The sequence below is a fragment of the Pipistrellus kuhlii genome, unplaced genomic scaffold (genome assembly GCF_014108245.1).
Source record: "Pipistrellus kuhlii isolate mPipKuh1 unplaced genomic scaffold, mPipKuh1.p scaffold_m20_p_4, whole genome shotgun sequence".
NCBI classification, from domain to species: domain Eukaryota; kingdom Metazoa; phylum Chordata; class Mammalia; order Chiroptera; family Vespertilionidae; genus Pipistrellus; species Pipistrellus kuhlii.
Window position 1 is genome coordinate 4,483,184 of NW_023425540.1, and position 72,089 is coordinate 4,555,272.

General features: G+C 41.4%; 1 protein-coding gene across 1 annotated transcript; it reads right to left on the reverse strand.

Moving 5' to 3' along the window:
- Nucleotides 1-507: 507 nt before the first annotated feature.
- On the reverse strand, nt 508-37,967 carry RANBP3L (RAN binding protein 3 like). The gene is made up of 14 exons (XM_045571570.1): nt 37,418-37,967; nt 23,195-23,253; nt 22,311-22,350; nt 21,653-21,730; nt 18,512-18,583; nt 18,045-18,172; nt 16,637-16,740; nt 15,666-15,750; nt 11,044-11,146; nt 10,559-10,689; nt 8,636-8,756; nt 6,401-6,543; nt 2,400-2,589; nt 508-1,529 (listed from the first exon to the last, which is right to left on the reverse strand). The coding sequence occupies exons 1-14, from the start codon at nt 37,485-37,487 to the stop codon at nt 1,486-1,488; spliced, it is 1,368 nt and encodes a 455-aa protein (XP_045427526.1). The 5' UTR covers nt 37,488-37,967; the 3' UTR covers nt 508-1,485.
- Nucleotides 37,968-72,089: the final 34,122 nt, after the last annotated feature.

Sequence of the window (72,089 nt, forward strand, 5' to 3'; positions counted from 1 at the left end):
ACAGAAGAGGCCACTGGGGCACACTGAGAGGGTGGCCCCCACAAACCCGGAGAAGAGCCTCAGAATGAACCCCCGGGCCAGCCTCCAGAACTGTGAGAAATAACCAAGTTCCGTTGGTTAAGCCGACCCATGCGTGGTGTTTTGTTACGGTAGACAGAGCAGACGAAGATGCCGCCAACAAGGGAATTGTTAGGGGTCACAATCAAAAGTCATTTTTAAGCCAAGGAATGATCAAACTGGATTGGAAAAGGAAATATAGCTCTAAGTATTGAGCCTAATTTTCTTGTGTAACGCGCTAAGTGTCTCTGAAACAAAAATCGAAAGAGGGACATCAAAACTCGCTGGCATGATTGTTGAAATTACAGTTGAGTTTTTGTTGTTGTTGTTGTTGTTGTTGTTTTGTGTGTGTGTGTGTGTTTTTACTGTTGAGTTTTTAAGAAAATTTCAATTGGCTATATGTGATATACAGTATTCGTTTTAAAAAGGTCTCTATTTAGCCACACCTACTCAAGTATTAATGACAATTTATTATATAAATAAAGCAAAGGACAAGTTAAATTATTTGTTTTTGTAAACCTACTGTTTTGATACATAGGTAATGTATTTAATACATTTCTTCAACAACTATTGGAAGCTGACTGTCAGTCAAGAATATACAAGGTACAGTGGATACGCGTCTAAGAACAAATACTCTCTTTAAAGGAATACATGAGTACATAATCTTACAGTATTAGGAAACCCAAAGGCTAAATGAAAATATACGTGTCTCAGAAGAAAAAGATGTTTTAATGAAATCTTATGCAGTTAGAGTGGTTTTCAAAGAAATGACTGGAAATATTATAAAATATTTGTTTTATGGCCACACAATGCATGACTGAAAAAAATAAAGATTTTACTTAGCTATTTATAAAATCCAGCAATTTATCATTTTAACTATTATATCCATCAATGTGATGAATAGTCCAAATTAGTTATCAAATTCTATTCTAAGTTAACTTATTAAAAAATGACAAATTGTGAACTTCTAAAGTCCATGTATTTCTTAAATTCTGTCATTTTTTCCACAATAATCAAAATGTAAAACCTCAGAATTATCAAACTATACAAGAGAAAAACTTGAATTTCAACGAATTATATTTCATGAACTTCTCTATTAAAACTCTTCAAGGGATGAATAGGATCTTCTCATTTAGTTAGGATGGCTTAGTACAGTGGTTGGCAAACTGTGGCTCGAGAGCCACATGCGGCTCTCTGGCCCCTTGAGTGTGGCTCTTCAACAAAATACCACTGCCTAGGTGAGTCTATTTTTAAGAAGTGACATTAGAAGAAGTTTAAGTTTAAAAAATTTGGCTCTCAAAAGAAATTTCAATCATTGTACTGTGAATATTTGGCTCTGTTGACTAATGAGTTTACTGACCACTGGCTTCGATTTTCCATTGATGACCAATCTTTGTGTAGATGTCATCATGTTATGGTAGGTGGCACTCATGAACAGACAACTGACTGTCGGTGGGTCCACCCAGAAGGATCTATGACATAAATTTAAAATATTATATTATACAACTAGAGGCCCAGTGCATGAAATTTGTGCATGGGGGCAGGGGGAGAGTGTCCCTCAGCCCAGCCTGTACCCTCTCCGATCTGGAACCCCTTGAGGGATGTTCGACTGCCCATTTACAGGGATCGGGCCATGGGGGTATGGCTAGCCTGGGTGAGGGGTTGAGGGCTGTTTTCAGACTGGTCACACCCCTTTCAGGGTGGGGGTCCTCTCTGCGGTGCCTGTCCAGCCTGGATGAGGAGCTGTTGGCTATTTGCAGGCTGGCCACATCCCCCGGCGACCCAAGATCCTAGCCCTTGCTTTTTTTTTTTTTCAGTGCCTCCTTGAGTGGAGGCCAGGGCTGGCTTGAAGCAGGTACCGGTATCTGGGATTTATTCATCTTCTATAATTGAAACTTTGTAGCCTTGAGCAGAGACCAGGACTGGCCAGCATGGGTGGGAAGCTTGGCTTCCTCCATCGCTGGGAGCAATCCAACCCTCCTGCTTGCTCTAGCTCCGTGGCTGCTGCCTTATTTGTTTGTTTAATCTGCATACTCGCTCCTGATTGGCTGGTGGACATGGCTTGTGGGTGTAGCAGAGGTAGTGTCAATTTGCATATTTCTCTTATTAGATAGGATGATAGGCAGCATCATGATGAGGCTGGCTTGGGTAAAATCCCAATGAAGGCCCATTTAGAAGACAGATTTTCAAACCCACTCCTGGTCCAAACAGCAAGGGCTCTCACCCTGACCCACTGTAAACGAATCAGTAAGTTCCACTTTTTAAAAATCAGTTCATACATTAGGATGGTGCTTGATGTTCCTTTCTCAAACCACTGACCTACCAGAAGGAAAGTCCTTTACCTGATCTATTTTTAGTGCCTTGAGTAAAACCATCCTCATCCTCATCACAGCTGTCGCAGTTTAGTTGTGGGAGGGCTGCTTCTGCCTGGCTCTCAGCTTGACTGACATCTTTCTGCTTCTCGAAGCTTCGAAGAGCAACAAGCCGGTGATGTATGGCTGCAAACAGAGATTCTGTGTCTTTGGCACTGGCCTGTAGGGAGGAAATTCCGGGGTTAAGAACAGAAATAGTAACAGCCACATTTTAAGGATTTTTAATCTTTCACTGTTAACAAGGAAGGAACTATAATACATGGCATAAATCTAGAATGTATACAACCCTAAACACTAATGGGCAAAAAGTCCATTTATCTTGAACCAAACTGAATTCTAAGGCAGATAGTTTTGTAAGAGGCCCAGTTTGTGCATTTTAAATGGAGTGGATGAAATTTTGTGGCTGGAAATTTCTATTTGAAGTTAACTTTGTGAAGACCATCCTTCGTCCAATATTTTACCCTGTAGGAAATTGTAGAATTGGGGGGGCGGGGGCCGGGGCAGGAGGGGAGACTTCATTTCCTTTACATCACTGTGTGTGGACACCCCCTGCAAGCCGCAGAGCTCTGTGGAGGAGCAGAGCTCACTAGAGCAGTCTATGGTATTGTTCCCAAAACCCATCAGAAGTACTTGTTTTCAGCACTTTTCTGTGCTCTTTTTATGGTTGCAATAAATGTCAAAAGGAAAGTAACAATACCATTTGTATAACAGTTATTGTTATTCTGTTGTTACCCATTTTTTACAATAAAACTGTGGTTATTTAGCCCAGGTGTTCAACATACTCTCACTCCCCTCTCCCTTTGACAGGTGAGGAGAGGACAGCTCAGAAAGGTGCAATGACTTGTCAACACAGCTAGTTGACAAACTGTCTGGCACTTGAATCCCAGGTTTTTGTCATCTAACTCAGTGTTCTTTAAGGTAACATGACAGTAGTTTATATGTTTGTATCTTTTCACAATTTCAAAGAAAATCTGGGACATTTTTTTCTCTTTACTAACCTTTCAGAGAGTTACCAAACATTTTAAAACTCAGAAATGAGGGTTGAACCAACTATATGCCAACTCTTGGGAGAAGGGTTTTAAAGTATTTTTTTTCATATGCATGTATTTAAGTTGCCTTAAATACTTTTGGGTGGAAAAATTTAAATATAAATGCAATAAAATATTGTTGGTTCTCATATTGTATTTGATAGAGTAGTTGTTAAATAAATATTTGTTAACTTGACTACTTTAATTGTTTAGATCATGTGCAAAGGTGTAATTTTCTTTAGTAAGCTAATTAATAACAAATATTGAGAGTATTTGTAATTGAAATATAAATGCTATTCTGCTTCCTTGACATTCTTACATTAAATTCGTAATGACTTTCACTAGCCAATATATCTATTTCCTTGGACAAATTCATTCAGATGTTTTCATTTAAAAAATTCCAAAGTTAAAAATAAAACAACATGATATATTTTTGAATAACAAATTTGCAATGTTTAAAAAAATTATAACTCCGAGGAAGTACCATAAAAAATGCTGGTGAGAATGAAAACTGTTCAGTCTTTCTGGAGAGAAATTTGTCAAGACAAGTCAAAACTTGTTCCCAAGAAAATTAACATGTATATACACAGTTTCCTGCAGCCTCCTTAAAGAATCTATGTAGCCAAAACAGGTTTGGCTCAGTGGATAGAGTGTTGGCCTTCGGACTGAAAGGTTCGATTCCAGTCAAGGGCATGTACTTTGGTTGCGGGCACATCCCCGGTGGGAGGTATGCAGGAGGCAGCTGGTCGATGTTTCTCTCTCATCAATAATCACTTTCTAGCTCTATCCCTCTCCCATGCTCTCTATAAAAAATCAATATATATATATATATATTTTTTTTTTCTTTTTTAAAGAATCTATGTATATAAAAGCTTAAGCAACCGTTAAGATTTGTAGCTATGACATACAATACACTGACCACCAAGGGGCAGATGCTCAATGTAAGAGCTGGTACCCTGGTAATGAGTGTGCTACCACAGCCAACCTCCTGTGGCCAACCAACCTCCCATAGCCCCTCCCCCTGGACTGGGTGAGATGGCCCCAATTAGCCCAATTGCCGAGCAGGCTGAGGGACCCCCACCTGTGCATGAAATGCACCAGGCCTTTAGTTTATAATAATGAAACAATAAATTACCTAAGTATTTAACAAAGTGGAATTAATGGAATAAATTAGGATGCATAATACAATAGAATTCTTTTCGCCTGTTAAAATAATTTTTGAAGAATGAACTATTTAATGTCACAAAAACACTCATTTTCATTGATAAGTGAAAAGAAGGTTATATGTATATATTTTACAATCAAATATTAGCTATCTAATCTTCTCAACCATTTTATGAAGTATATTATTATTATCTTCATTTATCAGGTGAGTAAAATCAGGTTAAGGGAGGCTAGATAACTTGCTTGAAGGTCATACAGTATGTACAGTATGGCACATATCCTATATGATAAAGAGCTAATATGCTGATTAGACCAAACAGCGGAACGACCGTCTGGACGAAGCCAGGGCTGTGAGGGGCTGCGAGGGCCGAGCCTCTTGAACAAATTTTGTGCTTCAGGCCTCTAGTGTATTATATATGTGTGTACATATGTTTATATATTAAAATACAGGATAAAACCAATCAAAGTATTAATAGTGGCCATTTCTGGGAGTGGAATTTGGAGGGATTTTTATTTGCATTTTGTTTGCTTATCTCTAAAAAATATATCTTACAATTTGAAAAGACAGCATGAGCTCAGTGCTGAGCAGCAGAATCCAATCCTAGTTGTCAGTCTCAGGCCGGCTGCTTGGAGCATCCAAAGCCCGTGACCGGGCCTGGCAGAGTGGCATCTCCTTCCATGTGAACAGGGCTGGTCATCGTCTTACATCTTAGTACTCCACATCACTTACACCTGACATTGTACTAACTGTTCACTAATAAAACCTTTGGTTTTTTACCAATGGTCACTTGCCAACGTTTCTTCCATTGGTCTGTGGAAGCCAAGCCACTGGTACTGCTGCTTCTGCCTGAGTCACCTGGTCCTCAGCTTTCCCCTGGGTCCCAGCCCAGAGGGAGACCCAGCCTTTTTTCTGGCCTGATTCCTGCCAGCTCTCTCTCTCTCTTGTGCCTGGAAATCTTCTAGTTAAGGTCAAGCATTCCTTTTGCAGGAAGAGAGCTGAAGCTGTGCTCCATCCTGTTACCTTGGAGACTGACTCATGTCCAGAGCTGGAATTTGCTGTTGGAATGGCTAACTCGCTAGCCCTGTGTTTTTCCATTTCTCCCTATTCCTTTCCTGTGATCTCAAAGCCTTCTGCATTTCAGCATTCACTATGAGCATAGGCTGTGGATTTTGCTAGCTCCTGACAATAGTCCCTTTGTAACTTAGTAAGATTGTTGAGATGATTTCAATGGTAAAGAAAAATATAGAGGTTCAATAGCTTATATCAATAAAAATATCTTGGGACAGCTACCAGTTGATTACTCTAGATTTAGGTGTTAATTTCTAAATTCCATGTAAAATGTAGGTCTTATATTAGACTGTAAACAACCAAAGTGAACGGCTGATTTTTTTGCCAATGGTACAGGTTACACAAAATGGGAAAAAGCCCTAACTGGTTTGGCTTAGTGGATAGAGCATCAGCCTGTGAACTAAAGGATCCCAGATTCATTTCTGGTCAAGCATGTACCTTGGTTGCGGGCACATCCCCCATAGGGAGTGTGCAGGAGGCAACTGATGGATGTTTCTCTTTCATTGATGTTTCTAACTCTCTATCCCTCTATCCTTCTCCCTTCCTCTCCGTTAAAAAATCAATAAAATATGTTTAAAAATAAGTAAGTAAGTAAATAAATAAATAAATAAAATGGAAAAACACATACAACACAAATGAGTAATTGCAGAGATCTATAAAAACAGTAGGGTGGGTAATCCTCTAACACTAAACTTTATTATAATACTTACCTGAATTAAAAACACTTTGATGCTATAGTCTTCTAAATCAGTAGCTGTTATTCGTAAATTTCGGTGGTTTGCTCTTTGAATCTCCATTTGAGTCCAGAGTTTGCTGTTGAGAATCAGCCTCAGGCTCCCTTGATTGCGCATAACTAAAACAGGAAGGTGAATACATCAGAGCACAGAAGAGCTGACTTCTTACCCTTCCAGGGGAATTCCCCAAATTGAAAGCAAAGTAAATCTTATACTAATTTTTCAGATTGTATTTTCATATTAAATTTATTACCTGGTTTTCAAATTGAACTTTATTATGTTAAAGAATTTTTTTTGTTAAAATGCTGGAATTATATATTTTTACTATAATATTAAAAATGATTAAAATTTTAGAACTCCTTTGAGGACCTAGTGTTCTGAAGAATTTACCCAAAAATTGTTTAAAATAGAGAAAACTGAAATGAAATTAAAAAATAGAATGAGTTAAATAAATGATGGCACAATTATTCAAGGTATTATAGAACTTAAGAGGCCCAGCTGGTGTGGCTCGGTGATTGAGCTTGGACCTGTGAAGCAGGAGGTCACAGTTTGATTCACCTGCCCAGGAGTATTAATATGCTTCTCAGTGGAGCATGCAGGAGGTAGCCAATCAAAGATTCTCTCTCAATCATTCTCTTTCATCATCATTCTCTCTCATCAATGTTTCTATCTCCTTTCCTCTCCTTCCTCTCTGAAATATATATATATGTTTTTTAAAAAAGACTGAAGAAAAGAGACTTATTGACATAGAAAAGTGATCATGATATATACTATGTAAACAAGAAGAAATCCAGTTGCAAAATCCAGTTGCAAAGCAATATAAACACCATGAAACACACCTTTTTCAATATATATATACATTTATGTAGATAGGAACAAAGTCTAGAAGAATATGCATTGTAAACAGAAGCTATCACAGAAAGACAGACCTATTAGTGATTTTCTTTCTTTCTGTTGACCCATATTTTCTGTCTTCTATAATGAACTTGTATGTCCTGTGTTCTTTTTTAAAAAAAAGGTTGTTTTGTGGTTCTTTTGGCAGGCGGTGGAAGGAGTGAAATAAAACCAAAGTAGAAAAACAACCAGCACCTGCTTTGGGAATAATACTTAGAAACCTGCTTGCCAATTACAGAACTGAAGACACTGTTTCTCTTCTCTCAGTCTGAATTCTATTCCTTACCCATTTGTTGAGCTTGATATCTGAAACTCAACAAACATGCATACACTTAGATCCGACTTCAATCTGTGGGCTCCTCCACAGCTCTTACTGGCTAGTATCAATCAGACAACCAAACCTGTTCCCCCTACACACATCTCCGTGTGGGCTCACTTTAAGTCTGGGCCTCTGAATGAGGGCTAGTGTGCCTCTCAGATGCCAAAACCCTCCCGAGTCTTTCAGTGTGACTGATTCTAGATTCCAACCACCACTCTGTCTCCAGGATTCAATAACCACACACCTTTATTTCCTGGATACTGACTTTTCATCCCAACCCACACACCATGCTATGAATGGCATTGTAAATTTTAGGGCAAATATTCTTTTTTAGGAAAACTATTTTCACTTTTTAAATAATTTGTATCATATTCCTTTAAATAATAATGGATTGCTATTTAGGTATGTGGTGGGCTCCTTCATGGGTACTTTACATGCATTATCTCACTGAATTCTCACAATCAAGTTATGGACTATTACATTTTCATTTATTGATTTTGAGAGAGAGAAAGAGAGAGAAAGAGGGAGAGAGGGGGAAAGAGAAGGAGAGAGAGGGAGAGAGAGGGAGAGAGAGAGAACAAGAAAACAAGAAACATCAATTGGTTGTTTCACTTATTCATTCATTGGTTGCTTCTTCTGTGTGCCTTGACCAAGGATCAAACCTACAACCTTGATGTATGGGGACACCAGTCTTACCAACTGAGCTACCTGGCCGGGGCAATTATCCCCCTTTTAAAAAGATATCACTGGGCAGAGTGGTTAACTAACTTGTCTAAGGACACCAGTTAGTCAGTGGGGGAGCCAGAACTGGAATCGGTGTCCTCTGGCAGAAGAGCCTACCCTAACCAGGAAGCTCCTATGGCACACTGGAAACAACCTTGTTTTCAACAGCCTGATTTCTTGACGCACTTTATGACACATCTCCAGACAATGATCTGCACCTGGATTGGAGATTTTACCCTGAGACATAGCATCTGCCTTCCCAGAGGATCCCTTACTTAGTCTTGACTGGAAGGCCCCATGGTCGCTGCCAGCTGTATCATTGAGTCTCAGAGCTCCCCGGCCCCTCTCAGTCCAGGACGGGGTGGTTTTGTTGAACACGAAAAGCTTGCAGTTGATCTGAAGGGCAATATTTTAAAATGTCAAACATATAGAAAGTTTCTCCAAATCCCTCCCTATACTTGTATTTGTTTGATCTTTTACCAGAATAACCTTTGTTAATGATTTACACATCAGTTTTAAAATAGTATTTAAACGTAAATATTTAACTTTACAAACATACAAGTTTTGAATAGTTCAAACATCAAAAATCAAGCATATGGGAGAAAAGGGAGGACTTATATAATACTTTCAACAATAAAGATTTTTTTATTATTTTTAAAAATGTTTTATTGATTTTTTACAGAGAAAAAGAGAGAGGGATAGTTAAAAACATCGATGAGAGAGAATCATCAATCAGCTGCCTCCTACACCCCCCCCACTGGGGATGTGCCCACAACCAAGATACATGCCCTTGACCGGAATCGAACCCGGGACCTTTTAGTTCCCAGGCTGGCTCTATCCACTGAGCCAAACAGGTTTCAGCAACAATAAAGATTTTTTTAAAAAGCAAGATGTACAAAGTGAGAAGTCCCTCCCCAAACCTAGTTTACTTTGTACTTTCTACCTCCTGTATCAGTAATCACTATTGCTAATATTTTGTTAATTCTTTCATATATAAATATGAAAAAAAATATATATGACAATACATTATATGTTCCCCTTTTTTATTCTGTTAATGGTAGAATAGCATACTCCTTTCTGTACCTTGCTTTTTCATTAACAATACATGATGTGGTAAAAGTAGGTTTATAGAGTTGTGAGTACATACATAAAATAAACACATAGAGTTTATTCTTATATTATTGTTTATTAATTATTGTATTATTCTCCATATGAACTGTAAACCTACTTTGCCCCACCCTGTATATCTATATAAACACCAACTTTCAAAGTAAACTTAATGCTATTTGAGCTATGTAATTTATTTGAAGGTAAAGCACTTATGGAAATATTTGTACGCTTTAAATATTTTAAAGAATAGAGCATGAGAATTAAGGTGTGATACCAGAGTGCCCTCCTGTGATTAAAATACCAGTGGCTCTCAAAGTCACTGTGCTTGTGAGTCACCTGGGCGACTTGTTGACAATACAGCAGGCCAGGTCTCACCCGGCACCATTACTTCACAGTCTAGGGTTAAGCTGATCTGAGGTTACGCTTTGGGACACACTTGTATAGTAAATGTATTAACAGTCTGAGGGGGAGAAGAGGAAAGGAGGAAGAGCAGATGTAGACAGACCAAGGGAAACCGTGCCTTGTTGAAACACGATCAAGTCATAGTAATTACACTTCACTTGCCGAGGCTGATACATGGACCGCTGGCTCCACATTCAAACCCGATGGTGATACTGAAGCATCTGTGAAAGTTCTGATTTATAGGAAATTCAGAACTTACAAACTTTCAAAAGGAAAACAAAATTCTTTTACTCTCTTGAACTAAAATAAATACATCTTATCAGCACCTTAAAGCCTTCTGTGTAAGTTAAAATGTTAAGTCCTATGATAATGGCACCGATTGGACAAGCAGGCTGAGCAGGGTACAACTTAGGTCGAAGTCATATTAAGAAAGGGTCCTGAGCTGTCTGCTTCCTAATGTGAATAGTTGTAAATAACCCGTTTTTCTGCAACTTATACGCACAAACGTAAGAATCCAACAAAATAGTGGTTTAATTTTTGGAAGTGTCCTACATGTTTATTTAAGCAGCTCAGTGTTTTTGAAAAGTATACTCCTGCCTTCTTAAAAAACATGTCCCTGTTGATGATAACTTTATACCTGTAAGGGCTACTTTATATCTGTAAAGAGCAATATATGATATACAGACCTTTAACACATTATATTCTGCTTCCTCCCCTGTTATTACATCAATTTTCTTCAGCAAGCATTTCGGGGATGATTTGGAAGAGAGCGCAGCAGCTGATTCAATCAGGGATATATTTTTAATAGCATCTGTTCCTAATGAAAATAAAGGGAAAACACATAAAAGGCCCCATATTTTCTAGTGTGAACATTCTTTGTTGTCCCTATTAAATGCATCTCTTCCACTTTTTTATAACAACGAGTGTTTCCAAAAAACTCACGTTCTTCAGGCTAAGTAAATCTCTTTAACAATTTGCCGTGTCATTAAGTTAAAAACTTTAAAAAGCTTCTATATCATGTAACTATATGTATATGCTTTATTCTTTACCAACAAATTTGAAAATGCTGAGCTATTGTTTTTGTACTTTATAGATGTTAAAAAAAAATGACATGGGAAAACACGAAATAAACTAGTCAAACCAAATGTTTTACAAGTGAAAGAATTCTTACTTGAGTTTGGAGAGTTGATAGGAAATCTTAGAGTGTATTTGAATGGCTTTTCCTTGGCTTGGGAATCATTTTCAAGTTGAGGCTGGGTGAGTTTCTGCATACCCTAGGCAGCGGGGGAAAGATGCATGACTTCATTTTACCCTCTTATATTTGCAGGAAGCCAAAGATATCTTTGTTCTCTGTTTTAACAAAACCAACTGCTGTGTTTTCGTTTGGGCTCCCTGTGGGCTGAACAGAAGTTCCTCCCTATCCTCGCAGGACCTTGGTCCTGGTCCCCAGGAAGCGTAGCCCAGGGACCACCAGCCCACTTGGGTGGGATCTGGTTCCAGGGACAATGTGAGAAGTTTTAGAGGCCCCACAGAAGGTAACAGCTGTTCCATGCTACCCCAGACTAACCTGATACCTGCAAGGAGATGCAACTATTATATATCGTATTTCAAGGCATTTCAGTATGCCCAGCAATTCGCTGTCTCTATCCACAGCATTAAAACATGATAATAATAATAATAATAATAATAATAATAATAATAGCCCTGTCTGGGTGGCTCAGTTGTTCAATTCCTGGTCAGAGCACATACTTAGGTTGCAGGTTCAGTCCCCTGTAGGGGCACGTATGGAGGCAAACAATCAATGTTTCTCTCCCACATTGATATGCTTCCCCTCCCTGCTCTCCACATTCCTTCCTAAAATCAATGAACATATCCTGTGGTGAGGATTAAAATAATAATAATAATAATAATAATAATAGTAATAATAGTAATAATAATAATGATAAAATTATCCAGAGGACCTACTGAGCTGTCTCAGAGATCATCTTCATAGAAACAATTTGCCTCCCATCAGCTTTTGCCAACAATGGGTCTTTGCACCAGTGTTGTAATCAAGGCCTGTGTGAAAAGTTCCCTACATTGATGATCCTGTGTAGAGCCCCCTGCAGAACAGGGAAAACTGGAATGATACTCAGGTTTATATCATTTCCCTTCGAAAAGATTTGTTCACATTATTTAACTGAACATCAAGATATTCTGTTAAAACTGTTAGAGACAGGTATAATTATTTCATTTTAAGAAAACGTAAGCCGAAGCCGGTTTGGCTCAGTGGTAGAGCGTCGGTCTGTGGACTGAAAGGTCTGAGTTCGATTCCGGTCAAAGGCATGTACCTTGGTTGCGGGCACATCCCCAGTTGGGGGTGTGCAGGAGGCAGCTGGGCAATGTTTCTCTCTCATCAATGTTTCTAGCTATCTCTCTCCCTTTCTCTCTGTTAAAAATCAATAAAATATATATATATAAAAAAGAAAAAAAAGAAAACTTAAGGCACAGAAAGTTTAATGACTAACTCTAAGAGCACATGGTCAGCTAACCAGTCAGAAGGGTATATTACCCCCAAATCACTAGGCTGCGGGATTACAGGATTAGCCAGAAGACAAATACAGGTTTTTCTCTGTTGCTCCTATTTGTAGGATGTTATCAGTAACATAGGAAGCACAGATTCTTTTGTAAACCAAAGGTAAAGTGCCTTCTCAAAGTAAATCTGCAATCCTGACTAGGTCCTTGGTATAGGTCAGTGGTCGGCAAACTGCGGCTCAAGAGCCACAGGCGGCTCTTTGGCCTCTTGAGTGTGGCTCTTCCACAAAATACTACGACCTGGGAGAGTCTATTTTGAAGAAGTAGTGTTAGAAGAAGTTTAAGTTTAAAAAATTTGGCTCTCAAAAGAAATTTCAATCGTTGTATTGTTGCTATTTGGCTCTGTTGTCTAATGAATTTGCCGACCACTGGTATAGGTATCTGTCTGTATATGCAGGCAAACTGGAGACTAACGCAAATGCTTTATATATCATAGAACACAATACCTTTGTTACATTGAGTCGAATGCTGATAAAATACTTTATTTTTGTTGGTGACATCTTACAGAAGCTAATCTGGTGTCAAATGTAGGACTAAATGTTATGGAGTAAATATCCCAAAATATATTGCCTGGAACTTCACGGTGGAAGTTGGTCCATTCTGGTTCAGATACAAAGGTGGGGGTCACCAGCTCTGGGAACGCGGGTGTTGACCTTCATTCTGGGAGGGACCAAAAAACGCCTCTAAACCAGAAAGCTATGCTAACTGTGCTTGGGGTCGGGATTTAGCCTGAGGTATGGAATAAAGGAGATCATAAAAGTGACTGATTTGTGGAAGCCCTAAAAATCTCGGGATAAACTGGCCTCATGAGTTGGTCCTTCTATTAATATGGCCCTTTCATGGGTTTTTAAATCTCTCCAGCCTTCTTGGGTCTTCCCTGTACCTAGCAGCCCATAAGGCAAGCTAGCCACCGAGGCCCATTTTAGCCAAGATTTTTGTCTGGGTGAAAGCTGGGAAGAGTACGCAGGTGTGACGGACTAGGTTAAAGCACAGGCACACCTGGTCCAGAGCCTTCACTTTGCTATAACATCCCCCTCCCCAGGTGATACTGTCTCAGAGACATCCCCTAAGGAGGGCAGAGCAGCAACTGCCTCATGCAGGACACTCCACAGTGAGTAAAGAGGGCAGTAATGACAGGTCATGGTCGCCACTTGGCGAGTATATTTCCCCAGGCAAGTGATTTTCCTCTTAAAGCTAGACCCAAATAAGTTACAGTAACACTTTCCAAAGTAAGACCTTGAAGAGAAAGGTTAAGGCTAATGAGAAAAAAATTGGCAAACAATTTTAAATACATCTTATTACCAAAAATAATGCTATTGAAAAATGGTATTAAGATGTCTACCAGTTGAGCTATCTACTAGGTGTACCGGTTAATAATGCAGATACTATAATAAAAGAAAACATGATAATTTCAAGAGAAACATCAAAAGTCCTTTATTCAAAGTAATATCCATTGTAAGCTAAACATTTCCCCAATCTCTAGGTAATTTGTGGATACTGTCCCAATGGAACTTTTCTTGTTTTGAGGCAAACCATTCAGAGACCCAATTTTCCACTTCTTTGTATGTGTTGAAGTGCTGCTCAGAAAGTGGTAATCTGAAGGAGGAAGGCCTGGTGAATACAGTGGGTGGATTAATACTTCCCAGGCAAGATTTTTTTTAACATGTCTTTAACTGGTTTTGATGGTGCATTATCATGAAGCAAAATTACTTGTCTTCCGGCACATTCTGGTCATTTCATGATCAAAGCGTGGTTCAAATTAATTATTTGTTGTCAGTAGCGATCAGTGTTAGTATGTTTTCACCTGGTTTTAGAGAAGCTCCAGATTCCACCTTCCTGATCCCACCAAACGCAGAGCATTGTCTTCTTTCCAAAGCGATTTGGCCTTGCAGTCGATGTTGATGGTTCACCTGAATCAATCCATGATTTTGTGCATTTGGGATTCTCAGAATAAATCCACTTTTCATCGCCAGTCACATTTCGATGCAAAGAAGACTTTCTTTTGTGCCCTTGAAGCAACATTTTACTGATGACTTTTCGGTTTTCCCTTTGTCTTTCGTTCAGTTGCTGTGGCACCCATTTTCCTTCCTTTAAAATCTTTCCCATTGCTTGTAAGTAATCGGAAATTGTTTGCTGAGCAACATTTAATCTTTTTGCAAGTTGCTTTTGAGTTTGACATGCATCTTCATCCAATAATGCTTGTAATTGTTGGTTTTCAAAGTTTTTCATTTACCTCGAAATCACCAATTTTAAAGCATTTAAACCAGCATTCACAAGTATCTTGAGATGGAGCATGTTCACCATAAGCTTCCCTGAGTATATGATAACTTTCAGCAGCACTTTTCTTCAAAATAAAGTAATGAATTAAAATGTCCTACAGATGCTCTTTTATTGGCACAAAATTTGACATTTTTAAGTGTAAAAATATCTATGATGTTAACACCTTCAGCAAATTTAACCTATCATATGAAGTTTTGAAGCTTGCTGTCAATACCACAAAATAGCATACACATCAAATCGTGTATATATATCAACATATGTGTAACTCCATCTATTGAAAAAAAATCCGCATTATTAATAATGGTACACCTAATAACTATTATAGTAATTCTGGGATTTCCTTGGGTACATTTGGGTTAACACGAGTCAAAAACTATTTAATATTATTCATCAGTAATAATGTTATAATTATACAATTCTCTTCCTCTGTGGGTTCCTGTCTATTATTCTAATATCGAAAACTAGCTTCCCAGGAGACTCTTCTCAGTTAAAGAAAGAAAACGTGCCTTTGAACCCAGGAGTTAAAGAGTATGCTCCAATGCAGTGTTTTTCAACCTTTTTTGGGCAAAGGCACACTTGTTTCATGAAAAAAATCACGAGGCACACCACCATTAGAAAATGTTAAAAAATTTAACTCTGTGCCTATATTGACTATATATAAAGTAATTCTCTTGAATAGGAATCAAATAAACACAAAGAAAGTATTTTATAATTACTTTATTATGAAATATTAAGTAAACAAAATAGTGAAAAATTATAAAATTCTTGTCTTGTCTGCACCTATGGCACACCAGGCAACATCTCGCGGCACACTAGTGTGCCGAGGAACAGCGGTTGAAAAACGCTGCTCCAATGTAACATTGTTTTAATTAATCTGTCTTCAGAAATTTGAAGTGATAGCTCTCTACATGATAAGAGAAACATTTACCAAAATCTTACCAAAACTCTTTCTACCATGTTTTCTCCAAATACGAAGTCAGAACTGCAGCTTTTAAAAGAATACTTATCTTCATGTGGTTGACACCTAAAAAAAAAGAAATAAGTATTTGCTATTTCATTTATGTGTGGGGGGGAGTTTAACAGCTTCTTTTTGCTATAACTATTGCTTTTTCCTCCTTTCAAGAACATTTGACTTATTTTTTTACATTTTTTAAGTTAAAATTTTTTTCAATTATAGTTTACATTTAATATTATTTTGTATTAGTGTCAGATGTAGAGCATAGTAATTAGACAATAACATACAAAGTACTCCTCCTCCTGATATTTCCAGTACCCACCTGAAACCATACATAGTTATTACAGAATTATTGGCTATATTCCCTATGCTGCACTTTACATCCCCTTGACTAAATTTTAATTACCAATCTGTACTTCTCACCCTTCCCCTTTTCACTCATCCCCCATCTCCCCTCCCCTCTGGCAGCCATCAGTCTGTTCTCTGTAACTATGAATCTGTTTCTGTTTTGTTTATTCATTTATATTGTTCTTTAGATTCCACACATAAGTGAAATCATATGGTACTTGTCTTTTTCTGACTGGCTTATTTCATTTTGTATAATACTCTATAGATTCAACCATGCTTCACAAATGGTAAGGTTTTGTTCTTTTTTTATGGTCTAGTAATATTCCATTTATATATAAATATTCCATCATATATATATATATATAATACACATATATATGTATATACATATATATATGTATATACATATATGTATATGATATAATACAATATTAATGATATTGCAATATCAGAGACATTTTGAAAAGCATTTTAAACTGTGTTCTTTATAAAATCTTCTTTCAAACAGAAATATTGACAATTTATCTCTATGATGTCAGAAAAAAAATTATTTTCCGTAAATGGTAATAACGATAAAAGAAAGCAGCAATGAAGGAACAGCACTCACCCTACTGATGCGGCCCCCAAAAGAGTCTGGTTGGTAGACAGCTGGGTTGAAATTCCAGCACTTGGCAAATTTTCATTTAGCAAACAGGAGTTCTTCTCAGAAATCTGAACAAAAAGAAATCCAAAAAGTTCATTTAAATTGCTTCCTATGGCAGCATCAGACAAGGAAATAAGACTTACAGTTAAATGTATTAAAAATGTACTGTATTCAAGTACTTCCCTGAGCATTGTATGAACTCTATCTCATCCTCTGTTCACAATAACGCTATACACTTTGCACACCTATTACTTATTGTCCACATTTCCCAGATGTGTGAACTAACCTAACGAGTTCAAATTACCCGGCCAGGAAAGGGCTAATGTCTGAGCCTAGATGTGTCTGACATCAGAGACTATGCCCTTGGTCCTAAGAGTTCAGAAATCCCACTCCTTTTGTCCCTTTTTTAGCCACGTGGCGTTAATTCTCATCTCTTGGTTAGTAAATCTAGCTTTCAGGTTTATTTAATCCCTGGAAGCAACTAAGAGCTTCACCATCCAATCAGTGTGGGAGGAAACTCCACCTCTTCACCTGGGAACATTGGACCGGTAACTTAATCAATTGGTAGTATGCACATGTACATATGTGTTGATGCATAAATGAAGGAGTGGGCAATTTTAGAACTGGAAGGAACCCTAGAAAGATCAGATCTAGTGTCCCCAATGTTTTGTGGACACCTTCCTTCCCCTACCAGAGATGTGGTAGGGAGTTCATGTCTTTAAAGGCAGGTGGGCCTGGCCAGCATGGCTCAATAGTTGAGCTTTGACTTATGAACCATGGTTGGAGTCCCAGTTGGGGCACATACTCGGGTTACAGGCTCAGTCCCCAGTGAGGGGCATGCAAGAGGCAGCCGATCAATGATTATCTCTCATCACTGATGTTTCTATCTCTCCCTTCCTCTGGAAATCAATCTATAATAATAAAAGTGTGATATGCTAATTAGACCAGATGTCCTCCCAAATGGCCTTCTGGACGAAGCCGGGGCTGCGAGGGAAGCCCAGGTCCTGGGTGCCAGAGGGAAGCTGGTGCTGACAGCCGAGGGAAGGAAGGCCTGCTCTTGCACGAATTTCATGCATCAGGCCTTTAATAAAATATATTAAAAAATAAATCCCAGTGTGGGTCATGCTTCGGGGAGATGACAAAACATGTTCTTGGGAACAGCTCTCCAACTTAAGAGGGCATGTGGAATATGGTGACTGAGGGCTCTGCTATCTAGCCCAGCTCTTCTCCAGCCGTGCAGCTGATTCTGCAACAACAGAAAGCTCAGACCCCTAACGGCTCCTAATGCTCATGATTGGTGTGGGGCCCACGGCAACCTACTAACGGACAGATGAAGGGCTGAGTCAGTCCTACCATGGCAGAGTTTTCTTACTTTGTTTTTTGTTTTTTCTTTAGTCTTGCAGTGCTCCCATGCATTGTGTCTTACTTTTTCGCGCCTTTGAGCTTGAGGTGGCTGCAAAATAGCAGGTCTTAAAACATGTTCAGAATGTTTCAAAGGACCTTGATGGAACAGAATTACAGAGTCAATATATCTTAAGTGAAATACTTCTTTCTCCATTTTTTTTTTTTTTTACTAATTTAATGATTATGATTAACTATCCAAAGTGAAAATAGCAAATGAATTGCTTACTATGTAATTCCAGCCAAGATTTTACCCAATAAGTATTTATTTTGGCCATGGGACTGGGCTCATTAAATACCTTCTTTCATGTTTTGTCACTCAGCCTTACCTCCATCCCCCCAACACACACACACACACACACACACACACACACACATGCAAAAATATAGATGGCAAAATGTAATTTCTGAGGTTTTCATAATAGAGAAACTACATACTTTGTTCTGCACTGTTCATGCCAACATTCCTTTGCACAAGAATTGGTGTCATAAAAACATTGTTTTTCTTCACTGTAAGAAAAAAAATATTTGGAAAAATTTAAGTCTAGGAGATGGGTCCATTTATGATTTGGGTTCTAACAGTCTCCCATGGAACTCACCAGTAGATGTCAGTGTCCGCACTAATAGAGTAGAAGGCAGTGCACAGGAGAGCACTGGCTGCTCAAAATGCTTGATGGCAGGATGAGTTTCCTCTCATCAATGTAAGTGAAAATTAGGACACTAACAGAATAGGCCATCTTTAGAATCATAAAAGGGAATACTGAGGCAAATTCTACAGATTATAAAATCTAAATTGATAATGAACCCTTATAGAATGTTAAAAATGGTTAGCAAATTCTGTCCCTCTCCCTACTCTAATGATACCCAAACACAGAAGTGAAACCATGGTGATGCATCATCTTCCTAGGAAGTGCACCCATGGGCTAGGACTGTGGTGGTGGCTACAAGCACAGAATTACGATGCATTTCAAAGTGATCACCTCCTGGTTGCAGAAACAGAAGCCTTGGAGCATTTGAGTAATGGAGATGAGAGAAGAATAAGAGTTTCTTTTTCAAAGTATGATTGCCTGCTACAAATTTTGGGGCAGAACTGCCTCTATAATTCAAAATTCAATGAAATGGTATTTATTATCTTCATTCTGAAAAGCAAAAATGAATTGACCATATAAAATTATGCAATTTTTCTCTGTTGTAATTCCACCAATATTCTGTGCTACATACAAAGGAATGGCGCTTACTGATATGAAGGTTTCTTTATTCATTCTTTTTTTGTGTGTGTATCTGACCTTTTTGGCCTGATTAAAATAAGGAAAATTAAGGCCGTTATCTCAATAACTCAAAGCCATCCTTTTGCTTTATGCGCAAACACAGTAAACAAATCCACTGGGATTAGGATGCCATTCCTCTTAATGTCTGTAACGTGTCAGGGAGGCATAGAGGGGCCTATTGAGCTAGAAGCATCTCCTCTGTATCTGAAAGGCATCTGACATACTGTTGCTCAGTCATGCTTGGAATTCTTAATAAAAATATAAATTCACTAATTTGAATATGCAGTGGTTCCCAGGTACATGAAGATCAGTAAAAAGAAAGTGAATATTTTGTGGGGTTTTTTTTTTTTTTTATTTCTAGTGGCAAGCTTAACTTGGAAAAGGCAGTTGGTTGTTCATAAACAAAAACATCCAAGAATATAAATCATAATTTTAATGTATCAAATGTCCCAACCATTTCAAAACTTTAATTAAAATAAAAGTTTGTATTAAAATAAAAGTTTTTATAATGCTTAGCAAAGCATTATAAATTTCAAATAAAAAGGAAGTAATGTTTTAATTAATGAAAAGTACAAAAGGATTAACATTCTAAACTTTAAAATATAAATCTAAAGCATAAACTTTAGAATAAGAATCTAAAGTACAGTTGTATATTTTATATATACAACTATATGTATTATAAACCAGGTACATGGACAATAATAAGTAAAATAAAGCAAGTTCTTTTATAGGGCTGCCTTAGTATATTGCTATCATAAACATGAAATCCTAAAAAAAATCATCAAGTTCAAACTTTCTTCCAAAAATAAACAGATGTATTGTCTGGATCTGTAAAGTTCTTAAGGTATTCTTCTGTTCATTCTTTGTTAAGACCTCTATTATGTTTGCCACTACAATGTCAGGATTTTATAGCAGCTGAGAAAGAAAGATCATCATAATGAGAATGGATTTGGGAAGGTCAGAGTGACAGGCTCCAGGATCTAGAAGCTCTGTGAGTGCTCACCATGTTTAACACACTGCAGACCGTAGTCTTATTACTAGCTTACCCAGTTGCCAGATACGTTTCTATTGAACGAGTATAAAAAATGTTTTACATAAATGTTAAAGATACACTTTAAAATTAAACACACTTGCATTTTGAAGTTATTTATTACATGCTCTTACAAGCTAATACCTTTTTAAAGTATGATACTTTGTAAAACACCATGTAATATGAAGTGGAGAATTCTTGTGATCCGCCCACAATGTGTAAAGATACTCTATCAGGCATGAAGATGCTCTCACGGAACTCACAGTGGAGGAGACAGATATAGCATAAGGAGCTGTATGACAAGGCAGAGAGCAATGCAATAAAAGGAATAACCGGGGTGCTCTGAGTGTGAAAGAGAGGCACTGGTTATTCAGAATTCAGTACTATATGATGGCGTTCTCAGAACAAAATGTCTTCTTAAAAGGTGGACATCTATTTATTTAAGTAGGTGGTCACTTATGAGAAAACCAGAGGCCCAGCACTCATGAAATCATGCACAGTTCGGGTCCCTAGGCCTAGCCTGGCCTCCGCTGCTGGCCTCTGCTGCCCTGTGATGCTACATGAAGTTCCCCGCCCCAGGATGCTCCGTGATGCTCGCAGCCCCTCCACTGCTCCGCAAGGCTCCCCCCACCCCGCCACTGCTTTATAGAACTCCCTTCACCCTACAACTGCTCCGTGAGGCTCCCTGTCCCATGACTGCTCCACAAAGCTTGCTGCCGCCCCACGAAGCTCACCCCTAGACACTTCGTGAAACTTGCTGCCACCCGGTGACTGCTCTGCTAAGCTCGCTGCTGCCCCATGAAGCAGCCTGCATTGCCGCCACCGCTCAGCAGTCCCCAGTCCTGCCCACTGCCACCCCTCCTTCTTCATGGTGAGCTGCTTGGGGAGTGTGGGGGGACTGAAAGATGGTCCATGCACTTCCTGGTGACCGTTCGTTCATTCAGACGTGACAGCACCTGTATCTTTATATCATATTGGGATGGTTTTCCCTACAAGACTAATATATACGTAAGGCAGAAACTTTGTAAACTTAGCAAAAGACACCAAATCACTCATAAACCCATTACCTGAAATAGCCATTCCTAACATTGTGGCTTATGTCCTTTCAGTCTTTTTTCAATGTTGGTTTTATGAAAACAATCTGCTATTTTCATATAACCATATATTATAAGCACTATCCAGTGGGTAGACTTTTAAAAATTATCCACTTGAAAAGTTTCGTAGAAATTTTACACTCAAAGCAAACATAGCAGAAACAATCACAGTCTACACTATACCTACCTCCTTGGGACTGCGAATCTGCAGTTTCCAAAGAAAAGGATGAAGACCGCATGCGCTTTCTTGAAAAGCCATTACATTCTGCAAGAAATTCAATGTGAAGGGTAAAATTGCTTGTAATAACAAATTATCCTCAACCAAATGATATGGGGGACAATTAGAATTTCCTTTTGTCTATACAAATTATCCTTGGATAACACGCTAACTTCTGAAGCACAATTTTAAATATTGGGGTTAATAGCTTGAGGATTTGGAACTGATAGTTGTATCATCAGTTGTGAAATTATCAGACTCAAGTAGTTTTAGCAAAAAATTGTATATGAATTCTGAGATTGTATTGAGAATGTTTTTGGTATATTGAAACAAAGACCATAGAGAATCATGGGATTTTAGAGTTGTTTGAACTACATTTTCCTATTGAATTCTTTTTAAATTAAACTTATTGGGATGCAACCATTAATAATTATATAAATTTCCAGTGTGCAATTTTATACTACGGCATCTGTATACCCTATTCTGTGTGAGCACATAACACTTGCATGTTGAAACACAAGAAAAACCATCAAGTTTTACATAGTCTGTGCCACATGCCAAAATGCTTGTGCCTGCTTACATTTTTTGTCTACAGGTTGATTTTGAAATGCAAGATTTAAATCGTTACCAGGTTCTGTTGCTTCGTGCAGGGTCTCCCCCACGGGTCTCTGGAAGGAAATGAAGCTGCAGTGAGAGTTCTCACACCAGACTTCTACCCTGTCGCTTTCTAAGAGGATCCTCTGCAGCCAGGACTCTTCAGCGAGGCCAGGACTGCTCCACAAAGCTTGCTGCCACCCCACGAAGCTCGCCCCTGGACAGCTGCTCACCTTACCCACCGTCACGCATTCAAGAACAAGCCACATCAGGCAGAGCGGGGCCCCATTCCAGTGACTGCAGAGCCCTGTGGGAGCTTCTGAAACTCCCACCCAGGACTCTGAGTGGCTGACCCGGGCTGGGGCCCATGAATCTGGTTTTTCAACTATGGCTTGGGGTTAAGATTTCTTTAGGTAGTTAACTTTGGGAACAGTGATGTACATTACCTGCATAAGCAAGAATGAATAACAAGGAAATACTAACTAAGATAAAGTGAGAATGCTACTAGAAATCTTATTGTTTGTCTCTTGAAGCAAGTATAATGCTGTTAAAAAAAGATAGGGTCCTTTAGGTCCCCTTTTAAATCAAATATTGAAGTTTACAACTTACTTAATACTTAGTGTTAGGCTGGATTGGAGGAGCCTTAGTCCTAATCTCTTTCAGTCCCTCCCACCCAAGCCACTCCAAAAAAAGTGTAATTTAGGGGAAATTCAAGACAAGGTCACTGGCTTCCCATTTCAGCTCAATTGCTGCCAGTAAATCCCTACTATATAAATATTCCGGAGGCCCTGCTCTGCTAGGTGAAGGATAAGAAAATAAACTTACTCAGCAGGGCTATCACTTAGTGTAGCTAGCTTCTTTCAATACAATTTTCTTTGTTAAATTAAAAATTAAACAAAATAAGTCACTTGATCTTACCTTAAAAGCTTGCTCTCTCTTTTCAAAAACAAATATTGGTTGAGCAATGACAGATTTTTCTGTAAATTAAAAAGAACAGGAAAGAAATAAAACCATATCCTGACGTTTCTAATATTGACTAAAATTATTTGAAGATTTGTTTATTTATTTGTATTTTTTCTGCCTTTGGGTAAAATCTAAACTGTTTTACATGGATGCTATAAATGGAATACTTATAAATAGTTTTAATAGTTAATTACAGAAATAAATACTTGGGGCAAAGTGATAAGTAAATATATTTCCACAAATAGAGTGATCATCCCATTAAAAGAACATGTGTTAAGGGTTTAAGAAAAGCAAAACATAATTCCCTGCTTTCAGAATCCCACCAAGATAGAGTGATTAACACCTATACTTTTAGAATAAAAAGTTTCAAGGAGTGAAAAATCTAATTTTGATAATAGTATTCCTACTTGGATCAGATCTGAAGGTATAAGTACTGCATTCCAGCTTTAAAAATGATCTAGAAATAATCCGTATTTCCTTGACTAGAGTAGTCATATACTAAGAAGTTATACTAAGAAATGCTTTCAATTTTTAGACTAAGAATCAGTGTAAGAGTTATAAAGTAGCTAAAGTTTGTCCTCAGCCATACCAACCTTACTAGTCTTTTATATTTTCCTATCTTAGGTAGGACAATGGAGAGAAACTCATTGACTCTAGGGTAAGAATGGGTGATCACAGCTTTAACTATCAGCACTCCAGAATTCTCAGGGAACATTACATGGTTCTTAAGAGCTTGGGCTCCAGAGTTAGGTGGGCATGTGTTCAAAGACAAGTTTCACCACTAACTGGCTTTAGGAAACGGAATAGGTACCAGTTTCCTCATCTGAAAAAAGAAAGATTAGGACAGTATTTACCTCACAGAGTTTATGTGAAGATTAAATGGATTTTTAGATCTAATTATAAGATTTTAATAAAAAACAAAAAAGAAGAGTCAATATGTGGCATGCCACCAGCCCCCATTTCAAAGCTCATACCCGACATGGCTAACTGATGACACGCTTTCTTGAGGAGCTCACATATGAGCTCAGCCCTGTGCTCACGATAGGCTTCCAGAAGCCATTGCCAACATTCTGTGCTGCCATACAGGCTGTCACCTGGCATCCCGAGGCTGCATAAATTCCCACTAGCCGAGGCATTTCAAGGAACTACCACACCTTTTAGCTGCCAGAAAGGGGTTCTCCAGTTCCCCACAATGTTATCCGTGAGAGAGTGTCATAAACTCCACCAGACGACCCTTTGCTGAGCTCCTGGGGCCACATGAAGCTGGGCACCTTCTTTCAGCCCAATGGCACACACCAGTCACTGCTTGTGCAAGTGCTACTGCCCTGTTGGCCCTGGGAGCTGAGTGAGCCCAGCGCAAGCCATTCAGGAGCACACCGACAATCCCGTCCACTTAGATATAGCTCAAGTCCTTGTTCTTTCTCACACGAGCTCCTTTCCAGCAACCACTTTAGATGTAAGAATGGAGCTCTCTAGTGACTTTGTGAATGTGCACGGGAATACTTATGAATCCCAGCAATGAATGGGTCTTTTCTCAATTGGACTTGGATAGTCGTTCTTAAAATAGCATGACTTGGTCTCAGCCAAGACAAACTAATTGACTTTCCTTCTATCAAAACAGTCAGCTAAACACGGGCAAAAGCGATCTTTAAGGGCAGCATTAAGGAGGAAATCCCAAAGGGTTACTCGCAGCTTGGAAGGCGTATGGTAAAGTAAGAAGGCCTCTTTTATTCATTAATTCAACAAATGTTTATTGCACATCTCTTCTGTGTGCCAGCCACTGTGTTAGGACCCAGGCACACACTGTCTGACTGAAAGTATTGATACATTAGCCTCAGGCAGCCGCCTGCTCTGCCTGACACGGCCCAGCCCATTAGTTAAAAAGCAGATAATGTCCTACCCTCCACTTCCATCTAGAGTTTCTCCCTCTCTCCCAAGCATTTCTCTGGCCTCCAAGACAAAGACAAAGTAAGCATTGATCAAGCCCTTGGGTTCACACCTGACCCGGTAGGAAAAACCTAAATAATAAAAGGCTAATATGCAAATTGTCCCTTTAGGGGAGTTTGACCAGCCCGGAGTTTGACTGCTCACTATGATGTGTGCTGACCATCAGGGGGCAGCACAGAACAAAGGAAGGCCCTGGCCAACAGCTGGCAGCTGGGGGAAGGAAGGCCCTGATCAGCCCTGATTGCTAGCCAGGCTTAGGAACCCTATCCATGCACTGGGCCTCTAGTTTGAAAATAAAAGCAAAGTTCTTGAAATTATATTTTTTAAATTCTATCTTTTATTGTTTATAATATATTTATTATTCAAGCCATTTATCTAACAAATATGTAGTGACGGATGGCTGTGTATGAAGTCGTTTGCGAGGTGAGAGAGAGGACAGCGGTACAAGAGGAGGCTGAAGACCAGGTTGGAGCTTTGGGAAGCCTTGAGGGCTGAGCCAGTTCTGTTTTCATTCAAAGAAAAAATGGGAAGCCAGTAAGGGATTTACACTGTGGAGTGACTCACTGGGATATGCGTTTGTTTGTTGTTGTTTTTTTGAGATCACTTTGCCTGCTGTGTGGAAAGGGGGTTGATGGGGAAAGGACTGAGAGAGAGGAAATAATAGGTTAGGCTAAATTCCAGAAGAGAGCTGGCTAGTTGCTCTTTGCTTCTTTGATCATCTTGCATCTGTGATGTTTTGAGGCAAATGGAATAATTAAAAGTTTAAAATACAGTCTTCTGTTAAAAGGAATGAAGATGAGAGAATGGGGAGGAGAAACTTAAAAACTTAAGGATTAATTTTGATGTTTTGCCTGCTTTAAGGTTCATGTAACATTTAATGAATCCCAATATTCATGGTTGTTTTCTAAACTACTCATTACAAGAAGAAAAGTGTTCATTCATTCCCCAAATATATTTAAGTACCTGTTATATATAAGAAAGGACACGGTGTATTATTGATATAACTCAGTCTCAGTGCACCTGTCATTCTGCTCCACAATGGAAGCACACAGTGGACTAAGGGCTTTTACCCATCATCGTGTCTACTTGAATTAATCACTTTGTGGGTTAAATATGCTTTCTACTGTATCTACAGATGCTTTCTTACAGGTGGGGAAATGAAGGCTCTAATAGATTTGCTCAAAGTCATGCCACTGGTAAGTGGCAAAGCCTTTAATTAAACCCAGGCTCCTCCTACAAATTATTGATCTTAACTCCCACCTGTCATATGTGATATCTGGTAGAACTTCACCTGTAAAATATCAGGTTCTAAACGTATAATATGTACACCGTTGGCACCAAGAAAAGAGAGAGCAAAGGAAGGAGTAAGGAGATGCTGGTTTTTCCTCCAGAAAATCTTGTAGAACCATTTGATCCTTCAAACCATATGAATATGTAGAATAAAAAACTTTTTAAAAATAATCCCTTCCTACTACAGTGTCAAACACCCATAATTAAAGGTCAAATTTCAAGCTCCTTGTCCAAAATAGACTTTTTATTGAATTGCACTGCCTAGCAGGCAGGCATCCACTATCTTCTTTCCTGGCAGTTTCCAGAATGATAGAAATACCTATCTATATAAAAGCCTAAGTGACAGAGTGACTGAACAACTGAACAACCGGTTGCCATGATGTGCACTGACCACCAGGGGGTAGATGCTCAACGCAGGAGCTGACCTCTGGTGGTCAGTGTGCTCCCACAGCCAACCCCCCATGGCCAACCTTCTGAAGTCCCTCCCCTAAAACTGGGCAAGATGGCCCAATCGCCCAATCATCAGCCAGGCTGAGGGACCCAACGCAGTCACGAATTCATACATAAGGCCTCTAGTATGGAAATAAAGGTGTGAACAAGATGGATTCACTGAGTTTGGAATGCATGTTTGAGAGGCATCTTATGTCCTTGCCCTTCACTTATATTCTAAGTACTTCTCCAAGTCTCCAGACAAGAGAATCCAGTTAGAAACTTATGCAGATATATAAGAGCTTAGTTCTTCAGGATTCAAAAATTGAATAGTAAATATAAATTTCCTTTCCCTCTTATTCTCACATGTTCCACAATTGCTCCCAAATTTGGGGTGGGTGGTAAGGTCTTGTCCTCCTCCATTCCATTGGCACTCAGTCTCTGAAAAACAACCCCATTAATGGAGGAATGTAACTGCAGGGTTTTCTTGAGGAATCATTTCAATGGAGGGGGTGTAAAAGGATCTACTGAGCCAAAAGCAGATCCAGAAAAGGAGGCAGGACTGAGACAGCAGACACCTTTGGCTCAGAGTCCCGGTGGGAGTGGGGAGAGCAGCTCTGGGGGCCCAGGTTTCTGCTCACCAGCTTCTCCGACCTGGAGCCCTGCAAAGTGCTTGTCGCTGCTTTTGTCGTTTAGGGGAGGTGAAAACCGAGTTCCCCACCCAGGAAAGAACCGGGCCGTGCTAGCCACAGCCAAAATGGTGGTGGAGCAGTCTTGACGGGGAAGAGGTAATAACAACCCCTCCACAGAGGGTGGGGCTGCCAATGGGTCCCCGCCATCCGCTCCCAGCACTGGGCTCGTCCACTTGGACTGTGGCCTGGCCGGCCCTGCACGTCTGTCTGGCTCTTCCTGGGCCTCCCCTCGTGTCTCTGCACTTCCTCTTCCCTAATTGCTTCCCTTGTGCACCGGCTCCCCCCAGGCTCCATTACTGCCCTCATGCCCCATCCTCTTCCCCCATCTTCACCTGTGCCCAGCTCTAGGTCAAAGCATGGATTTTTGGAGCTCTGGTGTCAGAGTCCTGGGGCTATGCTAAAAAAAAAAATGACCCAGGCCTCAGCCTTTTCCATCCTCTCTGTATGTATTTGTTACAGGGTGATTATGGTAAAACAATGTGAGCATGTGAGAGCCCCTAGTCGAGCTGCCTCTTCAAACCTTTTTGGAATAAAGCACAATATCTATCTACCTATTTCTCTCTCTATTCATCTGTCTCCCACATAGATACATCTCTCTCTATCCAGACATATACACCATTATGCACATGTGCATGTACATACATGCACATACACATAGCACCATGTCAAACTACAGGTTGCACAGAAGTTACTGAATAAAAGCGAGGTGCCCTTCCCTCGTCCGCCCCAGTCCTATGTCATATGCCGACATCCTTGACTCTCGTCACCTCTGGAAGAAAGGCCTTCTTGCTCCTCAGAGGTCTTTCTCTTTCCTTTCACTCATCACCCTATTCTTACCACTAGCTTTCTTCTCATTCCCCCTGAGCTCCTATTCTCTTCTTCTTTTCCTTTGTTTTGAATATCAGGTCATTTCTGAACACAGGCTATGGCCCCTAAAGAGCTGTAGAGATCCTTACTCTCAAAGTGTGGTCCAGACAGAGCAGCAACACTGACTGGGAGCTTGTTAGAATGCAGACTCCTAGGCCCCGCCTGGACCTACTGACACAGAAGCTGCAGTTACAGTATCCCCAGGTGACGTGCAGACATATCTGAGAAGCAGTCACTTGGAGCAACCCCTGGTTTCTGTCCATGAGGCCAAGATTAGGAACATGGCAGGGAGACACCTGGAGTTAGTGAATAAGCCTCAGATGTTATTAATGAGAAAATAGTTGCTACTCAAACCCCATACTATGATTATTATGACTCAATGAAAGGTGAAGTCAATGGCTACTCTGAAGACTTAAAAAGAAATACCTGTAGGAAGGATGTTGAAATATAGAAATTGGTATTGAAATCAATCATTCAGATATTCTGTGAAGCCATAAATGATTCCCTCTCTAAAGCAAAAGTTTGTTTTCATAATATGTCTGAAATCTGACTTTTCCCCCCCAAAAGTGTTTAGCAAATATCTCTGCTGGAGATTATTACTAAATAGTAAATGTTAGTTCAAATGGTCACTCCTGCAAAGATAACGCTTAGCCTGGAAACCTAAACTGCATCAAAAACATTTGCTGTAGAACTCAGATTCTTTAATAAGAACTTGAAGCATCGAAAGTTTCAACTGTAAATGATCTCTTCTGTAGAAAATACCAACACCTCACAGCAGGTGAGGAGGCACGAAGTATCTGAATCACAGTCTTGATTTTTTGAAAAAAGAACAGACAAATTTCAAAACTATATAAAAATGTCCTAAGACAATTTTAAGAAAGGGCCAATTGTCGCCCAGAAAACATAAAGGAATCCGGGTCAATTCGTGAAGGAACCACAACCATGAAATGGTCTGCACCTAGTTCTCACCAATACGGAGGAACTCTGTCAAACTGCAAAAGAAATGAAATAAACAGCAAGCTACCCTCCAAAATATAAGAAGGATGTCTTCACAGAAAGGGGGTAGGGCCACACAACGACAGGATTAGCGGTGAAGGGGCAAGCTCATGCTAGTTTCTGAGACACTCTGTACTGACCGGAAGGTAAAAGTACGCTGGAGGGAAGGAGGCGGTTCGCACAGAAGTTTCCGGGTTGCCCCACAAAGCACCAGTTCAATGTGAGAAACAAGATGAATGGCCCCTGCTGGGCTGCTTCCAGTTCTGGCTGTCCCTGCGTCAGCGATCAGCCGTTTGTGGACAAGCATGTTGTAAAAAATACAACATGTGAAGTAAAAGGGGAAAGACGTTTGACCTTTTTAATCCAATTCTAAATTTTTTTTAACTGCTTTAAGTTTTCATTAGAAATAAAACAAATTGCCAATTCTAAGAAATCTGGTTGTGTGTGTGTGTGTATGTGTGTGTGTGTGTGTGCTTAAAAAATACATATAGTTTCATTGATTTCAGAAAGGAAGGAAGAGGAAGAAAGAGAAACATCAGTGATGAAAGAGAATCATTGATTGGTTGCCTTCTGCAATGGGGATCAAGCCCACAACCCAGGAATGTGCCCTGACAGGGAATTGAACCGAGACCTCCTGGTTCATGGTAGATGCTCAACCTCTGAGCCACTCCGGGCACGCAGGCATTTCGAGCTTTGACTCCATGGTCCAGACCAGCCTGGGAGAGCTGTGACCCAGCCTGAGGGAGTTGTCCTAAACTTCTGTCTTGCCATCTGTAAACACTGCAAGGTGCTTCACTCACTCTTGCCATTTTCTCTTCATAGTCTGACTCTAAAGTAAAGTTTGTTCTGGAACGTTCGCAGGCTAATACCAGGATGAGTCTAGCAACTGAAGATCTCCTTGTCACTGTTTGTCCAGCCCCAGGCAAAAGCAGCTCAGAAGAATGTGTTTTCAAGTTATTGTGCTGGAGAAACTCAAGGTTATCTAGTTTTAATTTTAAGACCATTTAAAATATTTTTAATCATGATGGCCTTTATGTCATATAATTCTTAGGTAGGTGTAGATAGACATGTAGTCCGAGATGTCTGCATAAACTACTAACTTCGAGCAGGATACTTCTCTCCTCTGTGTCGGGTTTCGAATGCATAAAATCGGGTGTACAGTGTGATCTTGGAAGCCCTAACATTCAGGCACTTATGAATAACAATCGCTTGGATGAACTTTTGGGGAGGAAAATATTGATTTATTTAGTAAACATTAATTGCCTTCTGTGAGCAAAGTAATGGACAATAACAATATTGCGAGTTTAAACCTCAACATGTGAGAAAATGTTCACAAAGCTAGAAGGAAGTTTGGCTCCTTTATTATGGTGGGAGTTTTTTTTTTTGTTTTTTTTTAAGATTTGTGTGTGTACTTTTTCTTCTTCTTCTTCTTTCTTTCTTTCTTTTTTTAATTTTTTAATTTAAGGCTAGTTATTTTCTACAAGTCCCTCTAAATCTATTTTGCTCCAACCAACTACCAAGACAATCACTTCTGCTGATTAACTTTAGCTTATTCAATTTTCTAAAAGAAAAAAAATAGCAACACCAGAACTGGAATCCATCCTTGAGAATGAAGCACCTTATGACAAAATTGGTCTTGTTAATCAAACAGAGCCTTGTCATTTATAGCGCTAGTGTGTGTGTGTGTGTGTGTGTGTGTGTGTGTGTGTGTGAGACCCATGACCAGCTTACAAACACATACACACACATAGATTTTTACCTGCGACTTAATTTCTTTGCAGATAACTCAAGTTTCACACAGCCAACCCCAGACTTAAATGGTCTCTTTCCAACATTCAAAGACTTTTTTACTTCATTCTTTTCTCTATAGATGGCAACTTCCCTCCTTTTTACAAATTACCTATTTTCTCACAGGAGAGGATTTGGCATCAATGACTGAAATCAGACACCACACAGGTCTGAAGTATGGTTTTCCATCTTAGTGGATCCCATAACTTGGTGATCAAATTATGGTGCTGTAGCTGCTGGAGGACTGGGTTTTTTTGTTTGTTTTGTTTTTGTTTTTGATCTGCTCATATAAGAGAATATGTGCCCTGGGAGCCTTGAGTCCTTTTAGGACCTGAGGCCCATCCTACAGTGACACAGGCCACTCACAAAATCTCCTTTTGTTCCCTCCTATTTGAGTGTATGGGTCAGGTCCCATCTCCTCGGCTCCAATTTAACCCGTCCTCCTCCTGGCTCAACTCACAGATGCACATTCTACATTCTTTTGGTGTTGCTTTAGTTAGTATCAAAAGATATCTTCAGATTATCATCCCTTCTTGGAAGTCCAGACCTTACCCCTATGACACCTTGTTTGTTTACTATCATGTACAGAGGGTGAGCTATCTGGTCATCGGGTAGAAGGAATGCAGCTTCTTACCCAATACAGGTATTTCCTGCATGTTGAATCTTAGCTTTTGGATATTATACTAGATTTGCCAGCAGACATTATTAAAAAGCAACTAAGGTATGCAACTTACCTTGTCTAAATGTTAAGATTTCAAGAGGAGTTAATGATTTAAAATAATAGTAGGGCCAGCGCTTTAGTAAGGAGAATCCTCGGTTTAAATGAAAAGGTGATTTATAATAATGACTATTATTTAGCTCCTTTTGAATCTGAAGTTAGAGATACTGCTTGTTTCCTTTGTCAAAGCCCAAACCATCTATCTCTCCAGGGCCATACCAGCCAGTTCCAAAAGTGCTACACTGCCATCTTTCCCACTCCATGCAGCGTAAGCAATAGAGACTGGGTGGTTATTTACATGTCAATGAAGACAGCTAGCCCAGTAAGCAGGCCACTTGCTCTGGGCTGATGTTTGCACTTATATGGTTCATCTTCACACCTATTTTTTTAAGCGTCAAATACACCCTTTTGGGAGACAGTAGGATGTGGTTAGTAGTTTGTATGGAAATGAACCAGTGACTTTAATCACAACAAATTTTTAAATGACTGAACCACAAATTAAATTCAATGATCAGCCATCACTCAGACCCTTTATAGGGGCTTAGCAGATCACTTTTTTGTGTCCCCTTCAGAAGGAATGAACATGGTTTAAAAGCGCCAACTCTGGTGTCAGGTTTCTAGGGTTAGGATCTTGGCTCAGCTGTGAGGCATTGACATTATCGACTTCATGGGGCTGGTGTACAAAATGAGCTAACACATGAAGAGTGCTTATGTGTCTGACATATGACAAACTGCTTTGTAAATGTGATTTGTTTATGTGACATGTTAGCACTGTGGTGTGGTCACAGTATAAACCTGTTTTGCTGCTCTCAAAGAACTTTAACAACACAGAGGAGGAGACAACACCAACATGAATGAAATAATTATGGGCTGAACTGAGCGGTTATAGAATTAAGCCTTGGACTGACCTGCTGGCAAAGTCGCAAATAAGTCCCAGCTTGGAGGGCACAGTCCTCTAAGCATAATTAAGCTTGATTTTGTGACTGTTCCCTAGATCTTTCCTAGGTAGCTAATGGGCTGTGGGAGGTGCAGCAAGTGCTGCCAAAATAAGTGAAATTTACAAGAACATTGTAAATTACCTTGTTGACCTCTGACTATAAAATAAGCCATCATTTTGCAGTCTGGATCTGTTCTGTAGCCTCAGCTAGGCACAGAAGATCCACCTAGACCCAGCTTATTCTTTTCGTCTGTCTTTTCTTCATCCTTCACAAGCCCTCCCTCAGGCTCACTGAACCTTTGGCTGTGCTGGCACGGCACAATAGTTCTGCAAGAGATTTTATAGGTCTCCCAGTGGAAGTTACCATGAAAGTTATCTAGAGCATCCTCAATAGATGACCTTCCATAACACAGCATATCAGAAAGGCTAACATGGATGCTATTGCTGGAGCATACCAGCCCATGGTGTGTGTGTTATTCATGTGCCAGGATTTGGTCCTTCTTCCCAAAGGGTCAATCTCCTGTCTTTATCCCAAAGTGTGTACACATTTGAGTTCAACTATGAGATCACATACCATATTTTTCGGACCATAAGACGCACTTTTTTTCCCCCAGAAGTGGGGGGGGGAAAGTCCCTGCGTCTTATGGTCCAAATATAGCCTACACATATACTTTAAAAAAAAGTTTTTTTACTTGCCCGGCTCTGTGTGGTCTCTGTGTGCTTGCCCGGCTCTAAAATGGTTCTAAATGCTGCTGTTTACTTTACAGGGTTGATTACATGTGTTTATGACTGTGATGTTGGGTTTTAATGCACATAAAATATTTTAGGACACTATTTGTTTCAGAATCTTTTTTTCTTCATTTCCCTTCTCTAAAAACTGGTGCGTCTTATGGTCCGGAGCGGCTTATGGTCCGAAAAATACGGTAATTTAGTAATTCCTTCCTTCCTACTACTGTGTAGTTTTCTAGTGTATGTCTAGACTACAATTTTCTCATCCATTTTTCACCTGCTTACATATATTTGGGTTATTTGCATGTTGTCACTCATAGGAATGAAATCTGCTGTGAGCATTCTTGTGCAACTTTTTGTGGACATATCATCTTTATTTCTCTTGGGAAAATACCTAAGAATGGAATTGCTACATCATCGGGTATTTAACTATATAAGAAACTGTGAAGGTCTTTTCCAAAGTGGTCATACCACTTCAAAACAGTGAATTAGGAGTTCCAAAACACATATTATCATCAGTATTTTAAATTTTAGCTATTCTAGTGGATGTGAAGTGATACTTCACAATAGTTTTTATTTTGCATTTCCCTACTAACTAATTAGGTTGAGCATTTTTTATGTACTTCACGGGCCATTTGTATATCTTCTTTTTGAAATATCTGCCAGATCATTATAGATGTAATCTCAGGTCGATGTTATAGATAAATTGATTTAAAATGTTATGGAAGAAGCTATAAGACAGCAATGAGTGGTGAGAGGAAATCTACTGGACTTCCGTTCTCAACTGATGTAGCATCTACTACCGTAGAGGGTAACGTCGTGTGGACCAGAAACCACAGCTTAGGTGGTTTAGTTCAACCTTTGCACCCAGCATCTGACACAGTACTTTGCACAGTCATCGTCCCAATAACTGCTGCAGAATAAGTGACTTTTATCTATAGGAATACCCCAAAATACTTTTTTTTGTGAGTGACGAGGTAGAAAGAATTAAATACCTCAGTTAACATAAAACACTTCAGCACAAAGTACAAAGGGTTGGAAAGATGTATGTATTGCCGTGGCTGGTAGCTCAGTTTGTTAGAGTGTTGTCTTGATATACCGACCGAGGTTGCGGGTTCGATCCCCGGTCAGGACACACACAAGAATCAACCAATGAATGCATACTAGTAAATAACTGGAGCAGCAAATCAATGTTTCTCTCTTTCCTTCTCCTCCTCCTCCTCTCTCTAAAAATCAATAAAATTTTATTAAAATTTAATTTAAAAAGAAAAGAAAGAATGCATGTGTTGGACCTGGTCATGCCTCTGAAGAATTAAATGTTAATTAATCATGGTCCATGTGCTAAATAAAATAAAAGAGCTGGGACCTTGGGCTGGTTGCGGGGAGGCCAGAATGCCTCCGTGAATGAATCCACAGCTAGGCCACACTATGAAACAAATAGCTTTGCTTCCTTGGACTTTCCTGAATTTTGCTTAATAGCAAGGTATGAGTATAGCTTCGAGGAAAAATCGGGGCCTCTGCACCCAATGAATACTTTTAAACTCCAAGCCAGTAACTGGAACACTATTTAGCAGCCTAGCAAACATGCCCAGGGTCACTCGTCAACTCAGATGTCTGGGTGGCCTTTCTTGGAGCAGTCAGCGGTCAGTCTGATTGCATCCGTGAGCTTCACACTCTATGGCTTGTGGTTAATGTAGGCAGGTATTTCGAGGCTCGGCTGTGGAAGATGGCTGCTTTTAAACATTCTAGGCCAAAGCTCAGTCTGAGAAAGGAGACCAGACTCTCAGTCTTGTTGGTATTTTGGGAAGTATGCCATCATAATGATATTTCCAGGCTGTGCTGAATATGGCCAAAGGGAGAGACCGTCAAGACAGCCTGCCTTAAAACAACTGTGGGACGCTATTTTCTACTTGTAAAGTAGGGAAAGAGCTTTTTAAGCAACACCCAGTTTCCTGGGAATATATTCCTACACAGCTGATCGGAGGGCCATTTGGCCAAAAAAAACCACACACAGAAAAAGCAAAACATTAAAACTATACATATTACTTGTCTCCACAATTTCACCTCTAAAAATGTACCCCACAAAAATAATTTTATCTCTGTAATGATTTATCTGTTAATTTGTATTAAACACAGTGTTGTTTGTAAGAGTTAAAAAATTAGAAACCGATGAACTGTCTAACAGTAGGGAATCGCCCAAAGGAATTTCACTCTATCCATAGGAAGGAATAGTATACAACTGTTAAAAATAAGGTGGTAGGAGAATATATAGATGTGGACATTTGTTCATGACCTATTGTTAAATTAAAAAGCAGTTTGCAGAGCACCATGTACAAAGCATATTTTTGTTGAAAAATCACACAATAAAATAATCTGTACATGTGTATAGAAGAAAAGTTAGAAGACTATACATTCAAAGGTTACTAGCAACCACCTTTGGGTGGTAATTTTTACAGATGATTCTTACCTTCTCCTTTATGCTCCCCCCAGCAAATCTTATATAACAAATATTACATCAGCAGTTGGGGGGGGGGGTAGCTTTAAATATTTCAAGCAAAATGAGCAGCACACAAAAAACCCTATGCTGAGTTAGGATTGTCTACTGATAGGGCAGCAAAAAGGTTTTAGTTCTGTGCTTAAACCCGGACACATGCCAGGACTTCATGTTCTAAAGCAGTTAGTTCAGAATAATTCACACGAGCCCTGATGGCACAGAACAGTCTTAAGAGTTTTCTCTGTTTTCATTTAACGGGAAGTATTTCCTATCCCCGCTGTGCTGAGCCTTGTGCAGCATGCAGTCCACGTTCAGGGAGGCGGATGACATGGTCACACAGATGCCAGCACACAGGTGCCGCCTGGGGAAGGGGGCTCAGTCCTTCAGCCAGCACTCCCCCTGTCACTGAAATCCCCAGCTGTGTCTTTGGGAAAATAGAGAGCTTGTAGCCTAGACTGACCCACAGCCAGACCCAGCACAGGTTACTGAGGACAAGTTATACACGTCAGGGAAATCCTTCATCTGGGGGAAGAGGGGGGTGGTTCTGTCATCTGTGGCAGCACCTGGGCTTTTCCACAGAGTCCTTCGCTGTCCCGGACAGAATGGATTGGCGGGATCACCAATCGCCAGCCATGGACTGGCCCAGCTGTCCGGACAGTGGACTTGAAGCTTTAAAAAGCCGGAGGGCGAGGACGGCTGTGAGGCGGTGGCTTAGTCTGACCCAGTGCCCCCGGGGGGAAACATGACCCTCTGCCCTGTCCACCTCCGGCTGTTCCTGGACTATGAAAGGGAACGAGCCAAGGATATACTGCTTTGCCCACAAAGGAATCTGGCAGAGAGCCAGAGAAAATTAAGCTTAAACTCGAAGTCAGAAGTGCACAACCAGCAGTGGAGGGGGGAGGGGCCAGGCTAACTCACAGCCACTCAGCACCCCCTCTGCCCCCCATCAGTCGGTCCAGTCTTCCCCATGGGTGTTTTCAACTACACAACGTCAGGCGAACTCCAGAGAAATGCCAGCGGCCGGACGCCTAGAGCTGCAGGATGACAACTCAAGAAAAGGCGTGTCTTTAGTCTCCCCGAGTCCTTTCAAAACCAGCGGTCAATCCGTTAGCCCACCCTATGCATCACCAGCAGGACTGTTCTCAGAGTTTAAACACGGAAGATGGCCAAGCATGTACAACCAGAGGTCTCCCAGGCACCCCCCCCCCCCCCGACACACACACACACACACTCGTTCAGGATCAAATGGCCAGGCGCTCACAGAACACACCCCGTTAACTGCCGGACTCACCTGGTCTCAGGCTGCAGGTGTGCGCCCCGCGAGGCAGGTGGCCGCCGCCGCCTCTGTGCACGGCAGACATGGTCCTGGCGGGATCCCCACGGCTCCGGTGTCCCTGGGGCACCTCCTTCCCCGCCAGTCCCCTGCTGGTCTCCACGGGACACCCGGAGCCTCAGAGGTGCGTGTGGATCCTGTCCTCGGTGTAAAGCATGTACTTCTCTAACGCATTTCCGAGTGTTTCCTGGTGGTGATTCTGAAAATAAACATTCCCCGCTGTGACTGCCCCCACAGAAAAAGATGCCGATGCACTTGGATAAAAATACAAAACTCTTGTTTCAGTTCAAAGCATGTTGAAGAATTTCCCCCTTAAAGTGTAAAATCCTACACAGTAACTGTTTGCCACAGACTACAGCCTGGGCCTTTTTGATTCCTTCTGCTGACATGAAATCTAACGCCCCGAGTACTCAGAGAGGGCTGCTAGTCATCACACACGAGAAGAAAACAGTGCAGCTGAGTTAAGTCAAGTGATTCCTAAGCGTCGGAGCTGCCCTCTGGGACAGCAGACAGCAAAGGCTCTTAAGGGAGGCGGGAGGAGGAGCCTGGCTGGCTGATCAGCATAAAGACAGGCAAGACCTGGCCCCGGAGCCGCTGTAACAGTGACCAAAGCAGGGATTCTAAAGAGATGCCCGGACATTCAGTGCTCGCATCCCTCCTTCTGCCGTTGTGTTTTTAATGAAAACAAAAACATAAGCAGAGGCTCATGGGCCTGGAGATTCACTTGTGCATCGGAGACCTGAGGGTGGAAGGCGAACTAGGAATGAGCTCATGGAAATGTACTGCTGGGGCTCCGTTTCTGTAAACAGCCTCCGTCTTCAGAGATGGGCAGTCGTAGGGAGGCCAGCTGCCAAGGTAACTATTTGGAGTTCTGGGAGAAAAATAAGCACACAAAACATGATCTTTCCAGAAACCTAGCTCTGTTGGCCCTTAGATTCTCTATGGCTACTTCTAAGTCATAAGACAAAGCTGTTTCCAGTGTGTGTGCGCGTGCGCGCTGAAAAAGCATATCTCATTGAAATGCTAAAAGTAGTTCATATTTCGTTGAATAGTGGATTCATTAATGTTTTAAAATAATCCCAAACACCTCTCATTTAACTTGGGAGCTTGCTATGCTGACGTTCTAAGGAATGCCTGTAGACCCTGCCCTTCAGGATTCACGGCTCTTTGTGACTCAGAAAGGAGGTGGTGGGCAAGAATAAAGGAGAAAGGCTGCACCCGTTAGCTTTAATGTCTGGGTCCTGCAGGTTCCTCTGCATGTTTGGAAATGGGTACTGCACCCGACACCCTAACTAGAAATGGACCTTCCAGCCTGATGGGGTGGGCAGCCTCACTTTGCTCTGGGGATTCAAGATTTCCAGGAATCTCTGAGCTAGGAGAACTCTCATGAAATATGTGATTGCTCTTTCACAAAATTTTAATGATTTATTAAACTGCTTTTATTGCTTTAATGGTCTGTCCATAGCAGTTTAAGGCCCCTCGCAGGGTAGCAGGCTGTAGAAGTCTGTGGCTACTTTGGAAGAGATTCCTGTGACTAGAGAACCACGGCTCCTGCTTCCAGTGGCTGGGATTGAGCTCCTGCCTCACAGGGCTCCTGGTGGAAAGCCGAGGCATTTTTCCCCCGAATGGGACACAGCTGTCAATATTCTATTCGATTGTGGGCCTTGCCCATGAGCCCACTGCTATGCCGGTAAAACAACCCACCAGGCTGTAAGCCAGCCCTTGAGAGAAACGGATTAAAGTGTTCTATGAGAATGTTTACATATGTGTGAATTGGTAGAGAGAATACCACAACATGAGCCTCCTACATCCATCACTTGGACTCAATCATCATCAACTCACGGGACAATGTGGTTTCGAATATGCGTTTCATCAGTCACTTTCCCCTCGCTTCACCCTTGGCATTGAAGCATCCCAGACATAATTACATTCTCAATAGGTAATTCTAAAACACAAGGATTTTGAAGCACAAGTCCATGCTAACATTGTCATCTTTTAAATCCTTAAACATGATTCCTTAATGCTATTAATTATCCAGCTACTGTTATTTTTCTAATGCCTCATAATTTTTTTTTTAAATTTTTACATTTTGTTCAAATTAGAATCCAAGGGTCTACACATTGTATCTGGTTGATCTCTCTCTTAGTCTTTATCACTCTGTATGTTCCTCTCTGAAAAAAAAAAATGTTGCTTAAGGATTACTATCTATATGTACCCTAACTTTCTGAGGACGCCCTGCTTTTCTTTCTCACCCATGGATGTAAGCCAGGGGGAAAAGGGAGGAAATGGAATGAGGCTACAACAACCAGCTTTCTGGCACTCCTGTCACTGCACTGTGTGACCCTGACCTGGGGACTCAGCATTTCTCGGGGTGTGTCTTCTTTTGTCAAAGAAAACACATATTTGGTAAGTAATGAGAGAAGTTACTCAGCACTCATTCTGTGAATATGAAGACCCAAGAAAGGAAATACTATTCTGCTTTGTCATTGGCTAGAGACTGAGAAGAAAGAAATAGATTTACAACTAAAAATCTAAGTAAGATTTGGGAGTGTACTTGAAAATCTAGGTCCTCAATTCTCAAATCTGGCTGAGTATTGGACTTACCTGGGAACATAGTCAAGATAGTCAAGATAGAGATTCCTGAGAATCTGCACAGCGTGAGGCCTGAACTATATACATTCTCTCTCTTTAAAACTTAACTCTCCCTCCCCTAAGATTTATCAATATATAATTGATGGGCGCAGTGTTGATTTGATACATTTACATTGCAAGATGATCACCACCAGAGCGTTCACTATCCTCCCCGGCCCATCACATGGTTACCATTTCTTTTTTGTGGTGAGAATGTTTAAGATCTACTCTTTTTTTTTTTTTTTTTTTTTAAATAAGTTTTTATTGTTCATATTATTACAAATGTTCCTTTCCCCCCCCCCCGCCCCACCATTGCTCTCCTCCACCAGGTTCACACCCCGCCCTCTGCCCTTTCCCCTCTCCCCATTGTCCTCATCCATAGGTGCACAGTTTATGTTCAGTCTCTTCCCACGCCCCCCTCTCCCCTTTACCCCAAGAATCGTCAGTTCACTCCCCTTCCATACCTCTGATTCTATTATATTCAACAGTTAATATTGTTCATCAGATTTTTTTAATTTCCTTGGTTTTTAGATTCACTTGTTGATAGTTATGTATTTGTTGTTCATAATTTTTATCTTTGTTTACTTTCTCTTCTGAAAGAACCCCCTTCAGCAATTCATATAATTCTGGTTTGGTGGTGATGAACTCCTTTAGCTTTTTTTTATTAGTGAAGCTCTTTATCTGGCCTTCGATTCTGAGTGATAGCTTTGCTGGGTAGATTATTTTTGGCTGTAGGTTCTTGCTATTCATCACCTTGAATATTTCTTGCCATTCCCTTCTGGCCTGCATGGTTTCTGTTGAGAAGTCAGCTGACAATCGTATAGGTGCTCCTTTGTAGGTTACTACCTTCTTCGCTCTTGCTTCTTTTAATATTCTCTCTTTGTCTTTTGCTCTTGGAATTTTAATAATGATGTGTCTCGGTGTGGTCCTCTTTGGATTCCTTTTGTTTGGAGTTCTGTGCACTTCCTGGACTTGTAAGTCTAATTCTTTCACCAGGTAGGGGAAGTTTTCTGTCACTATTTCTTTCAGTATGTTTTTGATATCTTGCTCTCTCTCATCTTCTGGGACCCCCATAATTCTGATGTTGGTTCGCTTGAAGTTGTCCCAGAGGTTTCTTACATTATCTTCAATTTTCTGGGTTCTCTTGCCTTCTAGCTTCTGTGGAGGAGTGTCTTCTGGCTCTTTATGTTCCAAATCTTTGACTTGATTCTTGCGATCTTCCCTTCTGTTTTTAGGACTCAGTAAAATATTTTTTATTTCAGACAATGTATTCTTTATTTCTTGTTGATCCCTTATCATTTCTTGTTGACTCCTTATTAATTCTAGTTGATCTCTTTTCATATCCTCATAGGCCTTATCCATCTTTTCTAGGAAATTCTTGAAAAACCTTATAAGCGTAGATTTGAACTCTATATCCAGACGCTTTTTGTCCTCCATTTCTTTCGTTTGTGATCTATTTTGTTGTCGCATTTCGCAGTTACAGATGGGACGGGGTTTCAGGGTGGAGCCTGCAGCTTTGGCTTCAGTCAGCCCCGCCCTATGCGGGTCCGTCAGTGCTCGCTGCCGGCGCCTCTGAGAGAAAGGTGCCCTCGATTTCGCCTGCTGCCAAACAGTCTATGCTCTCCCCCAATGAGCCCGGTATTGGGGTTCAGTTCAGTTGGAAGTGGAGTTGGAGGTGGCGTTCAGAGCAGTCTGGAGCCCCAGTCTCCTTCCCGTCAGGGCAATCCCGCGGCACAGCCGACCGTCCCTTCTCTGAGCGCAGTGTGCGCGCCTCCGGGACCTCCTTCCGCCTCTCCCCGGGGTTCCGCCTTACAGCCCGGCTCCCTATGGCTGAGCCTGAGTCCCCGGGGGCTGGCCCAGAACCGGGTCCAGAGCAGTCGGGGGCCCAGCACAGTTGGAGTTTTATCTCCTTTCAGCTCGGGAACGCCCGCCAGGCACTCGGCCTCCCTCCTCTCTGGCTCCGTCCTCTCCGCGCGCTGCGTCTCCGTACCTTGGGCTTTTCCAGCTCCTCCGCGCCTCCTTCTGGTTTTCTCCTTGCTTCTCGCTGTAGAATTTCCAGTCAGTCAACCTTCCTGTAGTTCTGGGCAATGTCCGTTTTATATTTTAGTTGTTTTTATTGAAATTGTTGTGTGCGGCTGCGGCTAGGTGTTCACCTGGGCGCAGCCATCTTGGATCCCAAGATCTACTCTTTTAGCAACATTCGCATATATGGCACAGCATTACTAGCTATAATCACATCCTATACAGCCAAGCCCCAAATTAGTTAACCTTATAACTAGAAGTTTATTCACTTTGGCCAATAACTCCCCATTTCTCCCACCTTCCAATCCCTGGTAATCATCACTCTCCTGTTTCTCTAATTTTGACTTTTTTAGGTGAAATATATATTTAAATATATTTTTATTGATGTCAGAGAAGAAGGGAGAGGGAAAGAGAGAGATAGAAACATCAATAATGAGAGAGAACCATGGATCAGCTGCCTCCTACACGCCCGCTACTGGGGATCAAGCCTACAACCCAGGCATGTGACTGGAATCGAACCTGGGACCCTTCAGTCTGCAGGCCGATGCTCCAGCCACTGAGTCAAACCAGCCAGGGCTATATACCTTTAAAGTTCTCTCGCCAAGGTAAGCAAGCATAACCTGCTTAAGCAGATCTGGTTTGCTCCCCTATTTCATTCATTACGTCTTCCCAAGGCAGTTTCCGGTGTCGCTGCGGCAGGGAAGAGAGGCCTCCGGGGCAGGCTTGCTGCCCGGTCCCTCCGTGTCCCATGGTTGTGCATCACTGGACATCCCTGGACAGTGGCCTGTGACTGACGACTTGAATAAGGAGCCTGCTGAGATCTTACCTTGCAGGTTGAGTCACACTTCTGCTCTGGGAATAAGCCAGTGTAGCTGAGGGCAGCATGTTACAGAGCTGTAAAGTAACATCGGCTGCATCAGCCATAGGAAGTACCAGCTATTGTAGAATAAGCCATGGCCCTGCCTTTGCAGAAACACCACCCAGTTAGTAGTTCAGCTGGCACAGTGTACTGTGCTTTTTTCTTATAAATAAAACCCACCATCTGGGTAGGACCAAATGATGCTAAAGAAGGTGAAGTCTGGTTTTGTTAAGAAACAAGTGAGTAATATTTTGGCATTTTTACTTGCAATTTGACTAAAAAATAATTAGCATCCTATTAAAGCCAGGCTTCTTCCATTATCTGCTCTGTGGTGTCAAAGAGACGGCACTGGTTTCCTTGGCCGGGTTTCCTCCCCCACATTCTCTCCGCTGATTGTAAGACATCGGAGATGCAGAAGGTTCTGTTAGAGACGGTTCTGCTGGACGCTGCTCCCTGGACGCAGGAGGCCGCCGGCTCAGCATCAGGTGTGTACTTATCCCAGGGGCTCACTGTCTGAGGTGCTGCCCTTGATCTTTAGTTTGGTGCAGACCAACATTTTGGTCTTGGGTACTGGAAATGTTGCCTCACTCCGTAAACACTGGCCGTTCAAACTACGCTGGCCCTTTCTTGAAGCTGAGCCCCAGGTTTGACTGCCACGGGGCCCCCACAGGTCCGCAGAGTCCAAGGTCAGGTGGTAAAATAGCCTTAAAAGTTAAACCCTTGTCTTTTCATCCAGCGCCCAGGAGAATGGGGTCTTGTATTTGCAATATCAGAAAATGATGATCTGTACCTCAGACCACAGGAAAGTTACCTGATTATTCTCCTGTGGGTAACATTTGTTCATGGCTGTGCACAGGTAGTTAATCTCTGCAGCTTTACATTTTTCTATCTTTATTGAAGGCTTTTGGATAAAATGAAAACAATACCAAATAAAACCAAAGGTCAGAAAAATATGGAGTTTTATTTTGTTTGTTTTAAGTGGCAACAGAAACCCAGATTTCGGTGGTTCTGTTTCCATGATGTGCACCATCTGGGTAGGATCAAATGATGCTAAAGAGCTTGAATTCCACCTAAAAGTGTTTGAAGTACACAGGCATTGGGGTCAATGAGATTGCAGCAGAACTGAATGCTAAAGATAAATACTTATTAACTGGGATCATTTCCAAAATAAAGCAAATTGACTTGCACCTGATCAAACTTTTGTTACTTGAGCTGAATTTGCACTTGCAGGAATAAAATAATAACCAAACTCCTTTTCTCCTTTTCTACCTCCTTTATATCTTCTTCTCTCAGTAGTTCCTTCCTTCTGCCCTCCCTCCTTCCTTTTCTTCTTTCTTCCTCTCTTTCTTTCTCTCTCATTTTCTTTTATGTTAATTAGGTGGAGTATAATGTAATTTTGACACATTAAAAATGAAATTGTTCTATATATGGAATTGCCATCAAAATAATTTGAGTGAGGGCCGAGACCGGTTTGGCTCAATGGATAGAGCATCGGCTTGGGGACTGAAGGGTCCTGGATTCGATTCCGGTCAAGGGCATGTACCTTGGTTGCGGGCATATCCGCACTAGGGGGTGTGCAAGAGGCAGCTGATCGATGACTCTCTCTCATCGATGTTTCTAACTCTCTATCTCTCTCTCCCTTCCTCTCTGTACAAAATCAATAAAATATATATATTTTTAAAATAATTTGAGTGAGGAAGATACAGAGGGTATAGATGAAATAAGATTCACCATAGATCAATAATTATTAAACTTGAGTGATGAGTTCATGAAATTTATCATATGCTCATGTCTACTTTCACATACATACTTAACTTTCCATAATAAAATGTTTTGAAATATAATTAATTTTAATGGATCAATTGAAAAGATAATAAGGAATCAGCAATGTGCTAGATTTATTAGGATGTGGAGAAACTCTTCAAATTCCCTATTTTATTGTTTTTTACTTCATACGTTATAACAGGTAGAGGAAGAGAGAAATGTGAACATTTCTCAGTGTCTGTGTGGGGCAGTACCTGAATACAATGTGTGAACAAACAAAGCGACATGCAGGAGGCAGGCTCTCAAATACCTGCTGTGGGAGGCATGACCGCCAGTGAGACCCGTGGTGATGAGGAAGGGACCGAGGTAAGCATGCCACACTTTTCCAAAGAACCAAGCAGACATTTTACTCATTACCTCTGAACTCTACAGATGGTCCCTTCTATACCATATTTCTACAACTGCATCACTATTTTATTATTTCTAGTTCTAGATATACAATTAGCTGTGTCTTCGTTTGGGCTGCTGTAACAAAGTACCTTAGGCTGAGTGGCTCATCAACAGCAGAAATTTACTCCTCACAGGACTGGGGGCGGGGATCTGAGACAGGGGCCAGCGTGGTGGGGTTCTGGTGAGGGTCCTCGCCTGGGCTGCAGCTGCTGACTTCTCACTGTGTTCTCACATGGCGGGAAGAGGTGAGGAGCTCCGTGGGGTCCTTTTTACAAGAGCACTAATTCCATTCATGAGGGCTCCCCCCTCGTGACCTGATCACCTCTCAAAGTCCCCACTCCTAACACCACCAGATTTTTAACATATGAATCTGGGGGGACACAAACATTCAGTCCACAACAGGTTGTATTTTCAAGGATGAACACGAGTTTTTAATCCAGCTTCTTGGTGGGGCATTGAAGAAAAAAATATTGGTGAGCTCTTTGAATCCCCACAAGTATGACTGTATCCCCACAGAGGCCTCCCACAATATTCAACAAATATCAACTAACTTCTTATTGCAGAGCTACAACCACTTCTTGCCTCCCAACCCACAGGTCTATGATCACTTCTTGCCTCCCACCCACACCCCACACGCCCCCTACACCACACCTGATCTCCCTGACACTCATAACTGGCATTTGAGGATCAAATTTTGGAGTTCAGACTTTGATCTTCAGCTTCAAAACATAACAAGAGCACTCAGTGGGCTGCAGAGGGGAATCCTGGAACAGCCGGGGGCTCCCTGGACAGCTGCAGCAGCAGCAGGGCCATTGAAGCCACTCCTCATTGTCCATGGGGACTCTGAGTGGCTGGGCTTGAAGTCAGAAGGCTCAGAATACAGAGTCCCTCGCACTGTCTCAGGGGTCCAGCGGGGTGACCATCTGAGAGCGGTACAGGGTAAATCCAGAAAGAATCAACCTTCCACTCTGATCCTTTGAATTATTTCTCATAGTGAGAGCTTGAAGTTCTGCCAGGAACTCTGACATCTAGACTTAAATGTTATTGGCACAATTAGATAAAACTAATTTTATCTAATTATTGTGTTTTTCTGCTCCCCTTTTCTGTATATTACACACATTAGCTACATCAGCAAACATATACTTCTTCATTGTCCGCTTTTCAAAATAAGCCTATATCAAAACTTATCCTAAATCAAAACTTAAAGAAGGCAACAAAGAAAAGGTATTTTTAAATTACTTATGGGAAAGACTAACTAAAATAGTAGGCTGAGCATACACTTCCAAACCTATTCAAATGTATGAAAGGTTGTAGAGATATAAGTAAAAATATGGACAATGTACTTTAGGAAGTTATGTATCCACCATCATTAGACAACAATTTATGGAAACTTACAAGGAGATAAAAAGGAGATGGAATCTGAACAATAGAGTGAGATAAACCACAGGAAGGGAAGAAGATTGGAATCAGTATGTAGAGGCAGCATGGGCAAGCACCAGATATGAAGGAAAAAACATACCTGGAAACAGCAGCTTTTACCCACAGGATAAGTCCCAACAAGTGTCCTTTAAGAAAGCAAATTATCTGCCTGGAAAAGGCTTTTAAACGGAAATGAGAAAAAAAAAACGGAGCTGAAATGCCTGTGACCACTTCCCTCCCACCGCCTAGATGGGATTCACATGGAGAGACTGGGAGGCACCCTGATGCTCCGGAAACAAATACACAAGAGCCTTCCAAAGCAGAAGTCAGGCCCTCTTTCGTGGTAATGAGGCCGTCTTCAGGCTGCCTGCCTGTTCTATACCCAAGAGCCCGAAGCGAAGCCTGTGGGCACAGCCAGGGCTTACACAAAGCACGCAGTCAGCCAGCAGGAGAAGCCTGCTTCCTGGGAAAAAATCCACCCAGCTCAGAGGGCACTCATGCTAACTGCTCTTCCAAATCAGCCTAAATGTTAACTCATACATGGGGATGGCAAATGCAAGATGATCAGATATTTGAGGAAGACCAATAGAAGGAACAGGATGACCAAACAGAACTGATAACCCTGGAGAAAATAGAAATAACCAGAAAGCAAAAAAAAAACAAAACAAAAAAAACCCCACAAAAACCTTTTAAAAATAATCATCTTAATGTGCTTAAAGACAGAAAGAATATTACATCCACAATATCAGAATAGGTGGCTATGATAAGAGCGAGCTCCCAGGGCACTAGAAAAAAATTGGGGGGAAGTAAAAATATGACTGCCAAATAAAGAAAAAAATTCATTAAAAATTGAACTAAATAGTGAACATGATTAAAGATAGAATTAGTTCTATAAAATGTAAAATTAAGGAAATTTCTAGAATACAGAGCAAAATGGCAAACAAAATGCATGAACAAGTTGAGACATGGAAGGGTCAGTCTAACAGTGTTTCCCAAACTTCTCTCATGATGAGAATCACCTGGTGGAGTTGTTAAAATACAGATTCCTGAATCCCAACTAAGAAGTGCTAAACTAGAATTTTTGGGAACATATGGGATTCAGGAATCTGTATTTTAACAACTCCACCAGGTGATTCTCATCATGAGAGAAGTTTGGGAAATACTGGTCTAGGAGGTCCATCTACTCCTCCACTTACTAGCTGTGACCTTGAGTAAGCTGCCTTAAGGGTGTGTTTACCACTTACACATACTAATTCATCGAATCCACTCAACAGTCCTCTATTTGTAGGACACCTTTCCATCTGCCATGATCTATTACTTCCTTGATTGAGAAGCTGGATGCTCTGCAGTATTTTCTCCCAGTAAATTAGTCTCTTTATAAAGTACCAAATAAATGGCACAGAGAGCACCTCTATCTACCTTCCCCCTTCTTTTCAAATGTTGGCAGGGGTCCTCTCTCCGCCTCCCTGCAAATATTGCTGTGCTGTGGTGGGGGAAAGCATATGGCCCAGATGTAGAAGCCTCCAGTCATATATCCAGGAAGTGTTAGAAGCAGAAGCAATGCCAAAGGGGCAGTGGTAATGCGCCAACGTGTGATTTTGGACCAAACACTAATCAACTGTTAGACAAAAAAGACCTGAAGATTTTATATTAAATTCTAAATTTCAGGTTCTAGTGACAGAATTGAAAGACTTGCTCCCTGCTCCCTGGGGAAAAAAAAAAAAAAAGGCAACAAGTCTACTAATTAGGATAGGCTGTTGTATCAACAGATGCAACTACAGTGCCTCAAAGGAGATGAAATTTCTTTCTTCCTCGAATAATAATCTAGAGATGAGAAAGTGATCCAAACTGGAAAGCTGGTTCTATCTGACGTCATCTCAGAACCCTGGTGGCTTCTATTTTGTTGTCCAAATGAAAAATTTCTATTTACCACTTTTTAAAAAGACTAATTTTACCAGGAAATAAATATTTTGCCTTCTCTAGGAATTCAGATATTGAATAAACTAAGGCAAATTTAAATCTTGTAGATCATGAGTAGAAATTCAATAGCATTAATATTTACAAAGCACTGTTTTGAAGATCATAGCTAAACACAGAAAAACAAAGCAAAAAATAGTAAAAAGTTCTCTGCAAAGCATCATATGTGACCTACAATAATGTGTATTTTTGCTAAAGAAAGAAAATATGTAATGCTCCTCTTCATTAGTACACAGATGCCTCATTTGTGCAATCTGCAAATGTCAATCAGATACTCCCTTCACACTCTCGTTCCCTCTGTAGCAGACACTGTAGAGTGCTGCCCCACAACCATTCCACCTTCTCTGTGGACAGAACTCTGACCTGTGCAGCCACCAGCTTCGGGGGAGATGGGCTCATCCCCGTCGTAAGGGATTGGTCTTGCTCACCAGGAAGAGCCCGTTCTCCTTGCACTAGATATTTGTGAGAAAACCAATGCTCTGCCATACAGCCTTGCTCTCATTTGTACCACATAGGACAGCCTTCATAACAAACAGACATGCTCCTGATAAAAATGAAGCATTGAGTGTCATGATTTCCAGGAGTGAGAAATAATTCCATCAGCACGGACAGGACAGGCACCATCCCTGCAGCTGCCCACCTGTCACAGCAACACCGCTGAGAGCAGCAGGATGTGTGTCTCAGGAAACAGCACACACGTGGCCAATAGCAATGCAGTACTTGTTCACCTCTGATCTTTCCGCATCTCGGTTCCTCTTCCTAATTTTGTACGTAGCGACCACTAATGTAGGAAACTGTAGCCAATGAAGACGCCCCCAGGCTTTTCAAATTCCATCCTCTCATCCCACATTGCCTCTTCTCTGGCCTAGTCATTCTTCAACAATCCAGTCGAGAGTCTTTCATGTGAAAGACTCACTGGCCCCACCCTCTTCAAGATAAAGTTAGTCACACCCTCTTCTGAGCTGGAACTGTCCAGTGTTTTGAATATATTTCTATTGTGGTACATATTCTACTTCCTGATAATTATCTATAGGCATGCTTCTTCTCACTAAGAGATGAGTACACTTGGGCCTAATACAACTTTTAAATGTGGAATGAAGGGAATAAATGAAAGGAGAATATAAAAAAGAAAAGAAGGATAAAGGGAAGGAAGGGAGAAAGAAGAATGCTATGGTTCCTTTCTTATTTTCTCAGTGGGACCGTACTGAAATAACCCCCTTGTGGCATGCTTAGATCCTAGCAGATTGTTCCCAAATTGGGAAATTTCTGCTCCACGTGGGCAAAAAAATTGCATTCAGGTATTTTTGAAAAGTTCTTTGGGAACAGTAAACTAGATGACTTTAAAAAGTGACTAACATCTAAAATAAAGAGAAATTAAAAAAAAAATGCTACTGACCCAAGAGGCAAAGATAGACTTTCATTTCATTTTGGTGAGCTCGAGACCGTTGACTTGGAAGAGCTCTGAAATCAGCAGGCCTGCTGGAACCTGAGCTTCGCCCTTGCTAGCTGTATGACCTTGAGCAGCCTGCCACCTTCCAGCTTCTGTTTCTGTATCACACATAATGAGTACAATAATACCTCTTATGAATATGCAGTGTACATTGGATAAGGTCAATGCTGGGCACAAGCCATTTAGATGTTTAGATCTTTCCATGCAAGTAAGCACTAATTTAGAATATATATTGCTTTCCACTAATATATAGACTTATACTTAGTGTATATATGTATATTTGGTGTGCATTATATAAACACACATAATACTTTTGTATGTATACTGAGATATATAAGTATACATATACTCATAATAAATATATATATTATACACACACACACACACACACACACACATAGTGAGTTGGAAGTGGGGATACTGGGTGGTGAGGAAGAAAGGAGTTAAGAGTACTGTGTCAGCTCAAACATACTCTGATTTATACTCTGTTGTGATTTGTGTAGGTTGAGTCAACTCTCCATAGAGTGAACATTCCTGGGCAAATCTCCTTTCTCTTGCCTATTCATTCTTCTTGCCTGTGGATTGCAGGGGCCTCAACAAGAGGACAGGAGGAGCCTCTGAGGACAGGGATCATGTCTCATTCAACTCTGGGTCCAAGTGTGGAGCACAGAGACTGCCAGCAATGAGCTTCATTGGAAGAAGGAATTCATGAAATCACACCCACAGTCCTCGCTGAGCCAAATGCTGACATGCACATCCACAGCGGAACCCGGAACTCCCAGCAGAACTGTTCTTCGAGGACATCTTTTAAAACCCGCTGCTACCAAGCAGGAAAGAGGAGGGCTTCCTTCTTCCTGGACCCTCCTCACATTCCCCTTTTCTCTCGTGTGCAAGGAAGCCTTTCACGGCTCTGTGGCTGAGACCGCCAGCCGTTCAGCTGTGGAGACTTTCCAGCTGCATGAGAGGGTCCTTAGAAACCACCCCGATCAACACACCAGCCAACCAACCAATCCATAAGAAAGAGAAGAATATTAAAAATGATAGTGACTCCCCAAAACAGATGTTTGCTTTCTCTTTTCCTGATTTTATTTCTATGGCCTGTTAACTGTGTGTTTAAAATTATGTCACTTTATGGTTTATAAAGTTGTAAATAAAATACTACTTACAACTGCATGCACAAAGCACAAAAGACCTGAACTAAATCCGATGGAAAGATGGAGAGAGCTGCCCAATATGAACTAGGTTGGCTCCCAGTGGGAGCCAACCAGCACGATTTGTGCAATCAGCGTTTGGCAGCCGATAAATTACAAACAGCAGATATCAAGTGAATTATCTGCAGCACATTTCACAGAGCCAGCCAGGCGTGGTATAAGAAATAACTATTTTATTTACGGGGATTTGAATTACGAACTAGAGTTAGGTATGTAGGCGGGAATTGTTAGAAAACGAATAGGTCAAAACACATGGTTTCCCCCACTTGAAGCTCATTTGAAACAAACTTTATAAGCTTCATTTTGAGTTTAGAAGTAGACAAATATTTTTTGTTTTAAAGATACTTATTCACTTAAGTTCCAAAGGGTGACAGGAAATTAAGATAGCTGAATTTTCTAACAGAATGTGCCAGTGGTTTGCTTGTTTAATAGTTTCAGGTGAGGTATTATGTTCTGAAAAAAGTATCTTTGTGGCTTGGGAAGCTGCCTTACTGGCTTTGGAGTCAACTTGGGGTTATGCTGTAGGAGAGAGAAAAGAAGTCCCGACAGTCATAAAAGAAGTGATGTCTACCAGCCCCAATGTGCTAGGCAGCCTGGCCCACCGCAGCCAGCTGGTGAACCGTCCTGGGGTGGTTTCGTAGAGGCAGGTAGGAGTCCCTGTACACCTCAGCGCAGAAGGAACTCACGGTCCAAACACCCCTGTGCCAGCGCCTGCCCCAAAGGCTCGGGGTTTGCTGGGTGGGTGAGACCATGGAGAACAGAAGCAGAGACGTTCATCCGCGCAGCGTCACTTGTCTGTAGTCTCACCCCGGGCTGGCATTAGAATCGTTTGGGGGGATTTTAAAGCATTCTGATGCTTGGCCTCACCCTCTAGTCTGCAAACTCCTTGAAAGCTCGCTCAGTCGACACTGCTCATCTCAGCACCTACTGTAATGCCTGGTCCAAGTCGCATGATAAATACCGTTTGGGGTGAACAAAGTATAACAAAAACAGAGGGTTCTCTTCTAACCAAGATCAGCAATCTTCGTGCCAATCCATCCACCGGATGCCCCCGCCAAAAAAGTCTTCCTTAACTAGGTCCTTGGCATAATACCTTCCTTCCACCCGGCTGAGGGGTGGGGTGAGGGCGAGGCGCACTTTGGAGTGCCTTCCTCCACAGGGTCTAGGTCTCTTGGGATGGCAGTGTCCTCTGGGCATGGCGTCCTGCACCCAGCATAGAACCTTAGTTTCTGTTCTCCGCCTTGCATGTGGCTCAACCAGATGCCTCCAGGAGCTTCTAGACCCAGGCCTATGAGCACTGGTTCCGGAAGGTGGCAGACTAAGTGACTGTCCAACACGTATTTCTCACATGAGAATGTGCGAGATAAGGCTGCTGGAATTGTGCTGACATGCCAATTTTGGGTGATTCAAATTATTTAGATGGACAGGATCCACACAAAATACATGTCTGGGTCTTGCATACCCTTGGGGTAGCTGTGCCTCTAGGATACGGATTCTTAGAAATGAAATTGTATGTTTCCCTACACTGAAAAGACTGCCACATTATAAACTTCATTTCCTTTGGGGGAGGGGGAATCCAAAAGGATTTACGGGGCCAAATCTGTTATAAGCAGTTGACCACAGTTCTAGAAGGTTACCTGGCTCATTGACATAGGCACTTCTGCCTGAATTTTTGCGAATATATTGTGAGAAAATTTCCAAGTACCTAAAAGGAGAGAAAAAAAAGTAGAAATAGAAGGAACCTTTTATCCACTCTTTTTCAGTGTCTTCTCAAAGCAAAGTTATTTTCAACTTTTAAGAACTAAATACATTTTTTAAAACAGTTTTTTAAGTCAGGGAGAAAGGAAGACTAGCTATCTGATTAATTTTCCTTGGAAAGTTTATCCTCATTAATTTTATTAATATTCATTAAGTGTTGAAATGATAACATTTTGGATATGTGAGATAAATAAGATGCTGTGTAAAATGCCTTATAATGTCATATTGTTATATATTACATATTAAGTGTAATATATAAAATATATTATTAAAATTGATTCTATCTCCCCATCCTCCTTTCTAAAAATTAAAATTTTAGTTTTAATAACATTTTGATTTAAAATTTGATGAAAAATTAATTTACATTACTATAATTTACAGTTTGCCTTTTAATTTTAATAAATAATTTAAGATACTTTAGGAAAAACCTTATTTAAAAATGTAAGGAAATTTTTATTTATATTGGTTTTTATTAATTTTAATTTAATTTTTTTAAATACATCCAAATCACCCAAATTTTACGCACTTTGAATATAATTATTTTATTTTTTAATTCTTTCAATCATTACTGACACAAGAATACAACTTGTAGGTGGGAATTTTCCTGCCATAGAATGCATATGGGCTTGTTAAGGGGCACCAATACCAACAGGAAGGGAGCTGCATATTTGCTGACATCTGATGTGCAGTTTTCCAATGCAGACCTCTTCCTGGTAGCACCTTATTGGGGAGTAGCAACCTTCTGAAGGGGAAAGATCAGCAAAGGTAGAAGGATGGGGACTATTCATTTCTTGCCTTAACACATAATTTGTAATCCAATCCCGGAACTACCTAAAAGCTTTAAAAATATTCCAATTTCCTTGTCCCACCTCAGGACAACTGAATTAAATCTCTGAGTAGAGGGCTTAGCATCTACTTGTAAGAACAATTCAGGTGAGTGTAGTGAGCAGCCAAGGCTGTAACCCGCAGGGTAGGTGTCTGCCTGAGCGGTGCTTTGCCTGTTTTGTCTGTGTCCCCCAATGCTGGCAGGTTCACCGGTTCCCGCTGCCTTCTTTCTTCTCTCAAATCTGTGTTATTCAGGTCCCAATCCTGCCAGCTGCTCAGGTCCTTTGCCTCAGGTGCCTGCACAAGAGCTTGCTAACTAACGGTGTGTGACAGCCACATCAATAACCTGGGGAAATTAGCCTGCGTCACGGCCAATTAGCCTCACTGTTTCTACTTTAATGAAGCCAATCCGTTAAGAAGACTGCACTGGAAAATTCCTGAACCTGCCAGGCCAGCAGTCCTTGGGTTATGGCACCAAATCCACTCATTCAGTAAGCATATACTGAGCACCAACTATGCTCTAGACACTGGGAATGGGGAAAACAGAGAAGGCCTGAGCCATAATATAAAATACATGCTATTACCTTGTCCAAATTCAAAGACATGAGGACATTCTATAAAGCGATTTGCTATTTTCCTCTGCCCTTGGTTTGTTTGCCACTTTTGTCCCTTTAACCTTGGGCATGCATTCATATAATTTACCTATAGTTATCAGAATTCAGTTGGTATCAAATAAAGTGTGTTGATACCCAAAATAAGAAACATAAAAGCTTCTTAGAAGACCATCTTTCTATTATTTTTCCATCTGATCCTCTGAGAACTGATGGCCTGTTGCTTGGGACAACATTTTCCTTCCTGCCTGTGAGACCCTGAGATGCTGGGTTTGCTGTTTGTTTGTATATTCTTTTATTCAAAACATCAAGAACTACATCTCTGGGCAATTAAAAGAGCTGATGGGAGCGCAGTGAGCCAAACAAAGTGCCTGCTCTTTGGAGCTCAAGCTAGGTGAGGAGTGTGAGGAGAGAGTATAAGTAATGAATCTCAGGTTAGGAATTGTTTCTAACCTTCCCTATCTTGGAGAACCTTGCGAAGTGGAAGGATCCAGGTCTCTTAGGAGTCTGGCAGGTGAACTCTGGATGAGCCGGACTCGGGCTGGGGCCTTCCACAGCGTAGCCTGCGGCTCATGGGGAAGGGACCAGAACCAGGACAATCTGGTCTCCTGCTGGCATTCTCTAGGACTTCCTTTATCTTGTCTCTGCGCCATCCTTTCTACCAGCCTTTACTCATTATTAGAGGAAAATAGCCCAGCATTTTCTGCTTCTATTAGTCCGGAGAGATGCTCTGAGACATAAAAGATGCTCAAAGTGCAGAATAAACCCCAAAGTTTTCAAGCTTGTTTGTCATTATAGGGGATGCACTTTAAAAAACACCACTGTAGACTACCTTAACATCTCAAGAAAGAATGAGTAAGCAAAAATGTAGATTAAAAAACTGAGAAGAGGGAAGTTGGCATGGAATCGGGAAAGAGGAAAACCCCCAAGATTAAGGTGTGCCAGTTACCTGCAGATCTGCCTGATGAACATGAGTATTTCGGATTGGTTGGTAGGGAGATGGGCCATATGAATGTGATGCAATAACTGTTAAGATAATTCAGCTACTCCTCCGACTCCATGCTCAGCAAACAGCCGTGAGGCTATGATTTGGCTTTCCATATAACTTTACCTGTCGGGAGAAAAAGCAATGATTACAGTGTGTTTGGTAATTAGTCTCTGCAAATTATTAAAGTAGCCTCTGGCATGAGTCTCCTGTGAGCTTCCTCAGCTGAGTAAGTCCAGCTAATCCCCACTGCTTCGGGGAACTCTGGAAAAAATCAGCTTTGCACCTGCAACAACAGGACTGAGCTTAGGTTTTAATGATCCTCTCCACGTACTCATGCCTTCCATTCTGAGGCCCAGCTCCAATAGCCTCCTTTAACACAGTTTCTCTTCACGTCTATCCAACTACGATGAAATGACAATGGTGAGTTCTGAGGGGAAAATATCTTAAAATAATAACAAATCTCATTGCATAAACCTGGGAGAATAGAGGCATGGCGGTGAGTCAAGATGTGGGCAAAGCCCCAAAGCAAACGTGGACTATCTCCCAGGAGTATCCATTTTGTTCAATAGAAAGCTACATCTATATTGAAACAAGCATAGGTTTGGAAGGAAAAATCCCCCTTAACTTTTAGGATAAAATGTGAAACATCAAAACTGTCACACTTGTGAAAGACTCCTTTGGACTTAGCCCTCAAGGCTCCCAGGGAGGGGTCACGGCATGGGAGTAATCATCTCAGCCTTGATGGGAAGAGAGTTGGTGGGTGGGGGTCACAGCTTAAGCAGCATTTAAAAGGAAAGAGGGGGAAATCTAACATTTATCAAGCATCTACCAAGGGGCAAACAATTTAGATAAATGGTCGCACAAAACTCCCAGTAGCACTATCAGGTGAGCACATTAATTGGTGATGTAAAATGTATTTTTCAATATGAGTCATAGTCAAACAAGTAAAAAAGTCACTGCCTATTCAATACCTTTTGAATGACTAAAAATATAAAAACTCAATTTTAAAAAAATGATCCAGATTATACCATCTTAAAATAAATTATTTTCCACATTTATTTCCACTTCTTGGCAAATTACATGCCTAATTTTAACTTTGTTGTAATCATAGCAGAAAACAGTTTATATACTTTTTCTGTATGTTTCCAGGTTGCTATTCACTTTTCCAATGATCACTTTTAATAATTAGATTACATCTAATGAAATTGATCATTTCCTGTGTACAACTTACCAAGCCATTCTCTTATTTAACTGTCTGGTTTCTACTTTTCTGTAGGTCTACAATGAACACCTTTGGGTTCTAGCCTTTCCTTTTCTTAGAATTTTTATTATTATGTCAAATGGTAAACATGTTTTCATGACTCTTTATTTTTAAATATATATATTTTATTGATTTTTTTACAGAGGGGAAGAGAGAAGAACAGAGAGTTAGAAACATCGATGAGAGAGAATCATCGATCAGCTGCCTCTTGAACACCCACCACTGGGGATGTGCCTGCAACCAAGGAACATAGCCTTGCCCGGAATCGAACCTGGGACCTTTCAGTCCGCAGGCCGAAGCTCTATCCATTGAGCCAAACCGATTTTGGCTTTTCATGACTCTTTAGATGTACTTTTCTTAAATGAAAAGTAATAATTTACATGCTTAACAACTCTCAGCATTATTTTAAATTTTGAAAACAATGGCTTAAAGCAGCAATTTTCAACTGATGCGCAGCAAAAAAAAAATTAAAACTTTTAAATGCAATACCTGACGATTTAGTCAGGGCACTGACCTCTTTCCCTTAGATTGTCAAATGAAAAAATAACAACAGCCAATACAACAGTAGTTCTCCAGTGTGAATGCCCTGTCTTGAACCATAAATATATAGATCATATAACAGGGTTGCATATTATTGGCCTTAACACAAAACAAAGTTATATCTGATTGGTTAATTCTTTGTAACAGAAATCTTTATATAAGTATAGTCATCTGCTTTTTAAAAAAGTCACTTTGAAGCAAAAAGTGTATGTAATTACTATTTTTGTAATTAAATAAAAATTAAACCTATTTCTGTCAGATTGACAAAAATATATATAGTTTTTATTATGCCACTGAATTTTGCTAATTATTTTATATGGAAAGAGGTTGAAAATCCCTGGCTTAAAGAAATAAAATTGATGATTGTCTTATTAAAATAATGATGTTGACATCTAGAATTTTAAAAATAATTATTTCTTCAAAGAAGTAAAAGCTTTATCCTAGCTTGAGTGGAGTGGAGTTACACACTCTCAGTTGATTTCACTCCAATAGTGGGTAGAGCAAGTCACAGGTAGAAACTACCCCTGTCCCAGGTCCAGGGACTGCTCTTTTAGGGGATGAGAAAGGTAAAGAGAGCAAAGACGGCTTCAATAATGCCTCCCTGGGTCACGGGAAACTGGCCTGAGCTGCAGTCTGGCCTCCTTCTGAAGGAGGCGACTGGGCTGATCAGTGGAAGGCACCACCCCAATCACCCTGCTGCTGCTGCTGCTGCTGCTACTGTTGGCTGTGGTGGCTGCGAGGCCTGAGCTCCGAGCCTCGCAATCACTGGGGCTCACGTCTGCCTGAGGCCCAGGCCTTGCAGCCACCGTGGACATCCAGAAGATGTCCACCCTAATTAGCATATTACCCTTTTATTAGTATAGATATATACAGAGAGACACAGACAGAGACAAACATAAGAATTGGCTGATGTGATATGGGACTTGGCAAATCTACATGGTGTGGGGCAGCCCAGCAGTCTGGAGACCCAGGGGAGAACTGATATTGCAGCTTGGGGCTGCAGGCAGCCTGAAAGCTGAACTCTTCTTCCCAGAGACGCCTCAGTCTTTTCTTAAGACCTTCTAGTGATTAGATGAAGTCCAATCACATTATGGAGGATAATCTGCTGTATTAAAAGTCTACTGATTGAAATGTTAATCACATAGAAAAATACCTTCACAGCAACGTCCGGACTGATGTTTAACCAACTATCTGGGTCAAGTTGACACATAAAGTTAACCGTCACACCCTTACTAATTCCCCCCACACCTTTTTCTAGGCCTCCACAAGTAGAAAAACTGAGGTATCCCTAAGGGGCTCTCTGGCTATTCAAGTACTTTTTTTACTTCTATCAGCCATATTATATTTTTCCTCAAAATGATATGTGGCATTCAGTAAAATTCTTTGACTTTCAGAAAATTGGAAATGATCAGTTTAAAAGCAGAGCTGAAAAATTTTCATACTGTAATTCTGATCATCTTTGCAGGTTGCACTGAAGTCATTGCTACCTATTTCCTTCTGCTTCAAATGCTCCAAAATGAGTGGCACAAAGGAACAAGCTATGGGAGGAATGTATTTTTCATATTTGCACGCCTATAGATTTCAACATCCTGCTAATAGAGGAAATGGAGCTGTTACCTCCAAAATCTTTTTTAAATCCAGTCCATAACCATAAATGAGTCTAAAACCATAATTAGCATAGCAGACATCTGTCCTGGGGAAAGGGAGAGCACAGGTGTGTGGGATGGAGAGGCACACTAAGTATTTACCCAGGGCAGTGCCTCCGGACACCAACGTATGGCATCTCTTTTGCCTTCTTTGTCATCATCCCAAGCCCAGCCCTGCCATTTCATTATGACTGCCAAAAAGAGAGACACTAGATTACTAACGGGGACCTTTTCAGGAGTTGAACAAAACTGATTTGAGCAAACCGGAAGTTCTGATTTGTGACCTTTGCCACCAGGATGTATTCAGAGGGTCTGAAGGAGGTGAGACTGGCTCTCTTCGGAGAAATGGGCGTTTGTGGAGCCTATCCGTGTTATTGAAGAAGGAAGACACTAAACTCTCCTAACCATAAGTTAGAAACAAGAGAATCCACCCAGTGAGAATCCTACACAGCTACCCTGATGGCTGACTTCTTGTCTCCTTCAGGTCTTTTCAACAAGGCCCGCCCTGACCACACCATGTAGAACTGCATTCCGCAGTCGCCTCTGCCAGCCCTCCCAATCCCTCTTGTTCTGCTCGAACTTTATCTTGTCACCACCTATCAAACTATGTAATTCACTTGGTTAATTGCACAGAAGTTTCCAGCTTACCGTAGGCAGTCAGTAAGTATTTGTTAACTAAATGGTGAAACAGGGTGAGGCAGCCTGAACTCAGGCTCTGCTGGGACCTGGCTCAGTGATTTTGGGCAAATCACTTCATCACTCTGGGTCTATTTCCTCTTGGAGTCTGTCCATTTCGAAAAAATAATTATTTGATTTTAAAATTCAGTTGGGTGGTTTGTTGTTTGCCTCTTAAGAATATACAAGAAAATGTGTCCATATTTTGCTCTTTATGTAGCTCGGATACTCAGGTTCTTTGTTGTTTCCAGAACCTTTTATTAATGGAAACACACCGTTTAAGGATAAATCTAGGGGCCCGCACATGTTTGCCACACTTCCTCCCTGAGCCTTCATGCTGGGGATTTTCCACTGTGAGCCTACTGCTTAGGGGAAAATTTCAGAGCAGCAGGAAAAAACATTGATCTTCTGTGGCTGCTATAATTCATCTCGACTGGCTTCTCTAAGCACACTGGGATATATCAGCTAGCACTGATTGTTCAACTTTTTTATGCACAACGTATTTTGTGAGTTTTGCTATTGTTTTAAATGCACTTTGATGGTTTCACATGAACATGAGGAAAGCATGTTTTACATATTCAATGAACATACATAGCTATCAGATAAACCTATCTGATAGAAATACTGTATTTAATGACACACAAACATAGACGGTAAACTGAAATAATATTTTCTATCAAACATTTTGGCAATACATTATATAAATGCTGCTTTCTCCCGTTTCCAACAGCAAGAACTTCCAACCTCCAATAATCTCCTTGCCATCCCTCCAGCTTCTAACCTCTATTACCGGTAGTTAAATACTTACTGACTGCCTACGGTAAGCTGGAAACTGTTCTGTGCAAAAGAGACAGAAATCCTTGACCCCATCAAACTGGCAAAAGGAGAGATACTGAAGGAATTAACCAAGTGAATTACATAGTTTGATAGGTGGTGACAAGATAAAGTTAGAGCAGAGCAAGAGGAATTGGGAGGGCTGGCAGGGGTGACTGTGCAATGCAATTCTACCGTCTCTGGCCACAGAGCTAAGACCTGGGCCAGCATGGCTTAGCTCTCCACGTGGCTAGTGTGGGCTTCCTCACATGCTGGTTTCGAGGTTATATTTCAACATGTATCTAGCACTTTGTTCAAATGGCTGGGACACCAGTCATCTCTCTCTCCAGGTGTCTCTTTTGCAGAATAGCTGGACCACTCTACATGGTGGCTGAAGACTACAGGAGGATAAAGACAGAAGCTGCCCAGTTTCTTAAAATCTAGGCCTGACAGCCTAGACCTACAACTAGCACAGTATCAATTCTGCTGCATTTATTGTTCAAAGAAGGTGACAAGGCCAGGTGCAAAGGGAGAGGAAAACAGAGACTTTTTGATGGGAGGATTGGCTAGAATTTGTGGTCATCTTTAATCCATAAAAATGACACTGATTTCAAGGTAAGTGTAAGATCCTCCAGCGCTTCTTGATTCTTAGATTTGCTTTATATCATACATTCTACCTTCCATGGAAGACAATAGTTTTTTGAGAGCAAAGATGAGAGAATAATTTATATATTCCTCTAAGTCTCTTATGCAGACTGCCATATAATAGGCACCCAAGAAATGATTTTTGGATAAATGTTGACTGAATAAGGTGGTCAGTGTGACTTTTATAATGTGTATATTATTTTATTCTAAGACCATGCAGAATGGATGCGGCCATTCAACTTTTTTTATGCACAAAATATTTTGTGAGTTTTGCTATTGTTTTAAATACACAACAATTGTTTTAAATAACAATTTTCATTGTTAAATTCACCAAACCTCATTACTAAGATTTGATTAATCAACTGCTGAGTATCCCCTGACTGATGGTTTGGCAATAATCTTGCTGTAATAGGTTCTTCTTTAGAAAATGGAACTTCTCACAGTCTCGGGGGTAGCAGTTCTTAGCCCTCATTGCAGAACAGATCATCTGGGGTGCTGATAAAAGCACCAAGCCAGAGCTCCTCTCCTAGCCCGATTAAATCAGATCCCCTACATGCATTAAGCTTTGCCTTCAGGTGATCCTAAAATGCATCCAGGGTCATGGACCACTTTTCTAGAGCTAGGAGTTTTGAACTATTTTGCATTCCAAGGAGGAAACTTTGGCCCAGTCTCATGCAGATTCAACCACTCTTGTCCAGCTTTTTGAAAACATGATATATGTTTATATTGTGAACAATTTAGTTCATGAAAAGGATTTGATGCTGAGATAGAGTTGGAAAACACTAGGATGTTGTGACAGCCTAAGACCCTGGGCTTTGTGAAATAGAACAATAATCACTAAAATATTTTTCTTGGCATTTTTATGGCTGATCTATTTGAACAAATTTGAGGTTCTGATTTCATAAGCACTTCATGTGTGTGTCCTTGGGCTAAGCCTTCTGACCACACTGCAGAACTGGAACTTACTGGTCATCTTCTCTGTTTACCCAATGGTAAAATAGGACCTAGAGTCTGTGTATAGCAGATCAAGAGACATTTCCTGCCCCCAAGGCTTGCTTTTCAAAGGAAGAGATGCCAACTCATTTTCCTTGAATTCTTGTGGGGAACTTTTACACTATAGAGAAGGCCAAGAATTGCTATAAACAAAATTTTTAAAGGCATCATTTCTTTAAGGAGTAAACAATGTTTTTAATGATCAAAAGAATCAAGGTGTGGTTATTTCCTACCCTGCCAGTTCCGGCAGGTTGGTTCGGAAGATAAACCTTTATAATTCAGCAAGCCAGGCTCTTCAGGAATAAAAACTTACTATGTCTGAGTAGAGTTCCTTTTTGGGATCCTGGCACATGTGTCAAACACAAGGCCCGCGGGCCAAATCCATCCCGCCAGGCCTTGCAATGTGGCCCGCACCGCGCTGTCATCACTGCACTCCGCTGCGTTTCCATCACAATGACAGTTTATGACTGTTCAGTAAACCATTCGGCCCGCGATTTAGGCTGGATTTTAGATTTTGGCCCCTTCTCTGATTGAGTTCGACACCCCTACGTGTAAAGCAATGCCTGATCCTGTCCACATCTCCTCTCCTCCGGTCAGTCCTAAGTCTTCTGCAATCTGCGTCATGCTCACACCATTCCACTCAAACTCCGCCAGCAAATATCGCCAAATGGATTGTCCTCAGCTGGCTGCACTTCTGAGCTGTGTTCAACCAGGCATCCCTTTTCTAAAGTCTTACTTCCTTGGCTTTTCTGACCACACACTCTGCTGGTTCTCTTCGGCCATTCGTTTTCTATCCCTTCAATGGGTTCCTTATCTTCTGTCCTGACCTTAAACATTGGGGATACATACTCAAGTGTTCAAGCCTGGCCCCTACCATTTGCATGTTACATTTTTCAGTTATTTCCTTCACATTCTTCGTTTTAACTATTAACAAGAACAGACAATTCCTAAATCTCTTAGGGCTCAGATATCCCCTACTCTTGTACTCAACAAATATCTTCTATTTTTTTTTTAAATATACTTTATTGATTTTGTACAGAGAGGAGGGGAGAGAGATAGAGAGTTAGAAACATCGATGAGAGAGAGTCATAGATCAGTTGCCTCTTGCACACCCCCTACTGGGGATATGCCCGCAACCAAGGTACATGGCCTTGACCAGAATCGAACCCGGGTCCCTTCAGTCCCCAAGCCGACGCTCTATCCATTGAGCTAAACCGGTCTCGGCATCAACAAATATCTTCTAAAACACAGCCACTGTGCCCATGTAGATTGGTCTGGAAAGGCTCTAAGTAAAATCCACAGGTTGTGCTGTCCCCCTTTAGCATGCTCTTCCTTTCTTCCCCTGTCCCTAAACTTTATTACATCTCATGGTGAAATCTAGAAGCTTGCAGCATAAATGAAAAGTTTTACAATAGGTTCCCTAGTGTCCCTTTTCTGACCAATTAGACATGCTCTGCACATACTGAGTGTCTCTTTCTTAGAATTAACATCCAAAATTTGATTTTCCATTTTTTATATGCAAAAGGATATTTTAAGAAGACTACTTTTCCTTTTTCAGTTTTCATATTGTCATACATTCTCCATGTCATTTCCAGCAATTATAATCTTACTTATTGAGCTTTCATCGTGGACTTGAATCAACATTTTGGTAGATCATTCTTCTCTTTTCCATCTCATTTCCCTCATAGTAAGAGTACTTTGAGCTCTAGCTCTGTGTCAAGCTCTTGCACAGTATATTACATTTAATCTTCATGGCAATCACAAGTGGTAGGACTTATATCCTTTTTATTGTTGAAGAAGCAGAGACTCGGTGATGTCAAGTAGTTACCTGGCTTCTCACAGACTGGGAAGGAACAGTCAGGATTCAAAGTCAGGTCTAGTCCAGAGCCTGTACTCTGAAGTATTGTCTAGACTGCGTACCCCCTCCTCTCTGGTCAGGAGCAACTATTTAAAAACCAGTGGGCTGTGCCATGTTTTTAGTCAACTGGCCAGAGTGTGGTGCAGTGGGTACCACCAAGGACCCAATGGTTTTGATTGGTAAATAACATAAAAGTTCCACCTTCTGGGTATTTTCCATTTAAGGAGGTAGCATATTTCACTTGAGTCAAAGGGTAGTTTACTCACAGCCCAAGGAAATGCTACAAATTAAGAACTCTAGAGTTATCTGACCTCAGCCCATAATTATGTGAGCTTACTTCTGAGCATACCAGTAACTTTCCACTTCAGTCTACACTGGAAATGTCCCCCATCTCCCAAAACCCAGTGTGCATTATTCTTGCAGCATCAGTAAGAAGGTGCAAAATGACAGCAAGTTCAGCATCCAGATCTTTTCTTTCTTCATAGTTAACCTTAATGTGCCTTTCATCTTTGGGGCTTATTCCCTAAAACAATGGTCGGCAAACTCATTAGTCAACAGAGACAAATATCAACAGTACAACGATTGAAATTTCTTTTGAGAGCCACATTTTTTAAACTTAAACTTCTTCTAATGCCACTTCTTCAAAATAGACTTGCCCAGGCCGTGAAATTTTGTGGAAGAGCCACACTCAAGGGGCCAAAGAGCCGCATGTGGCTCACAAGCTGCGGTTTGCCAACCACGGATCTAGGCATTTGTTTGAAATTCATTGATTTGCTTATTTTTTCAGAGACAGCACATTCACACACATTAATTATATATATATATATATATATATATATATATATATATATATATGAAAAAAGTCATGCACCCAACCTTGTTCCCTGCCATCTCCCTGGTTTCCGCTGTCTGCACCACCCTTTCCCCACACACCCCTGGCTCACCACTTTTGTTACGTTCTGTAAATTATTCCAGACTTCTTAAAGGCACATACTAGTACAAGCAAATTCAATCCCTGTTCTCCCTCTCAATGGACTCTTTAACTTGGAATTTCATAAAGACAACAAAAGGTTTATTGGAAAAAGCAAAATATGCATTAATGGAGTTAGCTCTATGCTGTTTACGATGCACTCAACGTAAGCACGAAAATGTAGGCAACCAATTACCAGTAAGGAACTACAAATTTCACTGCATGGGATTCTCTTCCTTTGGGACATTGTGTCCCCCTAAAAAAGGCCTCTCCTTTCAGAGGTATTTAAAAATCAGTTTCTCCTGAGCCCAGCCAATCGGAACAGCTGCCAGCAGTACAGTGCACCACACCAGGGGTACCTGCGCCCCTGTCCAGGTGTGTCCTGCTGACAGTCACCCTGTCTGCCCCGTGGTGAGCCTGGGCAATGCTGTAGGCCAAGGTGATCTGTCACCTCTGTCAGCTCTGTGGTTTGCCGGCTGCACATGGGGGAATTTGTCATCACTGTGGCTCTTGATGGGAAAAGGGGCCATCTTCCCCGAGCCTGAGCCCACCATTCGGAGGGCACCTTTCTTGGGAGATTCATGTGCTCTTTGACCCCAGCAGCCTTGGATCTTACTGCGTCATTGCATTTTCTCTCGGGGATGGCTATGGCAGCCTCCCATCAATGGCCTTGTAGGATACGGCCTTGTTTACCTCCTCGGGGGGAGGCCGACCTAGAGAGGGATGGCCCAAGTGCAGGCTCGGGAACGTAGCTATGACCCTGCTGTGTTTGCTCCCGCTGTTCCCTCCACTTGGAAACACCTCTCCATGCAGCTCTGTTTTCCCAAGTCCCACCCATCCTGTAAAATCCATTCCGGGATCCCCTGGGAACAATCCAGACTTCCACGTGAATGCATTTCTTCCTTCCCTTCCCCTCACTGCAGCTCCTAATATACAGTCACACTCTACTTATAGCGGCAAGTCCAGCCACAATTATAGTTAGGATTTCCCCCCACCGGAGACTATAAATGTTGTGACCATGGCCTAGCTAAACATGGGGCCTGGCAAACAGTTGGATCTCAACAAATGTTTATTAAACAAAATTGAATGGTTTGGTTTAACCCTCACCCTGGGCCCAGTTGGGTGGCACAGGGTGCAGAGGGAGGGGACAGCGTTGAAAATCTCTTACTTGGTGGGTGTACAACAGAAAAAGAAGCTTCCCACGTGGCCAGTGTGGAGACTTAAAAATTCAGTCTCCGGCCTGGGTAGGACCCGAATTCAAGACAGATTCTGCACTATTTAGCTACGTGGCCTCAGACGAGCTACTTGACCTCTCTAAAGCCAGGCGTCAGGCAGACAGTACGAGTTCAGTTAATGTCACCGTCCATAGATTTTATCGGGGTGACTGTGACTATGGTCTGTCTCTGCTCAGAAGGCTGGGGCAGTTGCCGCTGGCGAGCTTTTTGAACCCTCTGAAGCCGCTCTTTGCTCAGAAGGAGGGAAAGGAAGGGGCCATTAAGGAAACTTCAGTGAGCCTTCCCCTCCCCCTGGGGAAGCAGCTGAGTAATATTGTGAATGTTTGTCCAAGCCTGTTCGTTAGTTCGAAAACAAACATTCCCATTTCTAAACTGACACCAGCACCCGGAGCCACGGGCACTTTCTATCGCTATTTACACTGTTCTTGAAATGTTCGTTTAAAAATCTGTCCCATTATCTCATTATCGTCTCAATAACAAATGGACAATTAACCTTAAATATTAGGAAATCTTCCACCACGAAGCAAGCGGAGCACTTGGCTGACAAAGGACATGGAGGTTTTAAAATTTCAACAGAGTTTTTAGGGAGACAGTAAATACCATGAAGTCTTGCAAAAGTTCAGGAAGCAGAGTGAACCACTGGAAACTGCTTGTCAGTTGTGCTGGAAATTCCCACTGCTTGTGTTTTTGGCTGTGTAAGGGGTGACATGTGAAGAAGAACAGTGAGTATGTGTGTGTGTGATCCATTGACAAACCCTTTGCAATACTGTGTCATGTTCTGTCTGCCTTCTAGCAGTCTCTGGAGGTACCAGGGACCCCCTCTCATCCTGTTTATTATAAAACCAATGTCCTGCTATACGTGTCTCACTCCCACTGTCTGATTTACTAATGTTCTCATTGCAAAGACATTATTGGTGATACTTGTTAATGAAACAGTTACTTAGAAAAATGCATTCGAGTACATATTGACTTGCGTAAATGAAAGAAATATTATTCCAGGTCATTTGAGTTTCTGAAGGATGATAGAAGTCCAACCCTTTAGAGGAAAATAGGACCTAACACGGTACTTGAGCCAACCCCCCCACCCTTTTTTATTATAGATGATGAAATGGAGGCACAGAGAAAAGAAGCAATGCTCGCAAACTCACACAGCTAATTACAAAGTCTGGCTTTAGGACATTGTATGGTCAACAACACAAAGGACAGAAATAGAACAGCTACCCACTGTAGTTGTGACCTACAGACTAAGGAGCAGCATGACCCCTGGGAAACCGGGTTTGGGAAACAGAAATACAAAGGGCACATTGGAATTCAATCTGTGAAGCGGCACCACGAAAACTATTGCAAACTTAAATATCAGAATAAGTGTGGATGACTGTACACTCGAAATCTATCTAAATGTATTAACCAGCGTCATCTTAATATATTCAATACAAAATAAAAATAAAGCTGTCCTTGAGTTTTAAAAAAGACCTGTAGGGAGGCGAGTAAAAAGCAGTAAGTGCAGATGAAAAGGGTGGACCTGCCTCCCTCAGGGTCTGCCTTTCCTGTGGGAACATGTAGCCCAGGGGAGGTGACAGCTAAGTCACTGGCTGTGGCCGAGAATGGAGAAGGGATGCATCCGGGAGCTGCAAGGGGCTCGTCTGTCTAGGGTTGACCCTCAGGCCAATCGGAAATAGAACTGGGAGAATCTGGCCAAAGCGGGAAAGAGGATAGAGGAAGGCAGGAAGAGGCCTGCTTGTCCAGCTGGGCCCACTATCTTGATCTTTGGGGGATTTCCTGACATGTCTGAAGAGTTTCTGTCCACCTCCCTTAGTGGGGAGTTGTGTGAGGTGGTTGTGTGAGGCAGTCGCTGTGCTCCCCACCCCCTCAAAGCATCCTGCTTCTGGCCATGGCTCCCGCAGCTGGAGCTCCCGCAGGAAGGCGGTCCTGATGGGGGCTTTATAATCGGGGGCTGCAGAATTTTTCCTGTTTGGGGAAGAGGCTGTTCTGTGCATTGTCGGGGGCTTAGCAGCATCTCTGGCCTCCACTCTCCAGACGTCAGCAGCGACCTCTGTGCCCTCAAATGTGACCAACCCAAACCGCCTCCAGAGCTTGCCAAATGTCCTTTGTGGGCAAAACACCCCCTGCCCTGCTGAGGAGCACTGGGAGGGAGGGTCGCTGCCCCGCTGAGATACAGGCTAGGCTTCGTGTTTCTGAGACGGAAAATAGCAAGGGACAGGCGCTGGTTCTTCTCTCACATGAACGTCAGAGCCGGTCAGGCTGCTCCACTCTACCCGGTGAACACGAACTCGATTCTTTTGCCTTATGGTTTCTGCTGTCCACAGGGTGTTTCCCATCAGGTTCAAGTTGGTCTGCGTTACACCCACATCCCAATCAGCAGGAGGAAGGAAAGAGGACGGAGCTGAGGAGGGCTGCGCCCCTCCCCTTTAAGGGTCTGACCGTAAACTGCACTGGTAACCACTCTCAGCCACTGGCCAGAACTAGTCCCAGGGCCATTCTAACTACAGGGGAGCCTGATAAGTACAGTTTCTGTTACAGGCTGCCATAAAGATGTGACTGTTCTTTTTCTTTTTTAAGTTTTGGGTTGGTGGAGAGAAGAGTCTGGGAAATGGATCCTTGGCTGACTTGGTGGGGGTGGAGGAGGCAGACTCTCCTTTCCTCTGTGCCCTTCCTTTCTTCTCCTCTGCCCAGCAGAGCCCCCGAGACCAGCTGTCTGGGTCGGAGAATTCCAGGAATCTTGCAGATCTGGCCGTAAAGCTTGGAGGCGGTCCAGTGCATGCAGAGGAATACCTCTGAGGATGAACGCTCAGTTTCTTAGTAAGAGGAGAGAGAAGTGCGTCACTGCTCTGAAGGTTCTGGAATGTGTCTGCAGCTGAGCTTAAACAGGCTTGTGAGAAGGAGAGATGTAAGAAGATCCCTGATGTGTCAGAGATCCTGCCCAACCCTGGGGGGGGGGGGGGGCTGAGGGTGTCGGCTGGAGGCAAGTTGGGGAGCCAGACCTTTCGCACAGGCTGTGAGGCTTTGTCTCTGGAATGTCACCTACTGACCTCATTATTTTCGCTTGCTTTTCACCGGGGAGCTGTGTGTGACCCAATGCTTCCCCTGTGTTATCGGGAAAACAGCACAGCAGAGGTAAAGTTTAATATTCCTGTTACTCTGTACTTCCTCATGGCACGAACTGCAGTTGTTAATTATTTGCATAATTACATAATTATACAATATGAATTCACTTATCATAATAAATTACTACCTATTTGTAGAATTACCTAATTAACGTCATTTCCTCTAATAAGTTAAGGAAAACACACAAAACAAAACGCCACTCAATATAGAAACAAAAGTGCTCATTTAACTGCACTTGGTTCCCTGCCCGAGAAGTCTGGCTGAGGAGGGAGTATTTTTCTCTCATTCCCAGCAAAATTGGTCTTCTGAGTTAGAGTCTATTCAATTCCCAAGCTCTGAATTTCACACTGAGTAGGCTATGGCCGCAGTGATCGCATTTTTAAACTTTTTATTGTGAAGTGTCACGTGCAAATAGGAGATGTAAATGAGTGATCAGAGCGCACACCCACCTGTCCCCCGGACCCGGACCAGAACCTCCCACCAGCCTCGCCAGGCCCTCCCCGGCCCCGCTCCCCTCGGCGGCTCTCAGTGCAGTTTCTTTGGCCTGTGTTGAGCTTTATATAAGTAGAGTCATCTATTTTCTTAAGACAACTATTTCTAGAAGCAAAAACTTAGTCCTATGCATACTGTGGAGTCAATGAGATGAGATATTTGAAATGGGGACGCCTCAGAATCCACAACAAATGGTCCATGTAACTTTGTCTCTTTATGAAAGAAAACAAAAAGTTTATCTCCAGACTCTATGCTTGCTCCACCAGAAAAAAGAGCAGGGCTGTGACTGACCAGTCCAAGAGAGCCAGCAGCTTTTCCTGGAACCAGCAACTCATTTCCCAGAACAATAGTTATGTTTTCCTGGGCAAGAATCCAGAAAGCACTGATAGAGGGGACTTAGGAGAAAGGGGCGAGGAAGTGAAGAAGAGGCGAAGAAGGAGGAGGGGGGTTGAAGGAAGAGATAGGCTTTGCCTTCTTTCCTAATTATTTTAGGAGAGGTCATTAAATAGAAACACCCATAGTAAACTTGTTTTTGTTTTTTTTTTCATTTGTTTCTAGACCAATAACTACTTGAACCAGGAGAGGGAAGAAGAAAATTGAAAATTAAAGAGTTAAATTTTATATTAGTCAGCTCTCACTGTGTGTTGCTGCGTAACAACTAATTTCCAAATCAATAGCTTAAAACAATAAAGGCTTTTGCTTACTCATATTACTTCAGCCACAGTAAGCTGTCGCTCCCATCCCATTCTTCTGCAATACAAGCTCATGAGGCTGTTCTAATCTTGAGCATAGCATTCTTGAAGCAGAAGAAAGCGATGGCAAAGCCAGTCAGTGGCTTAGGCCTGATATATGTTATTTCTGCCTCTAGTTCATTAATGAAAGCAAGTCACTTACCACGCCTGATATTAGCCCTTTCCAGGGAGGGCAAATAATTGGGGGGAAAATGACTATTATAAGGGTCATTTTCTAATGAATATCAATCAGAAATTATACTATGAACATCTGGTGGGAAGAGAAGTAATTCCCCCAAATTCAGTGAATAGTCAGTACCTACCCACTTACGATGGATTGTACACATAAGAAAATCCACCAAATAATTAAACATGTGTGTGTTATTGTAGATATACTAGGAGCCCATACAGTCTGTGTGAACAGTAACTTCTCTAGGAAACATCTGTTACTCAGTGGACTACGTTTCCAATAAGTTGTTTACTTGAAAGATTTGAAGAATCCTAAGGGTACAACTCAGCTGAAAGAGAAAAATAAAAATGTCTGCTTTGTACCCAGAAACCTCCACTGACAGGTGGGTTTTCAGTATCTTCTCTGTTCTATAATCCTCCTCTTTACGGACTTCCCTGTGAAGACAAGTTCTTCATCTTCAACCAAAAGCTGACTATGATGTATTTTCAGACTTTTCACAATGTCTGATCCTTGCTGACACTATAAATCCTGCCTTTATAGTGAAAAGACAGAAAAATCATTCTGTTTCTTTAGCTGTTTTATGCCATAATTTTTTTAATCTGACAGCACTTTCTTAGTCCTTGTAGAATTTATTTCCTTGAAGTTCTTTGTTTCTCTTTGAAGTCAGCATTTTTTGCCTAATTTTCAGTGACTCGGAGTGGTGGATTATCTGCCTTGAAAGTTAAATCAGCAGACTTGTGTGACTGGGAAGATTACAGCAGCAACTGGATTTCAGTCTTCAGAAATGCAAGTGTGACACCTTCTGGAATTCATGTAACTATCGCACTCACAGTAGTTCCTTTGTGCAACGTTCAGCCGGCTATCCTATCAGGGACAGATGGGCCCTAGGAACCTCACTTAGGAGTTCCTGATCTGGATGGGATTGGGGCTGTAGAGAAATTGAATGGGAAAAGCTTGCATGTCTATTTCCATTAATTGTTATTTAAAAATAGCACTATCGCCGAAGCCGGTTTGGCTCAGTGGTGGAGCGTAGGTCTGTGGACTGAAGGGTCCCAGGTTCGATTCTGGTCAAGGGCATGTGCCTTGGTTGCGGGCACATCCAGGTAGGGGGTGTGCAAGAGGCAGCTGGTCGATGTTTCTCTCTCATTGACGTTTCTAGCTCTCTATCTCTCTCCCTTTCTCTCTGTTAAAAATCAGTAAAATATATATATTTTTAAAATAGCACTTTCTTCAATTTTGAATATAAGCAATTAACTATTAGTATTATTAGTGATGTCAATAGTAGAAATTATAGATATTTTATAGTAATATTCTAGTTATCTCAAAGTATGATTATGCTCATCATTACTCTGCAATCACAATAGACCTGCCTCTAGATCATGTTATTTGTTAGTAAATAAGCACATGTTATTTCATAATTTGCTTTTTTACATTTTGATTTTTGAATATTTCAATATGATTGGCTTCCTTTTAAATTCCATGTAATTTAT

What these genes read in the sequence shown, in the direction of transcription:
- RANBP3L (XM_045571570.1), bottom strand. Translation starts at nt 37,487, where the DNA reads ATGTCTGCCGTGCACAGAGGCGGCGGCGGCCACCTGCCTCGCGGGGCG. An exon ending in ACATGGTAGAAAGAGTTTTG is followed by an intron (nt 11,147 to 15,665) that starts GTAAGATTTTGG and finishes CCCGCTGCCTAG; the next exon opens with GGTATGCAGAAACTCACCCA. An exon ending in CAGAATATAATGTGTTAAAG is followed by an intron (nt 8,757 to 10,558) that starts GTCTGTATATCA and finishes ATTGCCCTTCAG; the next exon opens with ATCAACTGCAAGCTTTTCGT.